This window comes from Aspergillus affinis (genome assembly GCF_023601865.1).
Source record: "Aspergillus affinis strain CMG 70 chromosome Unknown NODE_114_length_115191_cov_87_667443, whole genome shotgun sequence".
In the NCBI taxonomy this organism is placed as follows: domain Eukaryota; kingdom Fungi; phylum Ascomycota; class Eurotiomycetes; order Eurotiales; family Aspergillaceae; genus Aspergillus; species Aspergillus affinis.
The window spans coordinates 28789-96667 of NW_026515895.1; the positions used below are offsets into that span (position 1 = coordinate 28789).

A 67879-nucleotide genomic window follows, 5' to 3' on the forward strand; every position below is an offset into this window, starting at 1 on the left:
TCCTCTAGGAACAGGTACGCGACCCGATAGTCCTCTTATCTCCCGCTGTTCGTTTTGACCATTGACACGAGGGAGATCAGGAGAGTCCAAGAAAATAGGAGCATGAAATCTAGACTGTTCATGTGGCAACTCCGTCTCAGCATACCAGATGTCGTAGGAGTATGACATGGCGAGGAGAGGGGAGTTTGACATGGCGAGGAGAGAGGAGTTCACGAGAAGTTTTTGATTCGAATGGTCTTTTCAAATACTGGGCATCTCAGCCAGTATTATATACCTATTCTCTGTCCAAGGCAACCACTCAAGGTTACATTCGAATGTCTAATTTTATCATTCAATAGAGGATCCCTGTTAGATCCGAATCACTCGACGTAGGACGCTATTCTTGACGGCCAATTGACTGACCTCACATGCTATCCAAGCTGCATACTATGAGGCATTGCTGTCGATAAGGAGGCGGGAGTGTGCCTTGAGAAATATAATTAGAACTCTATCAAAAGGTCTGGGGCTGAGAGACTATCATGCGAGGAAACCGACGCATGTGAGTCCCCCGGAGAGACTTAGCCTCGTCTTCTTGCCATTGTCATCTGTTCTTGATATCCAATGAATGTTTCTTGGCAGAGATCTAGCCTTTGAATACTATAGTCCTGTGGCATATCCTGTTTTAGAAGGCGAAAAGGGCATTGTGTATAACCAATCAGTACAGTGGCATGAGGTATACTCGCCCCCCTTGACCAGGCAGCCTTGAGACCAACATGTTTTTACTCTAGGAACCCTTGATGACCTTGCCGAAGGAGCATGAGGCCCCCCAACTGGTGCAGATACTTTTGGAAAACTTACTATGAGAGCTAACGAATCCTTCCCTCGGAGACTAGAAAGCTACTTGTGTTAGAACTTGTTTGAGAGAAAACTCTTCTTACGGCTGACTGAATGCTATCTGATCCTGTTGTGGTTCCTTGAGAAGGTATTCGTGTTTTGTTTCCTTTGTTAGCAACGAAAGATGAACAGCAGGAGGTGAGCCCAGAAGTTAGGAAAGCAGACTAGCGGTAAACAATTTCTTAATTTGCTTAACTATCTGTTCAATATCAATGATGCCTAAAGATTGCCCCTGCCAGTACGGAGGCCTTGTCACTTTGCACCTCATCTTAAGACGCTCCACTGGGCGTTACTACGCAATTCCAAAATGATTCACAGGCTTCTGTAGTGCCCAAAATCCTCCTTTCTCACCATGTGGCTGGTAATCGGCTTCATGTAAATCGATTCCGTCTGAATCTATAACGTAGCGTCTGATTTCGTCCCGGGTATCCGGATCAGCGGAAACTGCCAGGCGTTAACTAGAATCCACGGACTCAGTAGCGATCATACCAGTCAGAAGCATTCTTCCATTAGACATAGCTAATTCTCTATGTATAATTCCCTCAAGATCTGGTTTTCCGTAGAATACCGTCCCACGGCGAGAAATGCGAACCTTCTCCCCTTCTTGGTATTCCTTCTGTGATTTGTTCATGATATAGAGGGAATAACTCAAAGCCTAACCTGGAGTTAGCCAATACCAGAATAGCGAAGAACTCTCCCTACCATCGACTTCTCATCTTCATCTAGGAGTTTGTCCATCCATTCAACAATCCAGTCCTCATGATCTTAAAGGGGTAAGCTTAGTTCTCATGTAGGATGAATACTCACATTCTTCTTGAAGCCTCCATATCAGTAAGATTCTTTTGTTGTGAGATGCCTGTCGGCCGGTAGTTTGAGGGAGTCTTCTTTCGACAAATTCTTTGACATAGGGTAGCTGCCCGGCGATCCCAATTCCGGTGGCAACCGCGACGACAGAAGTGTAACCCTGTATATTCAAAGACTCGCCGTATGGACCGTCTATTAAGATGCGCAGGCGGCTGTAAGGGCTAGTATACAAAGCCCTACTGAACCCTGTTTCGGCTTTTGCAAGGAGAGATATATTGATGACTTTACCATCTGGGTCACATTCCCACCAAATGACAGTAAAAGGATGTGATTCAGCGAAGGATAGCGGTCGAAGACCTGGGGCTGTGATATAAACGTACTGACCCGCACGCGCTCTCCAAGGACGAGGAGGCCGAAAAGTTAGCTCAACCGCATCCTTGTGTTTGATAACATCAGACACTGCGAACTGTTGGCCAGCCACGACATTACGGAACGTCTGACAGAGCACACAGATGACAGAATTCAGCAAGAACAGTCCAACGGAGATAATCAGGCAAATTCCGTCAAAACCGAATCGCTGTTTCAAATGTAGCCATGCAGTGACCACCACGAAAAGACTCAGGAGGCAGTGCAATTTCGTGAACAGCTCGTAGCACCAACGACGCATCCAAGGGAGCACTGTTAAGGATAGAATCAGAATGGCAACACCTGCCTGCGTGGCAATCAATACGTTTTCAATTGGACAGTCAGAGTGTGGGTACTGACAATAAAGCCTCCCCGTTGATAAGCACTGTGCAAATCAAATCGCTGGGTTTTTAGGGAGAATGCAACATGGATGACAGATTGAATAGTAGCCATTACTCCTAAAAGGCGATGGAGGTGTTGATACGTTGACAAAGAAATTCCAATTATCCCAGCTCCGAGGCTGAACTGGGGTACGGCAAGAAGTGGAATGAAGTGCAAGACAGCTAATCTAGCTGCCCTTGATCTAGCGGCTGACAGGCCAGATACTCCTACTATGTTGCATGCAAAAGTTCCAGCAAAGTAAATCGTGCGAGTGATAGCATCGAATCGAGTGATCGGGCCCCAGAATCGTCGCCGCCGGAATATGTATGGTAGAATCAGGTGTTTTGAAAACAAGTAAATCAGACGAGGATTGATGACATATCGGACACCCCGAACTAGGTACCTTTGGACGAGCAGGAAAGCCACCAAACTGGCGGCAATGTAGACATAAATCATCAGAACATCCATGCTTGAGAAAGGCTAGGTGTGATGGGCTCCAGAGTTCTGGGAGAGGTGGCTTGATTTATGTTCTCAAACGACCACGGTTTCGACTTACACGCAATCGTGGCTCTCTAATAAAGTCTATTTTCGGCCAATAGGACCGGCCAATGTGTAGGCTGGGAAAAAAGACCACAGATAGAGCAATATTTATCTACAAATGTGGTGTTTAATTTGGTCATAGTATTCAGAAATTTGGACGCATATCTCTAGTCACTGGTACACTTCGTAAATACATGATTTTTGAAATCGACTTATAAATCCGAAAGAGGAATATAGGCCGAGGAAACGAAGCCCCGGGCACGGAATTGATAAGTTCATTACTCAATATCAATCTCTCCTGGGGCCATATGCCAATTCTGCATTTGTTCGTTGAACGCCGGCATGCTGACCGCCTCATTGGGTAATTGGGTTGCATCGGGCATAAGCAAGTTATTGCGGAAGTCGAGTCTGGTAGAGAAAAAAATAACCACATCCTGTCCCAACATGACAGGGATTTGAGGTATAGGTAATGGAACCAAGACGAAAGAGTCTCCTGTGCGCTGGGGTCTGGCATACCATTGAACATTTCCGAAACTGACCAATAGTTCCTGCAGTTGGCCCGAAGAACGAAGAAGGCAGGCTATCTCTCTCTTTTCCACATTGTAAAATATGAGGTATCCAGGTGATGCTTTCACTTGTGCGTTAAACTGGGCGAGAAAAGCACCAGGTGAGAGGTTAACCGTAAAGGTGCAATATTCTCGCCGTTGGTTGTTGATGTGCCCAACCTGCGAATGCGAGTTTCCCTGCAAAGCCAACAGTTCGTGACCAGGGCCTAGTACGTCGGTTGAGACCCCAGGAGCTGCCTGTATTAAGGACATGCTTGGTGTGCTTGGTTGCGGGAAATTATCGATGACGCCATTGAGGAGGGGCGTGGGCGTGGGGACCATAGATAATTGGCTATCCAACGTGCTGAGATGCATATCGACATCGACGGTCATATCCTGCGCGGGCAGATTGAGCGACCTATCATGGGGTACTAAGGCAGTTGAAAGCAACATTGGGTCTGATGTATCTTCTGCAGCCATGTTTTCCCGGGTATCGACTGTGGCATCTACCCTCCAACTGGATCGGCCCATGTCCTGATCGTGATCTTCCGTACCATCACCGAAGAATGCGATAAACATGTCCTGCTTAATAGCAAAACCTGTCAGATTTTCACGAGGAGTTTCGTCCCTCGACTCATAGATATTGTTCAGAAACAGGTATGGTTGGTCGGCGAAGAAGGACTCTGCATCCGTTATCCCACAGCGCATTTGGAGTGAGAATTCAGCGACCTCGTCGGTCGTGCGGGTAGGCTGTTGTGCGACCAGTGAGCGAGGTTTCAATCTTGTCAGAGTTTCGCAAATTCTGGAAGCCTCTTCCAAAAGAACGGACTCGGAGTACTCAAAGAGATCTGCTGGACGGAGCCGCGTTAAGAACTGATGAATGGCTAGGAACTCGGGTGGCTCTTTGACGATCCGGATGCCAGCGGGCTGACGGACATTGAAACTGCCAAAGCGGCGTTTTCGAGCTCTTGCGACAGGATTTACGCGACGCTTGGGGCTCACAAACCCTAGTTTGCTGGCCAAGTCGTTGAAGCGTTTCCACAGTTCGTGGGTGTCAGGCTGTTGTCGGGATCCAGGATATCGATGCAGGCCCAGAGGCCGAGAGTTAGTCAAACCAAAAAAATGCCGCATTGCAAAGAGACAGACTTGGCGGTATGCGGACAAAAATCCACGGTCATTGTTCTTAATTGTGGTATCTATAAATGTATTCTCGGAAACCTGGATAGGGCACCGGTCATTGTCAGGATGGACGTAACAGCTTCTCATACCTTCCCTTAAAGTGCCCTTAAACAGCGGACCGAGGTAGTTTTTCAACACTTGCATTATTAGTTTCAGGTATTTGGCATTCTCAAGGAAGGTTTTAAGTGATGGGATTATGCGTGGAAACTCCGTTGCTGCCTGATGCAACTGTGATCTTGTGCGTGTGTCGGTTATACTAGAAAAGACCAGATGCTCTTGAAAGGCGTAGTCCACGTATTTGCGGTCTAACTTAGAGAGCTTTGGAAAGCGACCTTGTAGATGCTCCACGGTGCTCGAGTCCAACCACTCGGGGTGCCCTAGTGTAAGCTGTATCCAAGCGTTATGTAAGAATGTGAGATTCTCAGCAAATTCCTTCCTGAGTTTCAGTTTATATCGCGCAGATTATTCAATGATTCCATACCTCAACACAGTGCTCCCGAACTAAATGTGTTCCCATCTGCCACTGGGGCCACAATCCTGCAAAGGGAAGAAGATCGTCTAGCTTATCTCTCACAGTCCGATATAGAATATTGTTCGGCTTGTAGAGCTGTCGGAAGTCATTGCATTTGCTTTCAGACCACCTTGCTAGCCAACCACTGGCTGACTTTTGGTCGCCTTGTTTCTGGTAGTACCGGATATTCCTGTATATTTCTCCATCGCTGTATTCGCGAGAACTGCTATCACCCTCACGTAGCCGTCTTCGCGCCTCCGGTGTGAGTTTAGAGGAGTCAAAGAGATTGATAACCCACCATTGGTCGTTAGGCTCCAGCCATTCCCAAGCTGCAGATACTCGATGCTGCCCTTGAAGGCAGCAGATCTTTGCATCTTCAGGCAATTTGATCTCTCTGGGCTCATCTTTATCAAAGGCCGAGAGAGAGTTCAACGACAGCAGATGATGCAGTTCTTGAGGAGAGAGTTCAGCAGGTATCCAACTGAGGGGGTCCTCGCGGCGGCAACCCTCTTTCTGAAATCGATGTAACAAACGCCGAACATTTGCTGCAATTGGTGCACGGGTGCCGTACACATTCTCGTCTTCAAATACCAGACTGTCTAATGTTCGCACTATGACAGTACCGACAAGAGCATTATTACACACGCGAGCAATATCAAACTGGTCTTGGCTTGAATTTGGCATGTTCGATTAAGCTTCAAATTTTCTAATTAGTAAAGACGTAGAAAGACATATGAATGTTGATCACCTACGCGGCGCCACGAGTCTAGGGAAAAAAGCCGTGGTCCTAGACAAGACTACTGTGGTACTCTACCACCTTGCTAATATGCGAGGGGTTGAATACACACAGTCACAACTATTATGTGCTGTCAGGAATTGTAGAATTGCGTGTGCAAAGTACATGACCATGCATTAACATAGCATGTGTTGAAGCTTAGCTCAGACAGGACAATGATTGCTTTATAAATGTGGCTTTGCACATGCAAATTACTCGCTAGCGCTGCACTTTTACATAGGTAAAAAAGCAATTGATAAAAACCATGGCCCTGCGTGAGTAAATTACTTGCGCCCGCGTCAAAATCACTCACGCATAGTTGTGGATACTCAGAACCATAGTCCTGCATGGGCGAATCACTTGCGTATGTATTAAAGTCACCTGCGTAGAAATTTAGCTCACACATATCTGTACATAGTCTAAACTGTGGCCTGACTCGAGCAAAGTATTGTCGCATGCGTTAGCATTACCTGCACGGAAACATCGCCCACGCAGGATAGTGAATACTCTGAAACCGTAGCCCTGCTTGAGCGAATTACTTGCGCGTGTATTAATATCACCTGCGTGAAAACTTTGCGCATGGATGCCTGTAAATATTCTAAAACTGTGGCTCTGCGTGTGCATTAATATTACCTGCGTAAAATTTTGCGCATGGACGCCTGTAAATATTCTAAAACTGTGGCTCTGCGTGTGCATTGATATTATCTGTGTAGAAACTTCGCCTACGCAGAATAGGGAATACTCTCAAACCGTGGCCCTGTATGTGCAGATTGTTTGCGTGTGTATTAATATTACATATTACATTACTTAGCTGATGCATGGCTATAATAGCTTTAGTTATGTCCTTCCATAAGTACGTTACAAATCAGCACTTTCCTGTCATGCATGTATACCTATAGTTCTAGAACCATGACTTTGCACTTACTTCACTACGCCAAGACCAGTTTCCGTGTGCACTCAGAGCCATGGTTCCAAACTGTGGCTTCGCATATGCAATAGAGTCGCCCATACCAAAACAAGTTTCCATGAGAATATATCAGCACTGAGGAAAGCTGTAACCTTGCATAAGTGAAGGACAAGAAATACCGTCTTCTTAACATCTATTTATGTGGTATCCAATCATTCAAGGGTATTTCATAAGCCGGACACTCTGTTCTTACCCGAAACTTAGACATCATACTGTCACAATACAGAACGTTCCCGTCTGAAGCCGCGTTCTTCTAGCTATTAGGTCCCTCTTTTCCTTAAATGGAAATTGAAAGCCACTATGGAGATTCAAAAACTAGAGAACCGGAAATCGTCGTTCCCTCGGACCAATACGGCTTACAAGCTAGCTTCTAAAAGGGGATCAGATGCCATAGATCAAAATACCGATCGCAGAAGGACTGAAAATAAACTTCACAAATCTAGCTCCCATCGAGAGGACGGCCTGGAAAAAAAATGTGGTGATCCCTGGCAGGATTTCCAGAGATTGTTCAAGTCGGACTTGGGCGGTCGAGGCTTTGTGGTCCATACAAATGACAACAATTTCACGGCACTGTTTGTGAGAGAGTTCCAAACCGAGAGCAAGGAATGGCTGTCAAGGCTTCGAAAAACATCCCACAGAAACATTGTCTCTCTTCAAAAAGCCTTTCACCATGACGGTGTCCTATTCCTCTTCTATGAGCTCATGGATGTGTGTCTGTCCGGGGTCTTTGCAACACCTTTCGGTCAGCTGAAACCTTACGAAGTGGCAGCTTTTTGCCAGGAGATACTCTCTGGTTTGGTGTATATACACAAAACGCTGCGGTTGGCGCACGGTGAGCTTAATTCCTCAACTGTGTTGCTGTCAATGGATGGGGCTGTAAAGATCGGTATGTTGTATCAAACCTTCATCTCTATTTAGAGTAACTTGGTTTTTAACTGACAGGCATTAGCTGATATAGGAAGATGTATGTTAAAAAAAGACGTGGACCAACGGTCTGTACAAGGAGATGTTCGGTCACTCGGTCAAATGATTATAGAGTGTTTGGAGCCAAGAACATTTCTACGCAAAGAGGAATCTTTAACTCATACCTCGTGGGATCCCATGCTTCGTCGTTTTGTTGAGCAAACCAAGACAAAGACAGCCGAAGAGCTCCTTCAGGTAGGCGTATGGCGTCTTGTTCAAGGGTAATGCTGACCTTAGCAGGATGATTTCCTCAAGCTATCTCCTGGACCGAACTGTCTTAAGCCTTACATCCGACTCGCTAGGGACTCTATGGTCAATCATGTTGAAATATTTCAATGAGCGACAGCCATGTTTATGAAGGCACAGGCTTACAACAAACAGGCTTCAGACAGCGGATGCTTTTCAGTATGATCCTCAGCCTAGCTGAATATTGATACTGGGACTTGTATGCCAGAGTATCTTCTCCGTATCCCTCTAGAGCCTTGCATCAGAGAGTCAGCCTTACATAGTTAATGGAGAGATACGTTTAACTGGAGCCCGTATAGTGCAATCCTCGAACCGCTTAATTAACATAACTAGGCAAACAAAATAAAAAAGAACTCTTTAAAAAGAGGCTAGAGCTGCATCTGTGTTATTTGGTGGATGGGATAAGTATAGATTAAGTTGTATTATTCAAAGAGCGACCTTAGCGAAGCATTCCCGTGGACCTGAGGCGATTTTAATCCATTTTCCAAGGCAAACAATGGTTTCAGGTAAAGGATCATGAAAATTTAATAGACTTGCTGTGATTTCATCAAGAAAGATGATATCTTGGTGGGAGAAGTGTAACAACATATATTTAAAGAACCTATGAGTGATCCTGTCAAATAACTAATTAAACTAAGTTTAAGGTACATTGGCGTTCTTCCAAAAAAAATCCAGGCAAGACAACTGTCTGTGAAGTGGTAAAGCCGACTTTGATCTATACTGCAGTGTTACTTATGTTAAGATGTTAAACTCTTGCCATTGTGGACTAACTAAGCCTTGGACAAATATATATACTTATGATAGTGTCACACTCGCAGATCAAATACAGAGTTGCATCGGACACATACAAGCAGAGAACTTGTAAATGGGTATGTAAAACCTGCCAGGGAACTGTAGAAATCACTTTAAGAGACTACAGAGGATCGAGTCCACAGTAACATTACCACCCGTCGCTAGCTCCTTGACCAAATATATCTTTCTCAGTGTCCGCAAGCACCGCCCTCCCGAGCTAATTTGAAGAAACGGGTGCTATCTCAGTCAGACGAGCCACAATGGAAGCACGGATGTGAAACCTACTTTCAAAATGTATTCCAGGCTGTCTCCTTGGTCAACATCGGTGAATATCTTCGCTAAATGAGATGAGAAATTCTGGCAAGGAATGTCATCCCTTATGTGCAAAAGGTCGCGGGCAAGGCGCCGTACAGCCTGAATATCCCGAGCCATTCCCTGAGGATCTGGCTTTTGCATCATAGAATTCCCAATATTCGCTAGATTCCATATATTAGTCTGCATCGTATCGTTCTATCTGCTATCATACCTATTTTCACACCGCCTTTTTTTGTTATAAGTATATTCTTTGGATCTATCAAACCGTGGTAGATTCCAAGGACGTTGTGGACATATTCCAATCCTTTGAGAACCTAGACCTTGGTCAAATCTTTGAAGTAGTAATAGACAGTTTTCAATTTACCTGTTTGCATATTGCAGATACCTCTACTTCACCAAGTTGGAAAGCAGCGGCTATGTTCCCCAGTGAAATACCCCATTCATCATAAAGCAGAAAGGCTTCGGTCCCCGAATGGTGAATCTCCTTTATATTAACCAGGTTCTTGTGCGAAGTTGTGCGCACTACAGTCGGCAACTCTCCATTGACTTTCTGGTACAAGTGTGGGGCTTTATCGCCAAATATTTCAACCCCGTCCAGGCCGTGAAGACGGCTCGAAGGAAATTGAAAGGTTGACATAATAGATATCCGTAATCCTTGGCAGGTGGTGGGGTGGTGGGGTGGTGGTTTATCTTCAATGGAGAGTCAATCAATTTCCAGTGGACTAATCCAAGGAAACTGTATAAATAATTCAAATTTAGGCCATGTTTTGTCTGAAAGTGCCACGGTTTCGGCCCCAGCACACACGATAACACTTTCGTTTTGCCACCTACATGCCATGGAGCCACATTTCTCGCATACGTGCCCTTCAGCAGAAAAGCCAGAGAGCACCCCTTCTGCCTAGGGTGCTGTCGTCACCCACATGGTGGGATATGGGAACTCGGAAATCTTCTAGCAAATCACAGATATATCTATTTCAGAGGAGAAATTCAATAATACCCAACGCTATGAGATAATGGAGGGTATGCAGGCCCTATAATTTCATTTCTTGCGGTTTTGGTTTAAAATAATGAATGAGTTTGTCCACAATTGCCAACCCAATAATGCGATAAACAACAGATACAAATAAAATGTAACCCAAATTCACAAGTACAAATATCGGAGTGTAACTAGGAAGAGCCTTCCCCTAAACCCAGTGCCACGGATAACGTGTCACTTAGGTGGCTAATTCCCAGGGCCTATAATGGAATAAGTCTCAGGTGTCACTAATAGTGCCCTAAACACAGACCTGAAGGGTTTTAATGAGCTCGCTATATGACTCAATCGGTCGCAGGTGATCAACCTCGGCGCGCTAACAAGATTTGAGAATTCTGAGAGTTATTTTCCAGGGAATTATCTAGCAAACATACCTCTTTGATTAACTCAACATCACTATCTGTCCAAGAGAGCAGTGTAATAATCAGATCTTTATCGAGGTCAGGCCGTAACAAAAAATCGCAAACAGCAGTACTGTTCCATTTACCCAGATCGGGTTGCCAGAGATTTGGGTGATGCTCGCGGTATCGTTGGAATCGGTTAGAAACAGCACCTGATGTACGCGTGTAAGGCGTTGGACCGGACAATGAGGTGCCCCTTAAAGTGGCACTCTTTTTAGTCAATAATGTAGCAATGGTATCCATACGCACTCCCCACATGTTGAGCACAATAGCAACAATAGTCTCTTCCTGAGTCCACTGGACCGCACACATGTTGCCTTTGTTGTCAGTCTTACCGGATCACCGCTTTACGCTCTTGTGAGTGCCTTAAATAACTACGGGAGAAAGGAATCCGGCTACTTTAACAATTACGAAGCTGCGTGAAGGGGTGAGAAGCCTTTGAACAAGGGTCTGTTTTGTACGGCGTAGTTATGCGACCCCAATTGCTCCTAAGCGCAGTCATTAAAGGGAACAAGAGCTTAGTTCCGAGCTAATTTACTGGGTCTATTTTCCCGGAACTGCCGCTGGCCAACCGATATTAAGTTCGTCGGTACGCCGCAGCAAGGAGTGGTCACGTTAAGCGCTAGGGCCGGCTAGTCAATCCATGGATAATACAGCCATCCCGTGCTTTGCCTGTTTGGGCGGCTACAACTGCGGCGATATTACTCGTGAGTGGCGTGGGATTGGGGTCAATGTCACCCCGTTCAGCTCATGGTGCTCGGGAACTACTTGCAGTCCTTTTGCATTTCCGTCCATCGGCATTGGCGCAAGTCCACTCATACAGCGAAGATTAGACAAGCTAGAATTGAAAGGCAACATTACATGTCTACAAATGTCCTCCACTCTGCCACTTCAATATTAATATATTACGCGGTTGCAAAATGGAAGTTACGACTGTGTTGGAATTTTTTGTTGCCCACGGATTGTTACCGAGGACTATCGAGGGGGGAACCTCGCTGGTGTCTTGAAATAACGCATCAGCTTGTCTAAATTGAGATAGAAGGGGCGCTTAAACGAGAGGCGTACTTAAAGATAAATGTCAATCAAACACCAGAAGACACAAGTATTTGGGGTATACTCCGATGTAGCTCACCGTAGCACATACATCAAAGTGGGATAGTGCTACTTTGCTAGGCCACGGTACCAGATGGGTGTGGCCCAATGGTCTTTTTGCAATCATTCTTACCATATTTTTGAAAACTGTGGTAATGAGAAAAAGCATGGTGTTTTCATGATATAAGGATCTCTAGTTTTCTACAATTTCCCAAACCAAACATCCAGCAGAATGTCAAAGTGCGAGCATAGGTCTTGGATCGACCTGGCCCAGGGGAGGGCTGTGCCACAGATCAACTATGGGTCCCGGCTTGCGCAATTGACTGGAGAGCTGCCCAATCCCTCAATTCAACTGCCGCAGGTTATTTTCTTTATGGGGCGACAAGTGAAGAACCAGGCATTGCGCCAGCTGTGCGGGAGCAATTATCGCGGACAGGGCCGCCATCACTTCATTAATCTGCGTCTAGATAACCGAACATGGCATTCCTCGCATCCTCGGTTCTTTGCTGACTGCGACCCGCTGAATCATTCACTGTTGCCCGCATCCGATCACCGACATATCTGTCACCAGGAACAAGTTTTCCCGGTTGAATTACCCCCAACAGAATATTCGTTTCATGACCTTGTACTTTCGCGAGTATTATTCCTCTTCGTGGATGTTATTTGTATTTTTGCGGATGATGTCGGTGGCCCTGAAAAAGTCTGGGAACTTTTGTTGACATGGGCCAAAATTGGCTCGGCCTCTACTATCGCACAAATTAGACCCAGAGTCATTATTGTTGCGAGTGACCATATTCAAAGCCCAGCAAGCTCATCTGAGGCAAAAGAAAGTTTTCTGTCCAGCCTCATCGAGGCTTGTGAGGTTCCTTTATTCACTGTTTTCAGTGATATCCAATTTTCTCGCCTGCGCAGACCCGGTTTATCCCCTGAGGCCCGCTACATGAGACTTGGGAGCGACATGGTTCATGCACTTCGCGAAGCGCGTAATTATCGAGACTGCGAGCACGCTTTATTCTCTGCAACCCACCTGAACGCTTTCTTTGAGCTTTCGCTAAGACATTCTACTACTGCCTTATTCTTGCCTTTCAACTTTGTTCACGCATCAAGGCAGCGAAACCCTCTTGATGGGTCATTTGTGTCGCACTTGGTTGAATTTTTCGCTCTTGGGAATAGAAGCCGTGCCCCATACGATGATGTCGCATCATACATCGCCTCTGCGATACTGATGGATGCCTACCCTCCAGGGATGCATAGTTTGTGTCCTGAATATTTCCCTTGGGGGTTGCCTGCGCTAATACTATCAAGGATTCTGTCCAACTATGATGTTCCACACTCTATATCGCGAAGCATGCTACACTGCACTGCGGCATTGTTATAGCACCGATGTCTTTGCGGATGTCCAGTGTCGTAAAATAGAAAGTTACTTCAGCGCACACTTCGAAAGGATGACCAAGAAGTCGGTTTCATCATCTGAGATCCATAAGCGAAATCTCGAAAGCCAAAGCAAATACTGGGGTTGGGTGCGGTCCAACAAAACCTGTTTGTGGTGTATACGACGAAATCCAGAGCACCCCCAAAGTTGCGGTCACACATTTTGTGATACGTGTACAGAGATATTCGGCGAGCCTTCTCCACATATGGAGTGCGAGTATCTCATGCGTGTGTGCATCCTGTGTGGAGGGTCAAAAGGCCTTACTGTTAGGCTGAAACCTTCAACCGCTGCTCCCCGGGTTTTAACTATAGATGGTGGAGGTCCTCGCGGTATTATTCCCCTGGAGAATCTGGAGATAGTACAGGAGCTCCTTGGCCCAGATCTCCCCATCAATGATCTTTTCGAGCTTAAAGTCGGCAGTAGCTCCGGGGGTATTATTGTTCTCACTATAACAATTCTCGCCATGCACATTTCCCAATGCAAGGCTCTCTTTTGCGCAATGGCAAGAAAGATCTTTGCTCCCGCACGAAGAAAGCGATATCTGAGTTTTTGGCTGGCCGATGGAGCTTATGACACAATTGCATTTGAACATACTCTCAAGGAGCACTTTGGGGAGTCTAGGCGATTGTTTGATGCTCCAAGGTCATTTATATCCTCGGGTAAAGTTGCCGTCACAGCAACTTCCATAAGAGATGGAGCGCCGTACATTTTCGCAAACTATAATGGAGCAGCGCCGCATAGGCTGGAGCCAGGTAAATGGGGCTTGCATATGGTTTAGAAAATTGCTGACTATTTTAGCATACGGAAGAATCATACCAGATCTTGAAAGCGAGCCATTCGTCTGGGAAATGTAGGTTTACGTTCCAAAGCATGTCCATAACTGATAGCTAAACTGAATCAGTGCTCGAGCTACTGCAGCAGCCCCACCGTAAGTACATAGCACTCATTCTTGAACATCATTAACTGAGACTTGACAGACTTTTCCCAACAATTGATATACCTGGATTAGGCACCTTTCAAGATGGTGGGATGAGACGGCATAATAACCCCGTTAATCTGGCATTGTCTGAAGCTCGGCATTTGTGGCCAAACACTGCTGATCCTGATATCCTAGTTTCTCTGGGAACAGGATCAGAGGTTGCAAATGTATCCCCAAGAGCCTCGCGCTTCCGCAATATTCTCGTCGACGGATGGGTACCCCGTGTATATCGCTCTCTGAGGTCGTCTTTTGATGGCCAGACAACGTGGAGAGAGCTCGTGGGGCTTCTTGACGATAGTGCGCGCGCAGGATACTTTAGGTTTGATTCGTCTTTTCCAGATGGCCTGCCAGCGATGGACAATACTGAGTGTATGGATGATTTATCTGAACAAGTTCGAAAACACCCAGGAGATCCAAACAACCACCAAGATGCCGTTACGGCCTTGCTTATTTCATGTTTCTTTTTCCGGCTAGACGCCGTACCAGAGTACCGAGCCGGTCTAATTCAATGCACTGGCACGATTCGGTGTCGCACTCAGGCACAGGCTCTGATCACACGTCTATCTATGATCGAACCGGGAAGAATAGAGTTTTTTAAAGACAAAATAAACCTCGGACTGGCCCTTTCTACCGAGGATATTTGCCAAGTCTGTCATCGATACTCATTACCCGTTCGGTTTGTCGTCCGTGACCTCGAGGAAGTCGTCACATTATCGCTAAGGCTCGGTACTGCTACGCGACGATTGAGTGCATTTCCCAACAAAATGCAATGGTTCATTGATGAACAACAACTAAACTGTCCCTTTGGCTCTGCGAATCACAGTATTCCCTTACAGGTGGATTGCCCTGCCTGTAGCACAAGTGCTCGAGGAAACAAAAGAAAATACATTTGACGGGTTTTAATCCTTTCTTTGAATCACAAGTGTTTCCTTACTTCAATACACTTCCCAGAAGTTCACGACACCGTTTCAACATAAAATTGGATTGATTCAGCGTTTCTCTCAATTCGTGGTTTTGTTGGCGTAGCGTTTCAATTAAAGCTTGGTCCTCCATAAGGAGCAAGCGCGCCCTGCGTAGCTCAGCGATTAAATTTGGCGTAGAACTTTCGTAGGCCACAAGGCTTGTATCCGCCTGTTTGTAGTTAGGCACTTTCGTTCTTTGATTCGATCATTTGACGTACATTATCCAGTACTTGGTCCGTTCTATACTCGTTGCCTTTTTCAATCGCCTGCATCGCCATTTAACACACAGGATGTGACAAACAAGAAACTCATGTGTCTTCGGCCCCCAGATTGTACTGCTCTTTTTAGTGAGTGGTAGCTCTTATATTTGTAATATTTCTTTTGTCATACCCCGCACGAGGCCAAGAGTTTAGGGCCAGGGATGTTATCGCCTAGTCGGCCATAGTTTCTCTATGAAATAACCGTGGCCCTCCCACGTATAAAAACGTTGGCTCTGTGGGACAGACCATTCATCTTTCCTTTCACCCACCCAGCTCACACAATGGAAGCACAATTCACGGACGAACAGCTCATGGACCTGCTTCAAAGCCTGGACAATCTACCCCAATCAACCTCACCATATGGCCTAGGTATCAATCCTTCAAGCCTTGGAATAGAGAGCTTTAACAGTGCCTCTTTCGACCATGCTCCTTCCTTTGCAGTAACAGGCAATGAATTTTCATCCGTCCTCGAAGAAGCCACCGGCGATGGCGCAGACATGACCAAACATGAAACCTTACAGTCTCGTGTCGACGACCTGGAGCAAGAGTAAGAAGAGGCCTTCTGTATTTTGTTAAGCTGTATGTCTAACTGCCATACAGATTGAATTATATGAGAACGTGAGTCGATGTTGTATAGATTTTTCAATGCTATACTAACCCGTTACCAGTATTTTGAAGCAATTGAAGGCATATTTAATACACTTGCAGCCCTGGATGATGGAAGTTACTGAAGCACTTGACAAGCTCGGAGATGGACCGGAAACCCCAACAGGCCCTGTATTTACTGCGGATGAGGAGATTTGAGTGTTCAATAACGGTGTTTTGTTGCTGTAAGGCTGTATTGTATCGCGCTGAGTGACTGGTTTTTATTTTCTTGTCTCACATCGATTAGCTAAATGAGAGGCATCTTAGGCCATTCATTGGCGGTATGGCTACAAAAAATAGCGAGTAATTTTATCTACTTACTTTAGAATCTCTAAGTTTAGTTCAGGGCGAAAATGAAATTAACTTTGTTTAGGTAAAGATCTTTGCACTATTACTCAATAGGAAAAGCACGGGATGCCTCCAAATTTTGAGTTTGTACTAAATTAGGCGCTTGCATTACCCACTAGCTCACTTAAACGAAAATTCCAAGAGCCACTTATTAATTGCACTTCTTATACTCTACTCATGTTTTTATACTCTACTCATTCACAATTATCAATCAAAGGGGTGCCTATACATGATGTTTTGATCCCTTTGTAAATATTTCTAGCTATCATGGATATCTCCTTCATCGTCAATAAGTTTAATGAGGATCCAAAGAGGTCGAGCCCAGTTTTAATTCCTCATGGCCAGGATAGAAAAAAAAGTACCACACCCGACCCTATACTGGAGTATATTGTTGACCATCTCTGCACATCTAGTCTCGTCCATGCATCCCAACTTTTGTCAAGTGCACCCGTGCCAGAGACCATCCAAGAAACCTTTTGTGCCTCAGGAGGATTCGGTCATATTATATCTTTCCAATCGTCTCTTTAACTCCCAATTAAACGCGATGCGGCTCGCATTCGGAAGAGGCAGCACGGCCACTAATTCCCGACGGGATGCACTCTACGAGTATCATCCGGAATCATCCTGCTTGTCATGTCAATCACTGGTACAAAATTACCATGTAATGCAGAAGCAGTGGGTGACACGCCCTTTAAAATTCACTCGCCGACAGTAATGACTGAAATAGGTACCACGAAGCCGACTGGAAACTGAATCACCAATATGGCGATAAGGCGGTAGAGGTGTTAATCCCACCGCCTCGGTTTATCTACTCGGGGGATACGTTTGCGTTACCGATGATATGTTCAACAGGAGGCAAACCAAGCAGTTTATCTGCAAGGGTCGTTTTCAATGAGATTTCCGAGACATTCTGGGATTGTGAGAAGGTTTATTATTCTCGAGAGAACTTCTACGTTTTCTCCCCTCGAAAAATTGACCAATGTGGCACCTGGCATGTTCACGTTTTTGCAAAAGGATTTGATGGGTGCCTCAAGTTCAGCTTCCAATGCGAGGCCCGTCCTCAGTATTAATCACGTTGATATGAGCCATAGAGTCCACGTGTAGAAGATATTATAACCATACATTTTGTGTTCTCTCTTGGTCACAAGACAAGGATAGTATTCTGGCAAGTAATATTGCCGATCAGCTATAAGCGCTGGCATTTCGAGGCGTCTATCAAAGGACCATAATATTCACAACTAAAACCGTGGCTTTCCCCGCAACTTATAAAGCACTTCAATGCCCCACCGAATGATCAGTCGTCACACGTTCTACGCATAAATTTTCAGGATTGCAAGATATAGCAGAATGAATGAGATTAAGGTATCTTCTACATTCCCCTTCCAAATTGTTGAATGGCCAAATGTTCTTGGAAGTATTGGTTTGGGTAGGTTTCATTCCTAATTTAGTGGTGTCCCTAACATCTTTTAGGCCGCCATTCCATCACACACGAAGAGGTATTCATTAAAGAATACTGCTTTTCCAGCTTAGCAGATGAAGCAAACCTTCTCAATGTTTCATCAGGCGGTATTGGAATACCTGTCCTTCATTGGTGTGGCTCTGTTAATGGGAAAGAAGTCATGGTGACCGATACATATGGTCCGTCTTTGGAAGACCTTTTCTCCCAATCAGGTCGCTATTTCAGTTTCAAAACACTTATTGAATTCGCGGACCAATTACTCGCTCGTGTCGAGTTCATTCATTCTAGAAAAATTATACACGGAGACCTCAGTCCGTGGTCATTCGCTATGGGCAATCCAGGGTGGCAAAGCCAACAAATTCTCCTTGTGGATTTTGCAACCAAGGCTGAAGCGAACACGTCTGCGCTCGATGACCTCCATGCTATAGGACAGATCTTGATGTACTTCTACAGTGGTGCAAGCTCCTGGGAATTATTTCAACAAGCAAAGGATTGTGAAAAAGACACCGCACCAGCATTCGCCAGGTTCCACAGAGCAGTTCGGTCTTGTCGAAAAATCAACTACAACATGCTAAGGAGTATCTTCCGGGATGCATATGAGGACCTTACTTTTAATCTCGCGGTTGCATTGGATCTGTATGGCCCAAGGGCTATTACGTACGGCCCCCTATCGCGTATGGGGTCGTCGTCGCCCGGCGCAAATTCCGGCTGTGATTTTCAATCACTGAATACGGAACTCTCACACGCTGGGAGACTCTTAGAGGGCACTGGCCCCCTATCTAAGTCAAACTCAGTTGAACTTCTTGCATCGCTTGACAAGATCACCGAGCTCTATTCAGCCCTGTTACACCGGGACCGAGCAATCGAAAGGGGTGGACATATCACAAACTCATATGCTCTCCCTAACCGGCTGTGGAGAGACTTGCGTTGGATTTTGGAGGGTACACGGGAAGGGCCAGCTTGTTGTCGACTTGCAGTTGTTGGAAAATGCTATAAGTTTATAGGTGTCTTATATGAGGCGATTCCGTCTTACAGAGTATATTGGGTGAAGTATCTGTTAACAATTGCACGGATTCAAAGAGAGATTGAGCCACCTTGCAGCAAGTCTCCCTGGACGCAGAACATGTATTATTGGCAGGATATTTATGATAGTTTGCAATCTTGAAGACACATATGAAATATAGTATGCTATCAAGTTCGCATTATGAAGGTATTTGATTCCTAGAGGGCTACGTCATCATTAAATCTAAACCAGCATGCGTTCACTCCATGGGTTAAATTCTAATATGCTCTATCATGCCTGGGTCAATATGTTTCAAAGAGTTAAGACGGTCAAAAACAAGTTTGCATACTTAATATAGTACTTGCTATGAGGCACAAAGCATAATTGGCTCATGAATCCATGCAGAATACAGTTAAATACAAGATCCAAAATCCTCCCTGTATATGGCATACTACCCCTCATACTTCATGTATTCAAGTAAGAGTTGGAGTTTGAGGAAGGTTTAATAAAGGTGGCTTTGAAACAGTAAACAGGCGGCCTGGACTTCGGTTTCGTTTGGAGGATTTAGTGTGTTGGCTTTTGTTGGCGCTTTGCTCTTTATCATTGCCAAAGCTCTCCGGTGTCCATTGATCTGTTTTCGGCCAGTGCTCGAGCTATTCATGTTAAATAATGTTTTTCGGGCCTCTCAAAGAATCATAGAATTAGAATACTTACTACTTCATCATGGAGCGGGACCCAATCGTCATTGGGATGGGAGTTGTATGTTGAATATCGTACGGATCCACGCGGGCCTTTGGTTTTGCTAGAGACAACCACATAAACACGGCGCTCCCGTCCAGTATCCACGCCATCCAGGTATAGGTCATTGAGACGCTTGAAAGAACCAGCTCGGCCTCGACGAAATCTTTCGCGGTCTGCCTTGGTTTTCTTTTTCACGTCAAATGTAGGACCACGTGATTTGCGTTTCTCTCTCCAGGAGAGTGAGCGTTGACTCTGCGGCGGCATGTTCTGCTGATTTCTGTAAATGAATATGCGAATAGTAATTGGAACCCGAATCCTGGTTGTTATTCCTTTTATTTCAAGAGGGAAAGTCACAGAGGCCATGGTTATTATATTCCAAACTGTGTCCTGATTTCCTTTTACCAGCCATGGGTCTTGGGCCGGCGGCAATTTATCATTAACTAAGCGCCAATGTCTAATTCTATTCTCAGACACTGTCCCGCCTTCTATTTAACGAACGAGCTTTTTGCGTCCATTGCCTACCTAATTATAGAAAATATATTTTCCAAATATATACCATACACCTGCCGTTTGAAAGGTTATTACTAAATCAAGTGCCTTCAACGTAAAATGGTAGGTAAACTTAATGTGGTAATTAGCAGCGGTTATATCACTCCAAATTTAGAGATTCTAATTCTCCAACAGATGTTAATTGGAATAACTCTTATAGATACGGTTTTTGATTTAATAAGCTATATAACAATACACGGACGTAAGGAACTGAGGATTGAAAGATAGCAAGTAGAAGCACGCGAGACAGAAAAGAGAGACATGACGCAGGCTTCGCGAAAGAACAACAGACATAATAAGCCTAACATGCGATAGACTTATAAAATCATTATCGCTGCAAAAAAGGTAACACTCAATGCAGCAAAGGGAAATAGTAAAGACAGGCCACCTGAAGATGTAGAATCTGGCAAAGATACAGACCGCCTAAGGGAGTTTACGTTAGAACTTGCGGAGCAACCCACAGTGCGGGTGACAGTAGAAATCTCAATAGGCTTTATATCAAGATTGCAACTGCCAGTACTCAGACTGGGGGGGGCACTGGTTGTAAGCAGAGGTCCACTGCTCGGGCTGGGGGTGCCACTGCTTGAACGGAGAGGTCCACTGCTCGAGCTGGGGGTGCCACTGCTTGAACGGAGAGAGCCAGTGCTCGGGCTGGGGGTGCCACTGCTTGAACGGAGAGGGCCAGTGCTCGGGCTGGGGGTGCCACTGCTTGAACGGAGAGGGCCAGTGATCGGACTGGGGACGCCACTGCTTGAACGGAGAGGGCTAGTGCTCGGACTAGGACTGAAGCTAACTCGGCTACTGGCATCCCGGGGAATAGCGATAGGACTCGTGTTGGAAAGAGCATCAAGACTTCTTGTCTGTCTAGTCACGGCTTCTGTAAGAGCTTCTTTCTTTGCATTTAGGAGAAAGGATTGCATGTCGTCTCCCGGATTGAGACCGAACACCATGCCTTCATGGCAATGAGAGGATGGTACATCTTGTTTGCAGAAGAACCACCGGGGGTCAAGTGAGTTGACTGTGAGAACGAGACTAAGTCCGATTTCGTTATCAGAATTGAACTGGCTAAAACCCGTGTCGAATTCATTCTTTGCCATGCAAGGTTCTTCTAGAGTTGATTCTGTCAAGGTGTGATTAAGTCCATAAAATTCGAATGTTATTTGATCACCAATATTCGCGTTCAGCCGGTTAGGATTAAATGCTGGAGTACTTTGAGATCCGACGTGTACATGGTGCATTACTTGCTCATTCGGTTCGCTGAAACTAACAGCGACTTCTTGATTTACCCTTTGTACCGTAAGAATAGAACCTAGTTTAGGAGATGCTGACTTACTCAACAGTTGCTGTTAGCACACCAACACAAAGAACACTCAAAGTGATTATTCTTTCTAGCATGCTCACAGGCAGTAAAAAGGGCATAATGAAAATTCACGAGAACTTTGTTGTAATGCCTGCATATGGACCAGTCATAACTCTCGAGAAAGCGCTTATTAAATATTATTCATGGCTATGGTTCCCGCCAGGCCATGGTTCCCACCAGGCCATGGTTCCCGCCAGACCATAATTCCCGCGAGATCATGGTTCCTACTTAGCTACGGTTCCTAATTCACTGTATTCAGGGCTCGATATAAATTCAACATAATATCCCCTTCATCTCATTTCAGCACAGTAACTCCTTGAAATTGATTCGATCTTATTACCTCTGTGATTTTGACTGCCGGCTCAGTCTAGTACTTTACTTTTCCAATCTTTCTACCTTTTTACGCATTTCTTTTTTAAAGCATCTGACTTATCTCCTTTTATCTTTTATAAAAGCCAGAAAAAAAATCGTTATTCTTTCATCATGTCTCAAGAGTTCGCTGTGTCCAGGGTGGATGGTAGTGATGTTATCGATCATGAGGAGCCAGAATACCCTGCGTCTGCTTTAGTTCGTACAGGCCATAACGGCCCTTCCTCCGTCACTATACCTGCGCCCCAAATTTCGGTTAATCAGCCGAGCAATCCGGCTATTCATTCAAGCAATTCCGTCAATCAGCCAAACAATCTGGTCAATCAGCCAAACAATCTGGTCCATCAGCCAAACAATCTGGTCCATCAGCCAAGCAATCTATTGACGCCCCAAGCACATGTGCAGAATAGCAGTATTGCTACAGAACCAAGAGACACAACGATGCATATGTTTGCAGGCCAGGAAGTTCCTGTTGAAGAACCAGGATTTCATGACAACGCAGACGGCGCCGACAACACTGACTCAGAAGAGGATCAGAGTGCTCGAGCAATGAATGACGAACAAAAGTTATCTATGCTAGAGGCCATTGCCGCTGCAGATGATCCGCAAACATTTATGAGGGATTTCAAATCTGCGATACCTAATGGCTTCGAAATGACTTTATGGGAACTCAGGGTGATGATAGCTCCTGATAAATGGGTTATGAATCAGGAGAAACACCCAAGGGCTGTCGTTGCCACGCAGAGTAAGTGGAAAGAATACATACGTTTAAATTATCTTTACTGACTAAAATAATAGATTTTGAGTATGCTATGGATGTTATAGGACGCCAGACTGGGGAAATTCAGAGAAAAGATTGGAAATACTATCATGAAGATCCCCAAGTCACCGAAGAGAAGTGCGAACCGACTGGCCTCAGAGCGTATCACCTCTCAAATCATATGAGGGCTACCAAGCACTTAGCATTTCTTTACGACTCTATGTTGAAAGGCAATTGGGCCAATGATCCAACTACCGAACGACACCGCGGCGCTCTGGATAAAATCAATCAAAACTTGGAAATGCAGAACAAAAAGAACAACTATAAAAGCAACATAGGCTGTGTCGATTATTTTCGACTGTTGGGCAAATGGAAATTCCTACATTCATCTAGAGGGAACGACACAGCACAGAAAATCGCGGAAACCACAACTGTGGCTTTTTGTCGCGAACTTCAGTATCCCAACGGGTGGTTATGTTGCCCTCCGCAAAAGAGCTACCGCTATGAGCCTGTCCAGGGGTACCAGTCTCTACTGTGGTCTAGCCTGACACCCCGTTTCCATTCCTGGTATCAAAAAGCTCTTGCAGGTTCCCGGGAGGCGGCCGAGCAATATGCCGCAGTCACCGACATTTTCTCTCAGGAACTTGAAAAAATTAATCTTGCATACAATCAAGACCGCATGGCTCACTATGTGGATATACCGGATATGGGCAGCCGTTACTTAAAACTTGCGGATTACTGTCACAAAGGAGATGCAACCAATTTTCAATCAGAACATGCATCCCTCAAAGATCTCTGCAGAATGAGAAACTACCCAGATGATTGGGTTCCACAAGACGTCTCGCCCCAGATGGGTAGTTCTCAGGTACCGATGGGTCAGCCTTCAATGGGCAGCTCTCAACCTCCAATTGGCAGTTCTCAGCCCACAATGGGTACTTCACAGGTACCAATGGGTCAGCCCCAAATGGGCAGCTCTCAACCTCCAATGGGTACTTCACAGGTGCCAATGGGTCAGCCCCCAATGGGCAGCTCTCAACCTCCAATGGGCAGCTCTCAGCCCACAATGGGTACTTCACAGGTACCAATGGGCCAGCCCCCAATGGGCAGTTCTCAGCCCACAATGGGTACTTCACAGGTGCCAATGGGTCAGCTCCCAATGGGCAGCTCTCAACCTCCAATGGGCAGCTCTCAACCTCCAATGGGCAGCTCTCAGCCCACAATGGGTACTTCACAGGTACCAATGGGTCAGCCCCCAATGGGCAGCTCTCAACCTCCAATCGGCAGTTCTCAGCCCACAATGGGTACTTCACAGGTACCAATGGGTCAGCCCCCAATGCACGGTTCTCAACTCCCAATGAATGAGTCGCAGACTTCTCCCATGAACTCTCAGGCCGTCCAAGTCAGCAATCAGATGCAGAGACGCCGAATGGTTATCGCTGTTAAGCCACGTACCAGCAAAAGATCTATCGAGCCTGGAAAGACCTCAATGGGAGAGAAGATCAAGTTTATCCAACACCTTGGCACAAACCGTGCTAACTTTGTTGTTGAGTCGGCTGACGGATCGGTTCGTTTGGTTCCGAGTGCATCTGCTGGAGGTAAACCTGCGATAGAAGGGGCAGTTTCGCAAGGTGTGCCATACACTACGCGCTCCGAAGCCGAGATCAATGATCTGAAAAGAAGAGTACGGGCTGGTGGAACCTACGGCCTCACATGGGTGGCAGTCGGTGAATGGAATATCAGCCGGAATAGGCTCCCTTTTGTTGTAGTTGGGTTTTATCACATATTCCAAAACTTACGGACAGATGTCGCTATCTCTCGATCAAACCTGGCAAAGATCTTATCACTAACAGAGGCTGAGCGATTGACAGCAGAAGGGATTACCGGTTTTTCAGATATGACTCTCAGGGATGCCTTAGAGAGTCGACTAAGCGGCATTTCTCCTCTCTACTACCAACCACGAGCAAACAGTCTTCATCAATCCCTTGGGAATCAGCCACAATCATCTCCCTGGGGACCACAGAGTGCGTTAGCAGCTACGGGTTATGACGTGAATGCGTTCGCCCCAGAGCAGAGATTTATGCAGCCCAAAGCATCTCCTTGGGATGGTCCATGGGGCCCTATCAATCCTGGTGGTGGTCAGTGGTATAACGTTCTTCAACCTTCTCATTTACAGCCGCCAATGATGCCTCAATGGAATTATCCTCAAAAGCAGCAACCCGCGTTTCAACATTCCCATTTTCAACAGCCGTCAGCTTTTCAACCTCATCCCTACTGGCCGCAAAACCCCATGTTTCAAGGTCCCATTCAGCCAGCTATGACACAGACTCAATTCGCCGATGAGAGTGAGGATGAACTTTAATGTTATTCTTCGCGGCGCCATAGTCAGACTTGACTGAACTACGACTTTGCTACCACGTATTCTGTCTGATAGTTGTCCTGATATAGAAGCTAGTCAAGCGGGTTTCTGCTTTTATGCTGCTTCGCATGACAGTACACAAATTGGCATACATGATAAGCAAGCAAGAGTAAAGTAATGGCATATTTTAGACAGCAATAAAAAAAATTTGGACAATGATTCTAGAGTTTGTAGCTTGCGATAAGGATATAAAGTCTATACCAGAATTGTAATTAATAATCTTCTAGTTCACACAAAAGACCTGGGAGTCCGTTTTCTGTCTATAAGCCTACTACTGAGTAGGTAAATGTACTAGATAGCTAACTTTCAATCTGACGTCATTTCTGTTGTCAAACCAATTCTGTTTCTTGTGGGTTACGCGATATCATTATTAAAATAATAACCAGCGGCTGTTCCCTCACATGCATGCCCCTTTAGAAAACTATGGCTCCATGGCCCCTCTAGAAAATTGTGAATTCATGGCCCCTCTTTTACACTTGGCCTATCCCATCAGTTTAAATATCGAGTTTTTTCTCTCATTCATTTTTTCAATGCGAACGTCAAGTTCTAGGTATCATTTTCAAGATGGATCCAAATACTGGCCCCGAGCCAGCAGAGACACGCCTTGATGGTAGTTTACTTGTGCAAGGTTATTCTACCCACTCTGTTATAGTGATCAGATCTAACAAGCAATAGAAGCAAGTGATCTGAAAGTTCGGATCCCGACGTACCTTTCTCTCAGAGAGAATCCTGGCTCGTTGACATGCAAAAGTCCTGTATTATCTGATACGGGTACCTCGAACGTTAACAGGGGAATAAGACGGCCCAGAAAGGTTTAAATTATATTATCTGATGAATGGTACATCCGCTAAAGGTCTCCAGGCTTGCTTTTATGCTCTGATTGATTGCCCAGCGTGAATGAAGTTTATTTATCTGGTTCTTTCTTGGTGGAAGTAATTTCGCGCCTATATCAACAAGTCCCACTTGGAAATGTGCATAGCTATCTGAAACCTAAACAGCAACAATGATCTATAATACTATCAGAGATTAATCCGGTGCACCTCATTCTGGTGGAATTTGTATCGAGCGAGCGAATCGAGAACTGTCTGACACCCGGGATAGTCACATTTGCGACCATTTGAAAATCTCCCCTGAAGCCGATGCGTTTTGATATGTTTTTGTAAGGTATCTTTGCGAGCATATATACTTTTGTGCCTTGGTGTCACCTCCTGAACATTCCGGTTAGTTAGTGTAGGATCAAGGGACCCTCCGGTAGGCGTCCAGGAAGGTTCCTGGATGCTCATGGAGCCTTCCTGCCTAAGGCGAAGACTCAGGAAGTATATAGAGGCCCTAGATCCTCCCTCTTAGATAGCTTTTCCTCTTCATGGGAAAATTCTTTGACTACGAGTGGGAAACAAACTTGTCTTTCACTAGGCTCCTTTGTAGACCGTCACACTTAGGCTGAATAGCACGGCCAAGGCATACTTGTGACGGCAGGCTCCTATGTCACGAGTCATATTTCTTGCTAAGCTTGCGTAGCCAACAAGAACTAGTCTGTGGATTTCAAATAGCCTTGGACCTATTATTGGAAGCAACTCGAGCTTCTAAAATAAGACACGGAGTGACTGGGAGGGCATCATCCTTGTTGTATGCTTGACTTCGCCACCATGCCTAGGCCGTAACAGGCAAATTTCAGGTCCGCGGGTACGGAAGGATACGTGATAGAAGGCTTTTACTGCTAAGAAAAGAAAAATAGATACAAGATTGAATATCACAAGAAAATCCGATGCTTCTCGCGGAGGTGACGCATATATCCACCCAATGACGGATGAGAAGATAGACACCCTGGAATATCGCATTGGCGAGGGGGTTGAAAGAAAAGCGGCAGCGGATGCGTTGACCTGAAATGCCGAAGTAGGGCACTTCTCCGAGAATATACATATTCTCGTCGGGATCGATGAGGTTTTTTGTCCCTACCACCGAGGCATATAGGGCACTGAAGGACCTCTGAAGAGTCTTCCTTCACTTCTCTGCGCTTCTGTTTCTCTTCACGCTGTTCCTTCAACTCGTTTTGTCGCTGAATGGCCTTCACTGTGGAAGCTTTCATGGGCGAGTAGATTTGAATTAGCTGTAGCCGTAATTCTAACGAGCGAATTCTGTCTTCAGCTAAGTCATCTGGATCAATTTGATCAACATCCCGGTTTTTGAATTCTAGTTCTGCGAGTTGTAGCCTCTCAGGCTGGATTCGCGAAGTATCAGGTTCATAAAAGACCTTCTCTCCTAGTCGGTTTTTTTCGATAATTTGATTCCCAATCTGCCGAAAAAAATTAACGCGCGCTTCTTGTAACATAGAGGCTCTCGCTTTCTGGCGCTGCCATTTCAACTTGGCCAAGAGAACAGCTGACTCAGCGAATCGGGGATCACAAGACTCTTTAGCAAGGTTCAGGTCACCGTGTGTTTTCAAGATATCTGCCTGGAGCTCTTCACGCTTCTCTGTGAGCTCTCGCACTTCAGGAATGGAATGTATAGCCTTTTTTTGTTCGTCGGTGAGATCCTGCGGTGCCGAAGGATCTCGTGTAATACTTGCATGAGTGGCGAGGCTGAGCAATGTTGTCCTAGCTGGTGTTTCCATGAACAATGATTGTGTATCATTCGTGACTGATACGTAATGTGCAAATGTTCTCCCTTGACGGTGACCCATGATACGATTCCGAGAGTGCTCATCAAGTTGCTCTATAGCAGCATGTTAGCATATTTTGAACTTTCCTAGGTGTGTGTAGAAATCATACTAATCTTATCAGCTGCACCTTTGCGATATTTGTAAAGAGTTCCTAATTCTTTAAAGCCAGCGGATCGAGTGGCAGATCGCTCCCATCGATTCAGTTGATGATATGGAAGAGCAGCTGAGGGATGGGTCGTATAGGAGCCGTTTTTGCCCTTAATAACACCCCGTAAGATAGGAAGATCCTTGATTGAGTCCTTGAATTCGATCGGGGTGCTAAGACGGTGATCCGGAATGTCTGTGAGCGTCCATACATCCCGAGGGCATTTTATATACTCGCTATCAAAGGCGTCATCAAGAAAGGCGAATGTGAGGATATCCTGGATAACACAAAGTCCTAGGTTATCATTCCGCTCTGTGTACGTGAAACAGGATCTTATAAATAGTTAGTGGCTGTCATTAAAGCAGATACTTCATTTGACTTACGGTGCGCCCTCATTTCGTGAACCCTTGTTGAGCCTATGTCTTACCCTCGCGATGAGAACCTTGCCACCGGATAGTTCAGGATCTTTGACCATGAAGAGTTCAATATCCTTCCATTTCAAAGAATCATTTTCAATCAGGTATTCCCCTGACGCGATGAGCGTTCCGGGTCGAGCGGTTGTTGAAGCCATCATTTTCCGTGTTGCATTGTGTTGGAATATGCATCGCATCGTAGGAAACATTACTGGACACCAAGCAATCAAATGGTATACTGTGTACATAACATCGTCAATATTGTATGGCGGTTGCTCAATCCGACCGGTTTGTAGGTCGTAATCCACACGGATCGGACCGGCGACGAGCTTGAATCTTTGTAAGTTTCGAATTTACTCAGAGACCTAATAGAATGGTTGGCCTTACCAGCTTCACATCTTTCCTGACAGTATAATCGATCTCTTCCCTCCGATATTCTCTACAGAACATTATGAAATACTTGACGACAGTTTGAGCTGCCGCCAATTGGATAATCTCATGTGTGTTCATATACCACCTGATAAATGCTTCAATAGTATTGAAGTTGAATCCGCTGTTAAGCCAATGTCCCCAGTCTGGTGGATTGAGCTGTTCCTCACAGAACCTAACTATCGAATTAGTAACTTGATTTAAAAAAAAAAAAAAAAAAAAAAAAAAAGAGTGCGTACTCAATGAAGAGATGCTTCATCGCTTGGACCCTCGCTCTAGTTGAAGACTTTTTATCGCTTTCCAGTTTTTTGTACTCTGTCCGCTTGGCGATAGCATTGTAATCGACCTTCTGGACTTGTGATTTTGCTTTTCGACCCATAGTGAGATGGTGAAGAGATATGTAAAGATACAGGACGCAATTCAGATGGGAATCGTTGGGTATCTTTATACATGTGTCGCCAAGGACCTAATGGAGCCGCGCACATTTCTTCCCCCCCCCCCCCAAGCGGCCCCACAAGGCCGTGAGTGGTGTCTCGCCTGGTCCTCGGTGCTTCATCAGGTCCGAAGTGCAGACGCCATGGTTTTGTGTCTTAGGGCCACGAATTCATCTCCTAGGCGCCATACAAAATTCATAGCTTTTGCACCATCCCTTCATGATTATCACGTATCGTTAACACCGATAAGGTCCTGGGATCGAGCCCCAGTCTGGTCATTGCTTTTTGCTTTTGGGATTTGTGGTTGTTTGGAACCAGCGGAGAAGAAATCTTTATAGTTTTCCACTTCCCAGTGGGGACGGGACCGCGAACATGATCCGTCTTTTGCCCTAACGACAAGTTGGTAAAGTCTAACTCATCCAAATATTTTGGGTATAACCGGTTGTATATGTTGTTTATTGATTCATGTCAATATCATGTCATGTCAATACCGAAAAGATATGAAAATAATGTCAATGCTCGGCCAAAATCTTTATTGCTGAAGATAGTGATATCTGAATATACTAATGACTGAAAATAATTTTCGCTATAATCAATTCATCTGCAATGGGTTTATACCGTACTTCCCCTCGAGGGTAGCAGGTCAGTGTTTGTTCTGTAAAAGAAGCACCTATGTATCATCTTCATATGTATTTAGTCTACTGAGCCGGTTCTATAGTTGTTTCATTCCGGGCTGGATCCCGTGACCGCTCAACTTCGAGTTCCGCGTTCGAACAGAGATAGCTTCTGTCAACCAAAAGTAGGTCAATATTACAATCATTCAGCGCTGGCTCGGACCGATGTTCTTGAGCTCTGGGCGCCTGTCGATAAAGTTGGTTACCCAGTTTGACCCGATAGGTTTGGAGGGGATATTGGATGCAGTTCGGAGGATCAAATTCGCCATTTCTCGTACGTGATTATGCCTAGGGGGGCAGCCACGCGTATCCCTGGATACTATCCATTGCACTAAATGATCCTCCCGAGTTTGAGATAGCCGGAGGTTGTGGTTGCGTTATTCTTGTTGAAATTCGCTACCTCTTAATAGGTCTTGCAATATACCACGCCGTATATCGAAAGCTTTCGCCACCGCACGTATAGAAGGAATTTCGCGATTTTTAAAAGCTTGGATTGCAATTTGGATCCTACCCCCTTGTTCTATTCATTTAGAGCGTAATCCGCTTTTTTTTTCGGTGGCATGGTGGTTGAGCAAAGTAGACGCGTTGGTTGAAGCGGAGAGATTTAGGGGGGGTGGCCGGATCACCCGTGAAATACGTTAGTTAGTTAACTAACTTATGAGTGTGTGTCAGCAAATTTATCCATCCTAAATTAGGGAAAGTGTGAAAAATTTATGCATATAGGGTCGTCGCTTGGCGGGTGACCCTCCAAAGATTTTATGACCCTCAGGTGCGGTGAGGGTCGTCAGCCTACGACCCTCCTCACCGGAGGGGCGGGCCGCGGGTCGTGAGGAGGGACCCACGGTCCGGGTCGTGGCGAGGTCTAGCTATAGTGCATATTCGATCAAAATCAAGGTCTTATAGGCCGAACCTCAGATCGGTGGCCTATTAGCCATTAAAATCCTCCTAATTCAATAGGATTAAATCAGTGCGAGTCGGTCATGATTTGAGCATTAGAGCAACCTAGTCGGGATCGCGAGAGGTGCGGCTTTCTATAATTACAGCCAAGCGCGATCAATAATGTGAGGATAATCGTGAGGCTTCGGGTGAAATAGCCATGTCAGTTCGGCAAGCACTGTGAGAAGGCGTAATATGTCCACTTTTCTGCCATATTCCCCGGGCCTCAAATCCGAGCTAGTCATGTTGTCGACAAAGCCCGAGCCCCTCATCTTCACTTCCCCTGACCCTTTTTTTCGCCAGATCCATCTGGTTTACAGACTAGTTTTCCATATATTTCTGTATTATTTTCGACATTCGCTGACTGCTACTTTGACCATCTTGGTAGTCAGCGGTGAGGCTGACAGCAGTATCGTGACGTGTTTGCTAAAGAGGCCATTTTTACCTTGAATCTCATCTGTGTTTTATTCTCACGGCACAACCATTAAGCACGACATGGAGAATGAGCGAGCACATCAGAAACTCACCCAGTCCAAAACAGAAAATCACGATCAGACTTGTCCCGATGTCTCTCGCTGGTACACGGCCCCCGTAAACGATGACAGCCGTGGCGGAGAATCGGGCTCCCACGAGGCCACAATCGAAGATCAAGGATCACCAAGACTCCTGCATTTATCAACCCTAGAATCAATATATGCGCGCGGAGTCTACAACCAGCAGCAAGGGGATGTCACAAAGGCAAAGAAGATGCTATTGCGTGCATCGAAGGCATACGAGGAAATATTCGGACTACAGGACAACAAGACCCTCGATGCCCTCGAGTACCTCGGCACCACCTATCGGCAGACGGGGAAGTTGCAGGAGGCTGAGAGCACATATACCCGCGTTCTGGAAGGTCGGACAGCTCTGTCAGGTCCAGATCACCCGACAACACTGGTGGCGATGAATCGACTAGGCGGGGTGTATCTATACCAAGGCAGACTGGACGAGGCCGAGGAGATCGCCAGAAAAGTGTGGAAAGCCTTCGATAAAACCGAAGGACCTGAACACAAATCGACACTCAGATCTTTCGTGTCGCTCGGGAATATTGCGTTCAAACGAAATGATATCACCAAGGCGGCCAATATCTACGCAGCTGCACTGAACCGTTACAAGGTAGCGCTTGGACCCGATCACTCATCCACGCAGCAGGTGTCCAGCAACCTTGCGGCTGTTCGTATTCGCCAAGAGAGGTACCCTGAAGCTGAGACAATGCTCATCGAGCTGGTGCAGCAGGTGGAGGCGTGCTACGGCCCAAAAAGTGTACGCGTTCTGCTCCCGCGACTGAATTTGGCATCTGTCTATGCCCGCCAGGAGAAATATGCCGAAGCACAGGAGACATGTTATACACTACTCGAGAGGTACAAAGAGACATACGGGCAGGACCATACGAAAACAGTCAATATCATGCAACAACTGGCGCGGAATATGGAAAAACAAGATAATCTTGCCGATGCTGGTGAGATGCTGCAGAAGGCGCTCGTCTTGGCCGTGGGCGCCCGCGGAAATCAGGATCAAGCCTCCATTGATATCATGATTGCTTTAGCCAACGTCTTGAAACAGCAAGGTCAATATCTCGGCGCGCAGCGGATCCACCACCAGCTATATGAAGCGTACCAGGCAAAGTTTGGCGAAAATAACGATTTAGCAATCTGGTCGTTGAATAATGAAGGGGATATGCTTATCTACCAGACGAAATATACCGAGGCTGAGGCAATCTTCAAGGAATCCACTCGACGGTACGAAATTGTGTTTGGCGTGGAAGACGAGCGCACGAAATACAGTCTGGTGTCCCAGTGCTATGCTGCATATGGGCTGGGAAGGATACAAGACATTGAATCTCACATCTGTCGGCTGCTCAAGGATCTCGATGAAGGCCCATCACTCTGGAGCAAGAGAGCATGCTTGCTATTCTTTGAGATGAGCAAGGATTACTTGGCTAGAGGCGAGATCAAGGAGGCAGAGCCTCTGGCAGTGAAAGCAGCTGAAATATCCCTCAAACTGTTCGGCCGTGGTGATGATGTAACCATACTGCTTGGTCTGAACCTGGACCGGGTGCGACGACAGCTTTGGCAACAGCAGAAAGGTCTTCCTGTCGAAGACACAGTATCGTTAACGCGTGACGGCACAACTGACTCGATGATCAGGAAAATGGAGCTCTCACTGATGAAGAGTCTAATGCGCCCAAACCCAAATCTCCCCAGGTCTCTCCAGTTGCTAGGCAAGCTGTACAATGAGAAGTGGAGCGAGGATGGTGCCATGCTCCACCTGGATATGGCCATAGACAAGCTTGAACTGGCGATCTTGATTGGGGAAGAGGACGGTGGAGATCGGCCGGAATGGTTGAGTGCTCTGGGCAAAGCATACAGAGCCAGGTTCCGATACCAGGATACACTGGAGGACCTGCGAAAGGCCATAGAGCTTGCCGAAGCAGCCCTGGAATTGAAAGTCGAGGCCGACGAATCTCGTGCAGAATACCTCGAGGACCTCTGCCAGAATCTGATTGATCTCCATGAGCGCGCCTCGGGTTTGGAACATCTCGATAGGGCAATTGAAGTCGGCTTGGAAGCATTATCCTTGACTCCACTAGATCACCCCAAAAGAGGACTCTATCTAGGCCGTCGCGCATCGGAACTCTTAATCCGCTACCAGGAGATTGCAAATCGCGACGATCTTGAGAAAGGCATTGAACTAGTCACGGCAGCATTGATTTTGACACCCAAGACTGAGTCGCAGTGGAGTAAATTCTGTTCGATTCATGCAGACCTTTTCAGGCAGCGATTCAAACAAGATGGCAATATAAAGGATATGGAAAAGGCGGTGGATCATGCCACAATGGCTGTTCGCGATGGACCGGCAGATAGTCCACTCTTGTTGGAATCGTTGGCACGGCAATTGGAGTATCGATATCAGGCACTTGGAAACAAGGAGGACCTCAACAAGTCAATCGTGGCTGCAGAGAGAGCTCTCGAAGTATGCGAGCCTGGCAGCAAATACCGAGCGGACTATCTCACAACACTGAGCAATATCCTGCTGGAGCGGTTCGATGCAACCGGGCATCAAGAGGATCTTAACCGTGCAATTCTCCATCTAGAGAACGCCCGTGATATACCGAAGACAAATGCAGTTGCTGAAGCCAGATGCCTGAGTGGATTAGCTACCGCATTTATATTACGCTCCAAACGCACGAATGACCACGCGAGTCTTGAAGCTGCTATTCACAATGAAAGACTGGCCCTCAAGATTCTTCCCGATGGGATTGAAGGAAAATCTGAGGTGATGAACAACCTGGCACTTCATTTGACAAACAGGTTTCGATGGACAAAAATGATCGACGATATCGATGAAGCCGCGAAGTATGCGGAGATGGTCCTAACCTTGCGCCCTCCCAACCATATGTACTACGCAGGGTGCCTGAACAATATTTCCAATATCATGGAGGCTAGATTCGATGAATCGAAGGACTTGAATGATTTGAATTCAGCGATCAAGAAGGCTGAAGATGCACTGTCAGCCACGCAGATTGACCATACCAGTCGTACAGGGCGCCTTTTCAACCTCGGTGCCAAATATCATGTCCGATATGGAGAAAGTAATGACAGCCAGGACCTCCAACTTGCCGTGGAACGTTTTATAGACGGCTGGAGGATCACCAACGGACCTCCATTCGATCGTGTGATGGCTGGTTCTCAGGCCGTGCATCGACTGATGGAATTGGGAAGACTAGAGGAAGCCACAACGATCGCGATGGAAGTCGTTGATTTGCTTCCTCAAGTCACTAGCCGATCACTCGGTATCACCGACCAGCAACACATTGTCCGCAAATTCTCTGGAATTGCTGGAAACGCCTGTTCCCTCCTCTTGAGCGCTGGGCGACTGCACGAAGCATTGGAATATCTCGAGCGAGGACGGACTGTCATCCTCTATCAGTTAATGAGCAATCGGATGGATCTCTCCGACCTCGAATCCACATATCCGGAGCATGCGGCCAGATTTCGAAAACTCCAGGACGATATCAATAATACATTCGACTGGGCGGGTGCGGGAATTAGCGAAACGAATGCCTTGATTCAAAACCGTCTCGCATCGGTTTCCAAGTTCAATGAGTGCATTGAAGCAATTCGTCTCTTGCCAGGACATGATCGGTTTCTTCTCGGGCCAACGATTGAAACTATGAAGTCGGGCGCGAAGGGAGGCCTGATCGTCATCGTCATCATCAGTTTCCTTCGCAGCGATGCCATCATTATCTCTGAGGAGGCAATTGACAGTATCGAACTTCCTGGACTATCATACTCGGAGACTGCCGAATGGCTAGAGAAGGACCTGGAAAGGAGACCCAAGAATCGCGCTGATCAGAAAGTGCGGAACGAGCAATACACCGATCTACTCCATTGGCTCTGGGTGTCTGGCGTGAAGCCCATCCTCGATCAGACCGAGTTCCAACGTTCGTCATCAGCAAGACTACCCAGAATCTCCTGGATAGGCTGCGGGATGGCTAGTCTTTTGCCTTTCCACGCAGCTGGTGACCGCACGCCCGGCTCCAATGAGCATACCTTCTCGTACGCTATCTCCTCATATTCACTGTCAATCAAAACAATGTTCCAGGCCAGAGCCAAGTCTGGAGAGGGCATCCCTGGTGTGCATCCGGCCTTGTTGATGGTTGGAATGCCCACCACCGACGGGCACGCATCGCTACCTGGAGTCGAAGACGAGATAGAAGAGATCGCAGAGGTGGTTGAGCCTTCATTCTCCGTAAAGAGTCTACTGCATCCACAGTCTTCGCTAGTGATGTCTGATCTTGCTTCCTATGACATGATTCACTTTGCGTGCCACGCAGTGTCCGACACCAAAAGCCCTCTGAACGGTCATCTTTTACTGCAAGGGGACACTTCAAACAGATCTTCAAACAATCAATGTGATCAGCTAACAGTCGAGGCGATCGTCAAAGTGGATCTCAAACGTGCGCGCATAGCGTATCTCTCTGCATGTTCAACGGCGGAAAACAAAGGGAAGAAACTCTTAGACGAGGCTATCCATCTCGTCAGTGGTTTTCAGGTCGCTGGGTTTGCTCACGTTCTGGGTACAATGTGGCCGGTTGCTGACTCAATTAGTCGTGATGTTGCCGTTGGCTTCTATGGAAATCTGGCTTCGCTCTTGTTGAAACCGGGCGTAGATATCGGGTGCGCGGTTGCAGAAGCGTTTCATTTCGCGGTCAATGATGTTCGTACCGAATGGGAGGATCAACCTCTCTATTGGGCGCAGTTTGTTCATTTTGGGGGTTAACTGATGTTCTGGTGTATACCTAAAGTGTTTCATTGAATATTTCACTGGAAATACGAACCCCGTCATCCCAAGATCTCAAGTTTGGGGAACCTCGGTAATAGATGCCTCACCAATATCCTCATTCAATGTAGCTTCCAGATAATTCTCAACTTCATCAGCATTCTCATCACCTCGCTCCGTGAAGAGGCTTTGCCAACAATTCCCTCTCTGCAATCTGGCCGCATCAATCTCCCTTCTGCGAAACCATCTGAACTTGACTTCCCGATACTGCACAGCATAGACTGCCTCGCCAAGACACGGAAGAGAGTTGGAATCATTATGGCTATCGGCCTGCATCAATAAGATATCTCGATGCCACAAGCTCCTGAAACCAACAACCAGGTATATCCGCTCACTTGAACGGATAAGCTGTTTCTCCATCCACTTCCTGGTATTTCTCTTTCTGCTCATCTCTTCGAACCAATCATTCGAATTCTTCAACATGCAGGAGCTGGAACGGTCTACTTTAATCGTACGATCGACGTCAGAGTCCCCGCGCCCGTTGATAGCCACAGTGGCGGAGAACGAGGTGTGACCGGCGACGGAAATATTGATGGTATGCGAGCGTTGCTGGACGTTGGCAACAAACTGAGATTGACTGGGAGGAGCTGGCAGGGCGTAGAAATTCTGTCGCGGCCACAGTGCGTTGGTGGTTAAACTACCGAGGAAATTGTCTTCTACAGGAAACACCTGGTGTAGAAGACCGTGTGGGATGGAGGTAGCGCAAGCTTCAGCCGAAGACGTGTTCGAAACCGAATCCCTTGCTTCTTCCTTGACTTGGTCCCTGGGAATCATGCTGAGTAGCTCTTTCGTGTACGCCGCAGCTCCTGCCGCCGCATATGGCTGCCATTCCTTTGCCTTAAACTCGTTGGCGTAGTCGGAGATACCGCGAATCACCAGGCAAGGGAAATGATCCAGGTCCATTAGCCCCGCGGCCTCCATTTCGAAACACAGAATGTCGTATTCGGCAGCTATTTCGTCCCTAGTCTTTGCATGTTTTATGAGACGATTGCCGGAGGCTATGGTTCCATAGTGTACATGCGGAGTATCGGATGAACGTGTCGGGCGCTGCATCACAGGCCGTTTGTCCACAGGCAAGTCCGGGTCGGACGAAGCATCAAGAAGCTGATCGTGATCGGGACCAGGAGACCGAAAATCGGGGCATTCAGCGACGATTTGATTGAGGATATCTCCTATTCGTCCCTGGCCGAGAAGGTATGATGATCGGATATTGCTCACCGCCGTGAGAAGACTCCATGGAGGATGATTCAATGAACCAGTCCGTAGGAAATTTCCATCCGCGATTTTCTTGCCGTAGTCGTAGGCGACGACCCCCCCCAGGGAGTTTTGAGGAATGCCGACCACAACATCTCCAAGACGGACGTCTGAGGATGATCGGGAGATAAGAGGGACACCACCTCCAATTCCTACCATAAGACCGAAGGAAAGACCGGGAAATGTGGTGCTCATCTGTTTTGCAACAACGGCAGCTGAGGTGGTTCCGTAGACGCCGGAGGGAAGACAAGCCATCACGACGTTATGTGATTGAATTTTCCCCAGCGCGTAACTGTTCGTGTCGCTGGGGGGTTGCGGTAGGCTAGGATGCCTTTCATCAAAAAGGATCCTTGCTGCGGCCATTTCGATGGGTAGGGCGCATATCCAGCCGATGCGGTAGCTGTCGTGGTTGAGAGCCATGTTGATAACGAGTAGCTGTCACTGGAGTGTGGTAAAGCGCAGGAGAAATGGCTCGGAGTATCAACAAGGTCAGAGCGGGGGAGTCACAACGAAAAGGCCACCGCTAGTGGATGTAATGGTCCAATCACTAGGAGACCAGGATAGGGATCCTGATGTCTGATTAGCACCCAATATTCATGCCTAACTCGTCTACCAATATCCCGCAGAAGAGCCTCATCTCACGGGACTGAGAGGATAAAATGATAACCCCCTCTGTGAGCAGCGAGTCTATTCATATAGTGCCCAAGATTACCTGTTCGTTCTTATTTCTCCCTGCTTGGATCTTCTTTTTCCTTTTTCCTTTTCTTTTTCTACATTACCTACGTGCGCCATCCAAAGCTCCAGCGACGTTCCCAACCAGAAAAAAAGAGACCAAAATGGATGAGCATCGTTCTCAGCATTTGAGGATTAGACTCAATCTTCTCACCAACGTTGCTGGTCGCGTGACCCCCTTTATTCTGGCCCGGGGATGGAAACTCGGCACTCTATACGAAGTATACCCAGACGACGCGAACCTCCTGGGTCTCAATTACAACCAGGGAGAGGGGATCTTTATCCGTCTGCGGAGTGCGATAGATGAATATCTATCGATGCCTCGAATTATCGATATAATGCTGCACGAGTAGGTAGAATCTGCCCGATTCGACTATCACTGTAATCCACGCACTGACCTGATCAACCAGACTCGCCCACGTTGAGCATCCCAACCATGGACCTGAATTCTTTGTGCTGTGGGAGCAGCTGCGCCGTGAGTTTGAGGATAATCCAGGCAATGGGGATCATCAAGATCACTCGGGGATTGATGTCTCCGTACAGCTCATCATTCCAGACCAAACGGATGCCAACACAATAGTCTGTCCCAGTTGAACCTCCAACGAGTATATAGGTAGTCTTGAAAATATCATTGAGACTATTCCGATTCGGGGCTTCCTGACAGGGGAGATAATTTTATGCATGGTCGTATATTCAGTTACCTTTAACGTGATTAATCAGCGAGTGCAACATATCAGCGAATGCAGCACCTTTTACCGCGACGCATCCCTTCCGCTTTTAACTCCACATTCCTCCACAACAAAGCATGTCTTCTATTTCGTACGAAGCTAGGGTTATTTTAGCCCTCGAAGCTATAAAAAAAGACCAAAGTCTTACCCTCAGAGCCGCAGCCAAAGGCTCTAGGTCCAGCTGGGTTTCCAGTCTGCCGACTGGGGTCTTAGTCCCTAAATCCACAGCCACCACGGCTCCTCGACATTGGACATGCGCCGCCTGACCAGTGGCTTGCCGGGCTACAAACCCTCGTATTGTGGTCAAGGTCCCGCAGGCTGCAGCCTCTAGTCCCAGCCGGCTCACGAGCCCCGGCCCATAGGCTAGCTAGGCCTGGTGTCTGTCAACTGGCGGCTGGATCAGACCACTGGCTAGATGATCTAGCAAACACAAAAAAATTACTTGGACCGCATACCCGAGTCCTTTACGCCGGGGAGTCCGGACAGACGTGGGCGACTAGGCAACCTGAAGGATGTTCCCATGACAATATTGAGAACAATAGAAAAGCGTCGAAGGCCCTTTGCCCTTCCCCTAGTCATGCTTGCTATCTGAAAATAGTTCCGGAGCCTTCGCTGAGATTTTAAGACCTCCCTCGTAAAGCCTCGCAGGTTAGGAGAGCTCTCACCTCCAGTAGCGCAGATACATTAGAAATTTACAATACCAATCTCGGATGGCTCGTGAGCCATATTGGCCCTCTTGGCGACTGAGGTCATTCTAGCAACCTGAAAGCCAAATCACCACTGATTGAACCCACTAGATCCTTGAACAAACCCTTTGAATGTGTATTTGAATGTGTACGTATGTACGGGGTAGAAAGGCATAGAGGATTGTGATCACTAGTTGACTTAAAAGACCCTCAGACTATATGCACCCTCAAACAGATCAATATGTGGCCGCTGGCCCATTTACTGAGAAACGAGTGGTGACCGGAACTAAGCAAGTCGTTACCGCAAAGAAGCATCGGTCTTTCTATAGAGCTTTTCTCTTTGCAAGAACAGGGCCACGGCGGATCTTGTGCAGCTTCTTTCAGGTTGTAGGGTTATTATGGATGTATGGGCAGAGTGGCGGGCTACATTAGCACGCATGATAGACTATCCCAAAAACCTTGTTCTGCCGACTGCTTCAATCCCATACGTATGCACATACTGAATGTTTCACAGGTGAGGGGAAGATTGTTATAACATGACGTGGCCTATTGAGTTGGCAGATTTATATTTGAGGAATAATATCTACCATGCTAGCTATATCTTAGAGTGTAGTGGTCCGTCCCCTTTGTTTCTCTTAGCTCCCTCTTCTATGTTCTAGAACTCTTGACTGTTTCTAGCCACATTATCAAATAAATTCCACCCCTTAAAAGAAAACACAATGGCCAACCTGACGCTCTATATGTCATTCATCTACTTACTTGCTATGGGCCAGGCTATTGGAAATCCGATTAATAATGTACGCAATCACGCACCGAGGCAGTTCCCGGTGGCCAACCATACCCTGAGCAATTACACCATGGTTTGTATCCATGAGCCCGGCATAACAGCATCTGAATAACATAAATAAATATAGATGCCCTCAGGCTCGCCCCCGGCTCGATTGAAGTACCTCCACTGGCTCTACTGTCCGCTTCATTACGGAACGCTGACCAATGAACCCAACAGCTTATCCTCCTCCTACAGACACTGAATATGGTGGCAGATGCTACCCCCGTCCCCCTCTGAGATATTCTCTGGGGCGGTCCTTGGATCTGTGAGCTACAACGTTTCCTTGAGTGTTCTTGAGACCTATTCTCGGTGCATCGCCTTCTGTGGCTTGGGTGCTGGATCACTATTTGTTTGCCCGGGCAATAGTCATGGAGTTTCCGATATGTTGAAAGCGCCTCGGGCATAGTGAATTTGACTAATCTAGAGTTCTTACAGAATGTTTCATTGACAACTAAGAATGGATATTCTTTACTGCGTTCCGATATACGAGGGAAATGACTGAGGCCTGGTTGTCTAGTAGGCTAGATTTGTCTTGGGTTCAAATTACTGATTTAAATCATGTCACCCTCTTTTACCTAAGACCGATCCCTAGACTGCTGTTGCTAGCAGAGTAGAAAAATATCGTATACTGTGATCGAGCAGGAGCTGACTAGTAAAGAGACGAAAATAGCTAGCCCTGTTCGATACGTGCCTGTACTATCAAGGCTCGCTGTAAGCAATACGAAGAAACTCTTACTTGGTTAGTAGTGTGATATTTGGTGCTGGTACTATTAGAGAGTCGGGAAAGAAAATGCCACTTGGGTGGGGGGGGGTTCGTATTTGGGGTGCCATTGAGAGAGAGCAACACTAAGTATGTAAGAGACCGGGGGTTAGCGGCTGTATCTCTAATATCTGATTTTATCTAAGGTTTTGCTCTATAATGCACTAATTCAGAGCATTCTTTAACAAGAAGGGGATGTGGTTTAGTGGTATAACGTTCCCTTAGCATGGGAAAGGTCCGGGGTTCGATTCCCCGCCTCTCCATCCTTTCTTCCTTTTTTGCTTTTTGAATCTATCAGACGGATATCCCAGTATTGCCATACTCTGCTTGGCTTTGCAATGATTAGGGCCCACCATAATAACACTTGAGGGTTTGTTTTCCCAAGATCATCATATCCGAGTAATGCAACCCTCGAGGCAGGCAGGACGCGTTACCTCCATAAGTCTTGATAGATGCACAGCTGGTCAGCTAGCTGGGGATGGGTCTAGTCTTCTGGGCTGGCTGCTGCTTGTGTGACGACCTGACCAAGAACCACTATATATAGCGATGCGCGTACCAAGTTAAAGACTTGGTATTCTAGTCTTTGAGTGGGGCGCAGTGCTTAACCATTCCATTAAGTCTAGAACGGGGCTCTTGGGGTGGAAGCGCACATACCTATCTAGGCCAGCCCGTAACAGCTTGGTGATCTAATCAATATCAATTGACATGCCTCCGGTTTCATCATTTTTCTGAAGGCTTTTTCTTTAATCAATTACGGACAGATGAAGACTATTTGTCCTCGAAACAGAAAACCTAACGAGTGGTGTTCTTTGGCTCGCTACAAATGTATGATCCGGTTTGTGCAGTGCTAGTTAGAGTTGAATGCCATGGTACATGAGCATTAGATAGGGGATAGCTATGGATACAGAACCTCCTGGGCATCTTATGGCTACCCAAGAAAGTACAGAACAAGTCCAGCTAATAACATATTTACTAGTAGGGTTTTATTTACCGTTATTGCCTTGCCAACTATGTGTACAGGCCAAAAACATGTTCACTTGTGGTGAGCATCAAAGGAAGCTACGTTTGTATTGAACGTAATAACTCCTATCAACCACTCAACATTGATGAATCCCGATTTTAGAAAGGGCAAAAAATCAAACTTCATTACAGGAATGTTAAAATAAAGCAAAAAAGTCAATGGGATGGAGAGGCGGGGAATCGAACCCCGGACCTTTCCCATGCTAAGGGAACGTTATACCACTAAACCACATCCCCATTGAATGATTTAATGGATAAAACTTTGACAATATAAATCAAAGCAAGGAATATACTGAACAAAGCCAAAAAGTGGGAGAACAGCATGCGCGGAGTACCGGGGCCGGGTCATAGATGTAACTTACCTACCAGGAGTACCAGAAACCACAGACAGACAAACTGCAGTTTACAATTGCCGCGAGAAGCTGGGGGTTATACTTGTTAAAGAGCTTGTCTCTATCGTTCAAGTTCTTATATAGTACTTTGATGTCTCAATTGCCGGGAGCAACATCGCTGCCGCCATCAAATAATGGCCGACTAGGTATACTATGCCACACGGAGTGTTCTGCAGAGCTTGCATTGCCCAAGCATTTAACTTAGTCGCCATTGAGTTCAATAAAAGCATATAAGATTAAGTATTTACTAGAGGGGTCAGAATATGTTGACCAGCATTCTGTAACTGAAATATTATAAGATATTTTTCCCTATACACCGAACACAAAAGTACAAAAACAAATGACCAGACTGGGGCTCGATCCCAGGACCTTATCGGTGTTAACGATACGTGATAACCAACTACACCATCCGGCCAATTGATGAAAAGCCATGCAAAATTTGACATCCCGAGCCAATGTTCAAAATTTGCTATATTAGCTATTGCACTAGTCTCAAAGTGCCCTAGTGTCGTGGGCTTGTATGTAGGGAGCCCCACAGGTGCGCCTCAATGCCCTAAGTCTGTCGGCCACTTAACCCTTGGGGGGTTTAGTGTGCTAGACTTGCCTATCCTTGAACCTTGTGCATTATGAAGCAGAAGTTTTCAAGAGGCTGATGCTGCTCATAGAACTCAATTGGAATTCATATTTAGACCATATAACTACAAGGAGCTGGATGTATTATCGCAATTTATAGTTTTAGTAGACCGTCACATACAAAAAAACCATCAATCACTCTTTACCTGTTCTCCGCCGATTCATAGACATATTCGTAGAAATATATTCTATTTCATGCTGCTGCTACGAAAGATTGTTGTGGTACTAGCATTCAAAATAATAAGAGATCCATGGAATTGTGGGGGCTATATAACTTTTAATCCGATTTAGACATACTGGATATATCCGAATGACAACGGAAATATATGCCTGGCTCAAGTTCCATAGACCCGATCCTACGATAGCACAATGTCCATTTCCGCATCGTGTACCCTCTCGCTCTTCCTAGGCATTGTAGAGCCTGGTACACACCTCAGAGCCTGTATGTATAAATTTTCTCTCAGACTGTATAACCTTATCGATACGCGGTATCATACGCTTTGAAGAAGGGGTGTGCATATTCATACCGAAAGGATTTTGCAAGATTAGGTGTACGTGAATAGTAGATATAAACATCCAAAAAGCCGGCAGGATGCGACGCTGGGGTTTTCATCTTGGTGAAACGTAGTCTCCTGCGCTTCTTGCAAATATTCGAGAGCTGTCAAATATAGTGGAGGACGGTCTTTTAATATGCCAACTATCGGTTCCTCCTAAACCCCACCGTTGAATTATCAGAGAGAGCTACCATAGCCTTACACACTTTATCTTCTCTTGAGAGAACACAGTAACCGATGCAAAGGTAATCCTGATACACGGTACTTGTGTATGGACCATGACATTTCAAAGTGTTTATGATGTGGTCTATAGAGCGGTAAATTCCGCGCGGACATCGTTTGAGATCACCGCAACCCCGAAAATATCACACTGGCTCTTCCTAGAATCTATTAATGTAACTTTCGTCCATAACCCCTCCACTGAAAATCCCTGAATGGACTCAAATGCTGGACTGAGCGCATTGAAGTAAAAGAGATTGAGAAATTGAACGCCACTGGAGAACGAATAGTAGAATCAATTGATCATTCATTGATTGTTGATACAGTTGTTACATACTTATTCTCGACGTTTTGGCAATGCCGACAATAGAGCAGGAGGCCGGTAGCCTTTCACATAGAAGGCATATTGAGGACTATAATATTTGCCAAAATTGGGTGACGAGTACCATGAATCCACGTTATATACCCTCACTTGATAAGAGCTAGCAAGCCAGCGGCAAAAGAAAGGCCCCTTCCAGGAGAAACACGCACCAAGGCATCGAGGGTCTTCTTACCTCCCATTACCCAAATAGACGAACCTGTGACGCTCGGGGGTTGAGAAAGATTTTCTTTCTTCATACTCATTCTCAGAGAGAGGTGCTGCACTATCCTCATCCCCCAGCTGTAGCAATTCCGAAAACAAGACTATTAATGCCTATCAATATATAGAGCGATTGCCACTGTCACTGCTCTCATATTGGTTCGGTGATACAATTCATAACTGAGTAGCCAAAAGATCGTTCACGACACCACACGCTAGATAATATGGTAATCCGAAGGCAACTTTCCAGCTGACAATATCCACAAAATTGGGGTTGGTCGTATGCCGCCTACCTATGCTATAGAGCATGAGTGCCGATAACCACTCCTCGGCGGAAACAGAATGTGTATAGAGGCTGTATTTGCAATGTGCCTGTTCTCTATTACAAAATGGAAAGACTGGTCAGGGTCACTCCACTGCAGATGATTGATTTATAGACCAAAAAAAAGTTGTGTGTTTTGGTGCACGCAATGAACATGTAAAAAAGACAAAAAAGAAATGACCAGACTGGGGCTCGATCCCAGGACCTTATCGGTGTTAACGATACGTGATAACCAACTACACCATCCGGCCAGTTCATGCTATCGAACTATGAAATTTGACATGATAGACCTAAGCCAAAACGAGGAATAAATAAGAAGAGTGTCTTATGTTGCACCCTGATAATGAGTAGCTGGTTGCCACTTTGATTCTTCCTCACTCTCTAATCATAAAAGATAACTTGTGGGTGCCAGTGTCGGCTGGCCACTCTGGTGACCAGAAGGAATCCTTAGACCATATTGTCTTGATTGGAGGTTTTAATCGCCTTGTTCAATTCTACCTTGCAGGAAAGATGTAAATATGAAATGCTCATGCAAGGGCATGTAAACGGCGAAATTCTTGATTTCACATCTCCGGCATCTAGAGCGCCTACATAAGTCATGCCCTGCGGTATAGATATAATTGGAAGTTGGACGTTGGACTTAAATTGACTCTTAGCATCCCAGAAACTTGCAAAGTGATTCCTGGAAGGTTTGCTGTTCGGCGTAAAGCATCAATGCAGAGATACTAGCCCCCACGCAAAAATCGGGGGACTGACCATGAGCGGCTATTCCGTATATAATGTAGCTACATGGTAGTAAAGCCAGCAATTATTATCCTTTCAACAGTAATACTAACCGAACTTTGTTGCTTGGAGTAAAGGCAAAAGTGCAAAAAGAATGACCAGACTGGGGCTCGATCCCAGGACCTTATCGGTGTGAGCGATACGTCGTAACCAACTAGACCACCCGGCCAATTTGTGATGTTTAACTTGAAGTGTGATACTATAGAGCAAAGAATTTAGTTTCAGGCTTATTCTGATAAATATAATCCTCCCTCTGTTCTCTCCAAGGTTGCATCTCTCAATAGGCAGACGTGAGTTCCCTATTAAAACACACCGTACATGATTAACCAAGCCCGTGCTAGTTCTAGCCTCATCCGAAACTCATTTCAATTCTACCGGGCCCCCGGTAACCTATGCTTTGAATTGTTCCAGCCGGTGCCATCGTCTACTCTCTTGGATATCTTTTCTTGTTTTACCTCTGCTATTTTCTGTTCCTTGGCTGTACAGTATGCGTGTGTATAGCTCACTGGCTGCCGGGATTTTATCTTAATTGATGGAGACACTGCAAATCCCTGCTCGATATGGGCGTTTCCCCCTGGGAGCCCTGCACATGATAAGAAGCCCTGTCCTCGACTTCGCGATGAGACCGCCACTTCTGCTCAACTCGACGCTACCGTGTACTACCGCGATGCAGACAAGGCTTGAGCTATCTGTTGCCAGCAGACTCGAGGGCGAAAACATAATTGCTTTCTCCTATACACTACCGGTGCAATGCGGCTGACAGTATGTTGACCAATGATTCATTTTGCTAGAATGCCTAGAATCCTAAGCCTTGCGGACAGATGCTTGATACGGAACTGGTCACGCTAAGAAGCATGGATTCCTGCCCCCTCCGAGTCTGTGAATTTCGCCAGCGTCAGCATCCACCATTAGATGACCCCAAAAGAGCAGAAGACTGAGAAGAATGCAGAATCAAACATCACTATAGAACGAGGGTTGGAAAGGAACGTCTGAGCTAACCTCCCCGGGGTGATCTTACCGACCAAAGGAAATAGTTGATTTGGATCAGAACTCTCACCGTTCCCCGACGGTGTGATATGACTTTCGGACTCGAAAAATATCGAATACCATCGGGATTGAACAGTTCGGGCGATTGCGTCCGTGATAGGTGATCCAAGCATGTTCGTCCACACTTTGGCCATATGGCACCTAGGTTTGCGATGTATCTGAATACGTGGTGTGCTGACTTCGTTCAATTGGACTTGCTGTGCTTCAATATAGGTATAGACGACGACCTGAGGGAAGTAGCGAAGATAATGATTTATACATGCCATATACGGCCACGAGTATGATGTTGCAAGTACATGCACATGGGCATTCGTTTCTGTTGAGTTCCAGCTGTTTATTGGGTAATCTGCTGGTTTATTAAGTACAGTGCTTTCTCGATTTCCTATCCATGACCTCCGATACCAGCAAAACAAGATAAAAAGAAAAACAACAAGTTAAGATATGAAAAAAGAGAAGAAGACAGTGTGTTGAAGGAGAAAGAAAAGGAGGTAAACAGAAGCCGAAAAGAAAATTGGAAAATTGAAAGATTGAAAGAGTGCACTTTTAACCGCGCTGGTTCCGTCAGGATAGATAGTTAAAAGACACGCTTTCACTCATGACTGGCAGAAGTAACCTGCATCTGCAGTCGCAAAGAAAGGTATCAAAGAATTTACTATTTTCATTAGTCTAATGCAAGGCATCGTCAGGGTCGACAGGTAAACTCACGGAGATTTCAGCCATGCCGAGGTCCTGGTCACCACCGTTGGTCTGAGGCTGAGCGTTCCCATTCACAGGGGCACTAGCCTCGGCAGGACCGGCGTTCTCGTTAGAAGCGAAGTAATCGACCATGTCGGCATCGAGCTCCTCAGCGGTCTTGGGCTTGGGGCGGTTCGTGTTACGGGCACGGGTACGACGGCCACGCTGTTTACCAGCGGCAGCGGGCTTGGCGGCTGTTGCAGGCTTAGGCTGAGACTTGTTCTGTCTGTTTCTTGGTTTAGTACATACTGGTCGATGCAGGTGACGACATGCTGGTAACTTACGCGACACGATCACTGAGGGGCTTGGCAGCGGGGACTTCGGGAGCATGGTACGCATCCACAACAACCTCAATCTGGCGAGAAATGATATTAGAAACAGAGAAACAGGGAAACATTGGGCGAATAGTGTCCAGGTAAAGCTCACCTTCATGGGTCTTCCATCAACGAGAAGTCCGTTAAGATCCTTGGCAGCCTTGCCGGCAGTATCGGGCTTGCTGAAAACGATAGACGCGATGCCGCGGCTCGTGCCGTTTTGATTGTAAGTGAGCATGACTCGCTTGACGGGTCCTGCGGATTTGGTGAAGTATTCCTAGAGCACCAGCATACACGATCAGTATTAAGGCCTTTTGATGTTTCAGTCACCAAGTCGCAAACAAGAACCGGCGAAGAACGCAATCGGAAAACGCGTAGAGACCCCAAATATTTCGACAGAAATGAGCATCAGCGAGCACACAGCGCCAGTTAGTAATGGATAGTGCTTCTTGAAACAAACAAACGTAGTGTTCAACATCAAGAGTCGCACAGAATAAGTCCCAACCATGGCTGCAAAGACTCTTGGGACATTGAACATCGCTTTGCGTCTCTTGCGTTGATCCACGTCAGTCGATGTTCGAGCAAATTCTTTCTCATACACATGTTATAAACCAGGAACTGCTCAAATCCATGACCGATATCCATAATAGCCCAAACATCATTGGACAATAGCTTCCCTGTGCGGCGATTCTGAAACCACTGTATTCCCCCGGACACCCTCTGTAGCCTGTTTGTGACAAAATCCAAGGCTAGCCCTCCACCGGTCGCATGGAAATGCTCTCGCCCATCTTCAAGTATAGTCATTTCCATGCTAGGCCGTGGATAGGTCTTCCCAAGGCGGATTGCATACCGCCGATTCTGGGATACTATTGTTCTGTTGGTCTGCTAATGCGCTCGCTGATGCCCGACACCCATTATGTATGCTGCGACAAAAAGGAGGAAGCGCGGCCAAGCGGAGTAGAAACACGATGTGTTCCAAACATCATCCGCGGCAAAGTCTGCAGCGTAAGTCCTCAGGCACAAAAGTCCATATGGCTACTTTGAGCGGGACAACGCGTAATGCAAAACTACGGCAAAACTCGACTTCAGCTCATTTAGAATGACGCTAGTTTGTATCTAGCGTATAAAATGGCTTTGAAGGAGTTGACTGCCTGCGCAAATGCCCAAGGGAGGGTCATCTTAGGAATATAGGATTGGCGCGACAAAGGTCGGAACGCGAATGAAAGCCGGTTGCGCCTCAAAGGTCTCGAGAAAAACACATGGCGATAAAGCCCAAGGCGAAGGCCTCTCGATCAACATACCTTGATATTGGCCTCGTTCACATCGGAAGGCTGGTCAAAGTTAGCGCGCGGGTTCAGCGGAAAGAACGGAAAAAGATCAATCAACAAGGCCAAAACTTACCAAGCCGCTGACCATAATCTTGCTCTCAGTGGAAGCCGGGTGACCGGCATGAGCGGCCTTTCCAGCAGGTTTGGCAGCCTTTGTAGTCTTCTTCACTCCTCCAACCGGAATAGTACTGGCAGCAGGCTTGGACGGGGCCGAACGGCGAGAACGGTGACGGGTGTTCTGACGACGGTTGACGAGGATCTCGTCCAAAGACTTGTCGAGCTTGCCAGACATTGTTGGGAGAAGGATTTTCGAGACTGGTTGGGTACAAGAGTGTTTTTCGGGTGTTGGGTGACAGGTATTGCGCCACCGGAGACTCAAGTCGAGAGTAGAAAGAATTTGCTTCGGAAGCGCGTAACAAGATGTAAATGCGCGAAAGTTGATGTGGGAAGATGAGAAAATATAGAGTAGCAGACGAAAGACACGCCACGTATTGATGGAAAGACGCGGTGCGGATGATGGAAAGGAGAGAGAGAGGATGGGAGAATGACTGGGAAAGATAAGCCAGGGCGGAAGGAGATCGAAGAGGGAGAGCCAGAGGCTGAGCTGGGGACGCTAGTCCGCTTTGAGTTGTTGCCCGCCGCCGGATGCGTGACTTGACGCCCGCCTGCGATTCGCCGTCCGCATTGCTGCCTCAAGGCAGCCTCCGGAATCCATTTTACTGGTAGGTACAGGTAGCTAGATAGGAAGATACCATCTCTGAGAAGGCAAATTCAGACAGCCTATCTGGGTAGTGTTCCGTGGATTTTCAGTTACTATTCTAGAGGTCGCCACTCTTGTTTCTTTCAATTCAATATACAAAACAGACGGTATCTACTTTGGACCACAAGGAACAAACGGTGAAAGAACCAAAACAAGAAACCAAAGAGTGAGAAAAATAACGAAAATTCTCATGATAGGACCAGCCCTAGGACATTGTTATTGGCAGAAAAAGATAAATCAAGCACCCTATCCCTGTAAACTCCCTATACAGTACGGAAAACACATCAACAATTATAGATGCTCTCATGATAAAACCTTGCATGCTGTCGTAAAATCCGGGCAGCGCGATCGGCGTATGTTGACCCACTTTGTTCGCGGTCTCAGCTCTTCAAAGCTTCCAGTCGTCCCCTCATCTGGGCAAGAGCAGCTTCTTGATCCTCGAATTGCTCTTCGACCGCTGGGGTCTCCTCCTCGATGGGCTTCTCCGGCTTGATGTCTTCGACTTGGGAAAGTTTGCCGTGTAGGATCTCCTGCAGGATCTTGTCCACTTCGGCATCGGCCTCGTCCTCGATCTCATCTTCTAGGAAATCGTTGTTGGGGATCGCATCGTCCACCCCCTCTTCAATGATACCGGCGCGCACTAACTCCGTCGAAAGCTGATGCATTGTGGCTGATAGCTCGGGAAGTCGTATGAGCGTATTGACGTCTTTCATGATCCCCGCCGACGTCTTGAGACTCCCTTGAATCTTGCGCATCGAAAAGGCCTCGTTCACTTGCATTTGGACACTCTGAAGTTGAGCCCGGCTCGTAGTCAGGCGGGTCGACTGCTTTCGGATCCGCACCAGCTCTCGTGCAAATGTCTTGCTCTCAGTTTGGGCCTGCTTGGCCTGTGACGGGTTCCGTTGGCCTCGTCGGGAGGCGTTTAGAATATACTGTCGTGTTTTCGTGTCGAGAGTCTTTAGTTGCATGATATCGCGATCCAATTGGCGGGTATTAGAACGGATGATCTGATTGCATTTCCTCATCTGCACGGAGAAGTAAATTAGTCCACTGTATGGCTTGGTTGGTCGATCAATTGCCATGGGGCCATACCTGCGTCTGAGGATCAGGGCCAAAAAAGACCGCTTTGAGAGTCTCCATGATCAAGACTTTATGTTGGTGGGGTCGACTAAAGACTGTGTATACAAATCGTGAAAAATTATGGTAAGGCGGGTTTCGCTATTGTATTTAAGGACAATTCAAGGTGATTTATCATATGGCGATGACGGAATGTCTGGAGTGACAGGAAGCCCTTGCGGGGCACCGATTGGGAGGGCGATAAGGCAGAAGTCCAAAACCACAGCCAGCACAATAGACGAGGAGAGAGAACAAAAGGATGAATCCGGAGATAGTCGATCGAGGTCAAATCACACAGTCGTCTAGAGAGCCCTCTTCCGAGTCGCTGTTCGCATCGTCGTCAGCCTGCCCTGGTCTGGAAATGGGAGATCACCGGTGCCAGCGAGCGAGTCGGCCCTGGAGTTGGCCTCTGAGCGCCGAGCGCTTAGTCATGTCACCGTACCTGTAATGAAACGGTAATTTTCACCGCATGCGCCAAATAGGAAGGAAGAGTGACGTCGAGGAGGCCTGAGGCCGCAAGCAGGCAAACAGGGCAAACAGCGGGCAGGTGAGAGTTCCAGTACTTTCTAGGCCGATCATCAGCTAAGGAGCGTCCCTAACCAACTAGCGAAGGCTGGCCTCACTTGCTTTCTTCATCCAGCCCCAGTTCTGCTCTCCCTTGACTTCACTGACCACTTTCCCACCAGCTTTACTTCTGACTTATCACATCTTTCTACTCCTTTTTATAACCTCTCTATTATCTATCATCCTTCACAATGCCTGAACTTCCTAAGCTCCACCCCGAAGGTACGTAATTCTGCGGTCCCTCATACCTTCCCCGCTTTGCTTTTTGCTCAACATACCACCGTGCTTCACCACATATCATGTGTTTTGACAGTGCCTGCTCGGGCTTGGAAACCATGACGGATCATTTTTCATACATTTTGCGCTCTTTACTTACACCGTTACCCCTCCAGTCACATGGGCCCAGCGCTCCTCCAGCACTGATGCCGAGCGCAATTACCTCTACGTGAGCATCAAGGCTCCCGATGTGTCCCGTTCCTCCGCCTCCCTCAACATCACCTCGAAGAATGTTACCTTCTCCGGAGATTCCAAGAAGGGCGTGAGATACGAGGTCTCGTTGGATCTGTTTGGCGAGATCGACCCCGAGAACTCCAAGACGAACCACAGCGACCGTGAAGTCGAGCTGGTCCTGCGGAAGAAGGAGCTGAAGGAGGAATTCTGGCCCCGTCTGTTGGAGACGAAGCAGAAGGTTCACTTCCTGAAGACCGATTTCGACAAGGTATGTTTCTCCCGCCCGATAGTTGTAAGGAGCGAGACGCTAATCTGGTCATTTATAGTGGGTCGATGAGGATGAACAGGATGAAGCCCCCGAAGATGATTACGCCAACAACTTCGGTGGTTTCGAGGGCATGGGTGGTGACCAGGGAGGCCTTGGAAACATTGACTTCTCTAAGCTCGGCGCTGGCCTTGAGGGCATGGGAGGCGCCCCCGGTGCTGAGGAGGAGGTATGTTTGAACAACCCTTGATCTATTACTTGGTATAGCCACTAACATTTATCACTCAGGATGAGGAAGAAATGCCCGAGCTCGACGAGGGCGACAAGAAGGCCGATGGCAACGCCAAGATCCAGGAGGTCTCTTAAATGGTGAAATGTGCTTAGCTTTTGGATTCGCTTATGATTCACAAAATAAGAAGCAATGAAACTTTCCTGATGACGAACGACAAAACTTGTGCAAGCTTGCTTTATCCGGGACCATGATGGTTAACTACTGCTACGGCGGTTTCATATGCGATTGTGACGTGAAGAGGAGAGCTAGAATGAGGGTTATTTTTTCGAATCGGAACGTATGCACGGAATGAATGACGAAGTGGTAAAATATCGGTTGATAGGATCAATATAACTAAAACATGGAATTTCAATCATTCAGCAGGGCTACTGGCTAAAGTCACTCTACTTAGCATCTATTGTGATATGGAAAGATGCAGGTGTTGAATGGCGGCCGTAATAATACTAGGTATCTAGTCTTACGATATTATCCAATTCAGGCGTAAGTGACGTCCTCAATTGTTGAAATGATGGTCCGTGTGTATCAGAGGTAGCGCCTATTACGTCGTCATGCCCTAAATAAAAATTGCGCCTGCTTACAATCTTTGACAACAAGAACCCTCGATTGCATACGGAGTAGTTATGTAGTTAATTAGAATAACCAACATTGTCACCAGGATGACCTATCATACCAAAGACTATTATATCAGCAGCAACGAGGAAGATGGTAGGTCGCTGACCCCTTGGCGGAAGGAGAAAAAAAAAAAAAAACGAGGGCGGTTCCGTCACAGGTCTGGGTTGTGCCGCCACACGCACCTTAGCTAAGAAAGGATTAAACCCACCACATTGAAAATGTGGAGGAGAGCGAACTGAACTTGCAACTTCCCGAGATCAACCACCCAAAAACGCCCTCCCTCTCTCTCACGATCATTTTGATCCTCTTATTTCCTTTTGTCAAGGCCGTTAAAGGTATCTTCCGACGCTAGACGCCATCCTCTTTAGATCTTTTTTCGATTAGCCTTTTGTGTCCCTGTGTTTACGAAGGGCTCTGCGTTTTTTCAGCCCACCTTTAGCGCTCCCGTTTTCCCACTTGGGTTTCTTGAGAGAGGAGCGAATCGTCCGCCACTGCCGTCTTTTGGCGCGCATTTTGCTATCGCATATTTCATATACCATATATTAGAGGAGAAAGGAAGCAGTCAAATCTTTCATCATGCCTCCCAAGAAGCAGCAGGACCAGCCTAAGAAGAAGAAGGCCACCGTTGAGGATAAGGTTTGTACCGATCGCGTGAGAGTGAGATGATACAACAGAGACAGATAGGGCTAATTCCTTTCTTTTTCCGGTGCTGGTTTAGACCTTCGGTATGAAAAACGTACGTTGCGATCACCCTCTAATTCGACACCGACTTTCAAGTCAGAGTTGGGAGTAAAAGACTAACATGTGCATTTCGTCATAATGCAGAAAAAAGGATCCACCGCGAAGAGACAGATTGCTCAGATGGAAGCGCAAGCAAAGTCCAACAAGCCTATGGATGCAAAGAGAAAGGAAGCTGAGAAGGCCAAGCGTGAGGCAGAGAAGGCCGCCGAGGAGAAAGCCAAGCGCGAGGCCCTAGAGCTGTTCAAGCCCGTGCAGGTACAAAAGGTGCCGTTTGGCGTGGACCCTAAGACCGTTCTGTGTATCTTCTTCAAGCAGGGCAACTGTGAGAAGGGCCGCAAGTGTAAATTCAGCCACGACCTGAACATCGAGCGAAAGGCCCAGAAGAAGGATCTGTACACCGACTCTCGTGACGTCAAGGCTGCTGAGGAAGACAAGAAGAAGGAAGATACGATTGACAGCTGGGACGAGGAGAAGCTCCGCAAGGTCATTATGAGCAAGCACGGCAACCCGAGAACGACGACCGACAAGGTCTGCAAATACTTCATCGAAGCTGTTGAGAACCAGAAGTATGGTTGGTTCTGGGTCTGTCCCAATGGAGGTGACAAGTGCATGTACAAACACAGTTTGCCACCTGGGTATGCTCCGCTCTTCATGTTGCCTGTTTCCTGTCTGTTAGACATACTAATTGCGTTCATAGTTTCGTTCTGAAGACGAGGGAACAGAGGGCGGCAGAGAAGGCCTTGATGGATAAATCCCCGCTGAATACTCTGACATTGGAAGACTGGCTGGAATCTGAGCGACACAAGCTGACCGGCGAGCTGACACCCGTCACGCCCGAAACCTTTGCTGCGTGGAAGAAGGATCGTCTCAACAAGAAGGCCGCCGAGGAGCAAGCCCGTAAGGCTAAGGAAGCTACTGGACGGTCGATGTTCGAAAGCGGAGATTGGAAGGATGAGGATGAGAGCAGCGAGGATGAGGATGACGACGACGGAGCCTTCAACCTGGAGGCCTTGCGGAAAGAGACCGAAAAAATCCGCGAACAGAAGGAAGAGGAACGTTTGGCGAAGCTACACGGGGGACCGCTACCAGTCTCGAATGATGAGACAATTGCACAGGAAGGCCAAGGATGAAGTCTGTGCGATTTGTACCCAAGAAGATCAAAAGAATCTTGGGATTAGGGGCTACGGACCTCTTTCACGCTGGAACCGGTGTACCAGGCCATTGTCCGGGCCCGTTGGTATTGCTCTCTTGTTGATGGAAGATGGATACAGTGATGCTCTTTTTGGTTCTTGTTTTGTTGATACCAAACTATGACTTTGTATAGATCTCTGCGATCGAGGGCTCTGACGGTTAGCGCTGGCGATTTGTTTTGTCATCGTTCATCCTTGCTTTCTTCCCTTGCAATACATATGATTGCTAGGATGGGCTATGCCTGGAGGTAGGGTTGGGCCTGGTCGAAAACGACCTGGATACACAAGATTGAGATAGATCATGTGTTGGATGTGTGGCTGAAAGAACTGACATGATTGTTATGCCTTTTTTTTTTTTCTCTCTGTATCTACCAAAAATGTTCGTTTGATTATATGAATAAACCAAGCATTTTTCTCGGAGCATGAAACACTGTCCTTGCATTTCACCCGAATCATGATTCTGAAGGTTCAACCAAGTTTTATACACAAACTGCAAGCACGCAGGATATATTTCTTATTCAGGCTCAGAGCGACGCCTTCTCCAACACCAGCCCATTGTCGCGCATCAATTTGACAACATCCCCAGCTACTCCCCAAGACAGCTCATATCCTCGTCCTCCAGCCCCATAAGCATGAACAACGAACTTATCGTCCGACACCTTCTCCGCCTCAATCCTCATTCCACCTTCTCTTGCTGGTCGCCGGCCCACGATGTCGCGGATGACGTCAAATTTCCCCTCGCTTTCCGGTGTGAAGGGGAACCATTTGGCAGCGTTAGCTAGCAGCTGGTTTCGGATCTCTATCGACGGATTCGGATCCCAGTTGTGAGGCTGCTTCGTGCCACCGATGATTGTCCCGCCGCCGAGGGGGCGCGGGATGCAGAAAGACCAGGTGCCGTCGGAGTTTTGGCGCGTGAGAGTTACATTGCATGGGTTGCGGATGAGACATGTTTGGCCTTGGAGGTCATGGTTAGTTAATTGTTGCAGAGCTCGCATCAATAGTTCCAGGAGGGGAGAGGATGGAACATAGAACAAGCCCAAAAGAACGTCTGTCGGGCCTAGGTATGAACTGTACCTCTAATAATGAACGATTTCGGATCTCCAAACCCCATCCCGGAGCAATTGACCACCGTCTTCACATTCTCTGCCAAATAAAACGCCTCCATCGCGCTAGCAAGGGTATACTCTTTCGTCTGGCCGCCTTTCAGCACGAACTGCCGCAGCATGTGCGCACAATAGACCGGCGAATTGATCACAAAGGTCCGATAGCTGGCACCCCATGTCACCGGCCCCGGGAGCTCTTCCGGAGACAGTCTCCGGAATCCGTCGAGATGCGCGTAGGAGTTCCGCACGCTCGTCTCGTCGAGGTATTCCGCCGGCGGTGACTCAAGGTGTTCGATTCCCTCGAGGGATTGCACGCCCGAACCGGGTTCCTGGGCCGCGAGGATCTTGAAGTGCTCGCATGTGCGCTGTGCTTGCGCTTCTTCTTTTAGGAATTGTGGTGAGGACCCTGGTACGGGGCGATAGTGCGCGCCTGCCCATGGCGAGGCGTAGTTGAGGGAGGTGGTGTTGGGGAAGTCGCGTGCGACGACGAGGATGGATTGAGAGGGTTGGAGATGTTGTTGGATGCGTAGGGCTGTAGAGAGGCCGATTACACCGGCTCTAAAGGGTGGTTGTTAGTTGGGTTTATGTATACTTTGGGAGTGGCTGAGGTTGCATGTGGATGCCGGATGCATGATCAGCGGCCTGTGGCATACCCGATAACAACGATCGTCTCCTTTGTGGCCATTTTTCGCGATTGAAAGCTTCCAATGCTTGTGGTATCTTGTGAGGATGTGAGAAAGATGCTAAAGGGACGTCTAGAGTCATAGGGTGTTACTCGAGGCTGGGAAAGAGAAAGGATGGAGCCCCCGCACTTTTAGTGGAAGTAGCCGTTATCGGTTTGTCATGAGTGGCCAAGACTCGCCGATTCAGCGACCAGGATGCGAACATTGACTCATATCGATCTGAACTTGATTATGTGGAGTATGACGAAAGAAGAATAAGGCACTGGCTGTTTTATCTATCATGATCACTTTCATTATCATAGTAGTATGAAAACTACTTAGGTTGTCTCCCATGGTCTTTTTGGTTCCCCCGCGCTTTTCAACCAATATTCCATGTACTGGTGTAGGTGTGGTATAAAAAAAAATTGAAATGAAAAATATTCGTACATCGCCCCTCCATCTATTCGAAATGATCCGGTAGCTTTTCGATGGTGAACTTGGCTCTTGCGACCTTCATGATCGGTACACCGGGGATTTTGCGGATGCGACGGACCAAGTCTTTATCGTTTGTGGCGACGATATAGATTCGGTGTTTCGACACCTATGAGAAACATTAGCAATCTGACATACTGCAGACAGAGGCGGCAAGCTAAAGACACATACCCGGTCAACTATACAGTCATCAGCATACGTGCCGGGGTGACTGCATCTGATTCTTTCCCATCGGGGATCCTTGGCCACCCGCAGCGCCAACCGAAACTTGTCTCCGAGCTTTTCGAGTTCTGCAATGGTACAGTCTGTGAAGGTGGGGATACATTTCGCGTATAATCTGTTCGCAGAAGCGTAAGCCAATGATCCCGGCCTCGGGGCGGATGAAGCCAGTCTTACAGATCCATCATCGCTGTGAGCATGTCCGTCTTCGCTCGGATAGAATGGGACACAAAGTTGGTATCGACGAGGACGTGGTAGGGAGGTCCGAGAGCGGTGTTGGCGGCGAAGAACATGTTCGACGGGGCATTGGGGATGTGCCGGGTCACTTCGTCTTTGGGTTTGTCGTCTTTCTTGTTGCCGGCGGCGGACTGCTTGACACGCTCATCGCGCTTGGTGATAGCGCGCTTCACCTATGAGGGCGTGTTGTATTAGCTATGATGCTCGAGAGGACCCAGGTTTGTAGACAAGAATCACTGATCGTACCTGAGCAAATTTCTTAGTCTTCTTTGCCACACCCATGGTGAAGACGGAGGTAGAGGTTGTTGCGGAGGGAGATCAAGAATGAATAGAGATTCCTGACTAGAGCCGAAAGAACAATTTCCGAGGATTAGATTATCATGCAACAGATTGAGTGGTCTAGTCTCCAAGGTCGTCGTGCTGCCGTCGAGAATCAAAATGATTTATTTCAACGGGCCGACATATGCCCGATAAGGGATTTTATCTTATCGCCGACCCACCGGGAGTGACTCAGCATCGACACCTGATCACTCAGGCCCGCAACACCCTCTAAGACCGGCCGAGCGAGCGTCCGAGCAACTCTTTCCCCTCCTCATCCCTTCTTAGTTCTGACGATGTACGGTACTTCTTACTCTTTAGTCTTGCGAATGACAGCAAAAGGGTCAGGGTTCCGACGCTCTGCCGTGGCCGAGCTCAGGTCCAGGTAGCGGTCAACGATCCAGGCCTTCTCATTGCTTTTGTTGCACGGCTTCGGGAGTTTAATCCTACAGTCGGCAGGACCGTAAAACCGCCACCGTGACAGTATTCCTTTCCCATGTTGGTTCAGGGATCAAACATCAAGATCATAGGCCCCATCGTTCGTATAATTTCACCAACTGTGGGTACGGGCGGACGAGTCCCCCTCCTTATCACATCGGACAGGACTTCCCATCACCGTCTGAGCTCCTCGGACCCCCGCAATAAACCATTTAATCCTTTTCGCCAACGCTGGCAAATCACAACCAGCTGTTGGTTGATCACAATCCATCACATTGCATCCGCTTTTCACCACCCGTTGAGGACGAGCAGAGTTGCGAGAACGCTCGCCTTCGCTTCGTATAGAGAATCTCAGGAACAATGTGCCTGTACGATGTTTGTGATCGACTTTGCTTTCTCGTTCTTTTCCCGTTTCCGATGTTCAATTTCAAATTGTCGATGTTCCTTTTCCCCTCCCACAAGTCTCCACAGGGGTTCAACGCCAATTGATGGATGGACTACCGCCAGACTCGTTGTGATGAGCGACATAGATGATAATTAGGCTTATATGCATGACTGATCAATTTCCCATCAATTATACCGGTTGGCATGTGTCTGAATTTGAAACAAATCCTTGATGTCCTTTGCAACTACTGCAGATGCTATCGCATCCAATCAAGAGAGTGGCTCCTTTCCATTCGTTGATGACTGCGTCCCCCCCTTTTTTCTCTGTTGCTTCGGTTGTCTTAATTCTTGCCATCCCATGCACCGAGTGATAGGCACGACCACTGAACCTACTTCGCAGAGTGCTTCCCCTCCCCAGGGTATTATACCATTGGTATACTAGGCAGGCCGACAAGACAGTAGGCGCAGAGGGACCACCACGGGGTCTATAAATATCGCGCAGGATCAGGATGTGATTTGAGCACGGCGGTTAAGCCACAGAATTTCACATCCCCTCCGACGTGCCCACGGCCTGTGGACTCGCTGCCTATCGACGGGACGAAGGGGCATTTTACGCGCCGAGCAGGTCACTTGAGGTCGGGGCACGTGCCCTGATTGGCCGGGGGAAGTGACGAGGGCTGCAGCGTGAAGAAACGCCTTCTGCACTCTCCACCGCCAATCACCAATATGCGATCGAATCCATGTCGTGCCGCCGAGGATCGACTACTTTCATGACCCGTTGCTGCATGCTCGTTGGTGTGCCCGTCTCGCTGCCATCGCTACTCGTCCGCTAATGAAGTCATGGAACGGCCTGCTCCACGCCTTCCTGTCCCTGGTAGCGCCCGCCTGTCTCCATGTCGTACGCTCCAATTGCTCGACGGCTGGAGATTTCGATCTTCTTGTGCCGTTGCCTCTGGAGACCTCTCAGATGGTCGGACGGATCCCCTCTACCCGCCTGCCTATCTGTTTGGATGGTCGATGTGAAGCCGGTCGAAGCCTACCATCCTACGGGATCAGATCGCGAGATGGCCAGGAGAAAGAAAATAATATCAAAATATAAGGATTAACAAGGATCGGTTGAGACAAAAAGACCAAATGGAAGATCATACTACTCCATATACCCTGTCTCTCTCTTTTTTTTCAAGCTCTTGTCGCTTGGTTCTTCCCCTCTCCCCGCCTCTCTGCCCAGGTAGGCTTTTTCCCCTTTGATTTCCCTCCCCTCCTCAGCCATATGTCACCAACGTGGTAACCTGCCGAGTGCCTTGTCCTCCTGGTTTGTCTCCTGCATCTATGTTCCTCGCCTGCATATTCACCCGTCCCGCTTTGTCCTTGGTCCAAATTAACAATCTTACCTACTTTTCCTAACCCTCTTATTTTCCCTCCCCCCCCTCCTTCTTTTCATACCGCTGTCCGGACCGTTCTGTCGGTTCTCCTGTCATCCTTCTCTGACCTAGTCGCTGATCCTCTGTGCCCCTCTAGATTTTCCTAGGTACCATAGTGGGCAGTGTCTCAGTTTCTCTAGAGACAGCTGGGACCGTGGCAGGTTGAGACAGCAGAGAGACGATCCGGTGCCAACAGTTCATTGTCTTGTTTGTTTCCGATCAATGGGTGTGGTGCTTTTGTGGGGATGCTCTTGAACGTCGTCTGTCCTGTCACACATCGTTTCACCTCGGCTTTCTGGACGGAATTTGGAAGACTATATTCTTTGCAGAAGCGGTAAACACTCGGCACCCGTCCAAACGGACTCTGCAGAAGGGTTCAATTCACGACTCTCGTACAGGGATAAAAAGGACCGAGCAGAAAAAGAGTACCTCGACGAAACGCACACCAATTCCAAGCCGGCGTGGCTGGAAAGGATGGTCGAATTGACATGGAACAGTAACCCCGTTCCGGAACCACGAGCTACAGAATCCAAGCCAATGGCGCCTCCAATGCCATCGCAGCCCCATGTACCTAAGCCCAACGCTTTTGGACCCTGTGCATCGACCGCCTCGCTGTTTTTATATACGCAAGGGTCGGCAATCTTGTGCCTGCATCACGATACGCTCGCGATCGAACGGAAGTTCGAAAGCCACGGCGAGGATGTGAGTTTCATAAGCGTCGATAATGTTAGCGAGCGAGGTGCGGGGAGATTGGTGGTCAGCTACGATGTCGGACAGACGGCAATTGTCTGGGATTTGTTTACGGGAAGTGTAATCGCACGATTTGCCTCCTTCGAACAGTTACGGGTTGCAGCGTGGATGCGAAATGGAAATGTGGTTTTTGGTATGTTTACCTATCTACATTTCTTCGAAGGATCAGTACTGACATGTGTGTGATGCCAGGAAACGAAAAAGGTGATGTGATTCTCTTTGAACCGTCCACCTCTGAGAACATATCTTGCCGTACGATCTTTGATCCCATAACCGCTTTAGCGCCGGGGTCCGATTGCCGGACTTATGCTATTGGGTACGTGACCATCAGCACTTGAACAAGGTGAACCGAAAGCCCAGAGAGGTTGACTGACCAATACCAGATACCAAAATGGTTCGATCTTGATAACAACGCTTCATCCAACTTTTACAATTCTCCATACCATGACTACTTCCCGTGGCCCGTCCCCAATAGTGTCATTGGCATGGCATGCATCGTCATCAAAGCAAAAGTCGGACATGCTGGCTACTCTGGCGGCTAATGGTGATCTCAGGGTCTGGAGCGTGGCAAAACCGCCCGGCAAGGAGCCACCACGAGTGATTCGAGTTTTGAAGAGGTCGGATACCTCATCATCTGAAGAACCAAAGTGGATGGCTTGGTCAAAGAACGGAAGAATTGTGCAATATCTGGACGGGTAAGTTTCAAAACAGACCCACCGAATCAATTAGAGAGAGACTAAACGCATGGATCAACAATTTCAGTGAAACATGGTCTTGGGACGTCAGGACAAAGCATGTCACTTCGGAGCCGGTTCCTACGATCGAAAACCCTCGCGGGTTTGCAAGCTATGGCTCGACAGCCACACTATTCACACTGGGTCCTCAGTATACAGTGCAGCAGTATGATTTGGATAATCCAGCAATGGTCGCCAACGTACAACACCTGCCTCCTGGGGTTGTTCCTGCGTCTTTGGAGGAGGCACGAACACGCTCTATGTCACCTCGAACTCTGCAAGAGGCCCCTGATATGCGCGAATCGGGTTCCTTATTTGGAACCAGGCGTGCTCCGTATGACTCGAGTGGCATTGATGCTGTGCGACAACAGCGCGCGGATATCACTAGCCCTGCCTCCGCCCGCAGCCATGCCAACTCAGCAAGCTCCAAGGCCTCCTCTAGCAAATACAGAATGATGCCCTTTTCGCCACCCAGCAGATCCGGTCATACCGGTACCTCGTTCTCCATGACTTCAGCCAGTGGCAGAGAGACCCCTCAGCCGTCCGGAGCGTCTTACGCATATGCCTCGTCGGTGTCGATGTCCTCTGCCAAAAGCTCGCGTGCTGGTGCCGGCTCTCGACTGAGAAACGAGGTTCAAATGAGCCCTGCCGATGAACCGATCGACCTATTCCCTTTCACACGTGCACGCCTCAATGACGTGCCGTACAGAGCACATCGCCCACTTGATGAGTCGAACCTGACCCCAGATGATCTACGAAAGCAAATGTTGAGCCTTGTGTTTGGCTGGGAGGGCGATATTGATGGGCTGATAAACGATGAACGTACGTGTCTCGTCGTACTTAGTTTTGCTAATAGCTTCTTTTACTAATTTCTCAACTAGTCGGCCGTCACAAGCCGGGAAGTCCAAGCGCCATTATACTAGCACAGTGGCTTGGAGAATCAGATACCGACGACATGGTTTCTATGCTTTCCTCAGGCCCTGCTTCTACCGCAGACTGGATGCTCTTAGCCTTCAGCCAGATGAGTGGTGAGTCGCAGGCTAACAAGGTTGGACAGGCTTTTGTTCAAAAGCTGCTGGAAACTGGCGACGTGCACACATCGGCTACCGTTCTGCTCGGGCTTGGAGACAGAAACGATGCCATCGAGGTGTATGTGTCGCAGAACTACTACATGGAGGCAATCCTTATGGCTTGCCTTGTTACGCCCACTGATTGGCAACGCCAATCCTTCCTAGTTAGATGTTGGGGAGAGCACGTTGTTTCCCACTCCCAGCAGCAGCTTGCGATCCGCTGTTTTATGTGTACAGGGGTGGAACCTTCAGAACCTTGGACATCGCCAGCTGCCCAACAGGCTGCTTCATTCGCAGATGTAATTTCAAGGAGATCTCCAATGACATCCCCAGAGCCTCAATTCCAAAACCCTGCGAATTTGTTGGCTCCTCCCAATCCTCAACCCAAAGGCTCTGGGACTATGCGGCAAACTGCCAAAACCCCAGCACTCAAGCTGATCACATCCTTCGACCCTCAACCGAACCAGAAATTCCGATTTCCTGGACTAAAGTCTGATGACCGGACACCGACCAATGCTCCTGGAATCACCCCAATCGCCGAATCTGCCGTCGCAGAATCCGCCGTTTCTCCTGGAGGCTTTGGTTCTTATAAGATGAATAATGCTCAAAGCCTCAACAATGCAATGAATCCTAGAACGGGAACTCCGGGATTCTCCAGACGACGACTCCCTTCTATTGGAGAGACACCCGTTGATGTGCACCCGCCAACATTCCCCTCCAATGGCTTCAACAAGCCGGAGGACTATAGTTCAACATCGGAGAATGACGATCCTCCCCAAGATAAAGAGCAGCCCAAGCAGAAAGGAAACCCGCTAAGTTTGCTGACTTCCGCGCGCTACGATCCGGACGAGAGCTATAAGCCGAGTCCTCAGACCGCCGTTCAAGCAAGTTTAGACAAATTTGCAGGCATCAAGGGCCTTCCTTCCCCTGCTGCCGGTATATTCGATGTCCTCCAAGAGCGATCACACAGCCGAATCGGATCTCGAGATCGGAAGCCGGACAGCTTGCAGCTCCAATTGCTTCACGCGGACTCGTCCCAAGAAGACTTGCATGAACAATCGGATCCGATGATGGGTAGTTTCAGGAGTCCAGCATCCACCTTGAACGGCTACAGCTCTGGCAAAAGTCCAAGCGTCAGTGGTCGGAGCATCGACCAGTATATAAGCAGTCTAGACGAAGCGAACTACCATGCGAGACGAACCCCGGGCCACCGCTCACAAGGCCGTGGTCGCCGGAATACGGAAGATGCCGCGAGTCAGAGCTCTGCCCGACGAAATCGCTCTAGGAATACATCCCAAGAGACTAGGGGGCGACATGAAAACCGTTATATCCCTGCAGCCAAGCGCTCGCCTTCTTCTCCAGTTCCAATGTCCCCAGAGGAGCTGGCTCATTACCACAATATCGAGAAAAATGAGGAGAGTCATCGAAACAAGCTTGCATCTAAAGCGCGGAGCACAAGCCGAGTGAGGAAACCCCGATCTAGGAATTCTTCAGAGCGCCGCAACAACCGCTCTTCTAGTCGGCACACGGCTAGTCACGTGGCCTTGGAGAAGAATGAGCCTTCAAGAGGCCGCAGCATGGACAGACCGATGTCACGTCCAAGGTCTCCCACTTCCCCGATTCCGATGTCTGTCACGGATGATGCCTTGAGGCTGGTCACTAGTGATAGAGAGCGACTCAGAGTTCAGCAGCGAAGTATTAGCCGTCGGCCAGATAAAGGCGCCGGCGCAACCAGCGATTCCTCCCCGGACACAAAACGCACAAGGGTGAGGTCTCGCAGCCGTCAAGGTCACGAGTCGAGACCACACACGCTTCATGACCAAGAAGAGTCGATGATTGTTGGTCAAGGCATTGATGATATTGTCTTCGACCCTAAATCCCAGGTGATCGCAACCATGCTTTCTCCAGAACAGGCCAGGGAGATACACTCAGCCACGGTGCCACCAACTGGACTCTCCGAACAGAAGCGAAAAGAGCTTGCCGCCGCAGAGCTGGAAGCACGACGCCTGTCGCTTGCCCGCAATCCATCGGCACCCAATATCCCGTTCCCGGGGGAGTTACAACCGTCGCGGAGCGCCTTAGAGAGCCCACCTTTCTCGGTCAACTCTTTTGGACCCCGGACACCGGGACGGCGCAGAGTTTCATCGGGCAAAGGATCCCCTGAATATCCAAGCAGCTCAGATTCCAATTCGCCCCGATCAGGCGGCCCGCCGGGATTACCGTCGACCCCGAAGGCAATGCGACACCCAAGATATAATGGATACGAGGAGACCGTGCCGTCAGTTCCGCCTGTCCCTGACAGTGCCACCCTTCTAACCGACCCACGATATTTCATGGGCGAAGCGGAGCGAATCGGTCGGTCCATGTCTGTGCCAATGCCCGAAAACCAGCAGACAGGACCCGTGCCCACTGACCTGCCCACTCATCCAAGATTTAATCCGCGCCTTCCCAGGAGCCGTTCAACCAGCAGAGGCCGAAATGCGGGCCATCGTCGAGAGGGCTCGAGGGAGATGAGCGGGTCGAGTGGCTACAGCTACGGTGGTTCTCCCGTGACCATCAGCATCGAGGAAACCATCGAGAACGCCATGCAACAGAAGCAGGCCGAAAACCCACCCATTCTACCAGAGCTGCAGCACCTGAACCCTCCTCCTCCACCGCCACCCCCATTCGCTCCGCTGTCGTCGGGCAGCGCATCCCCGCGAGAATCTTCCGGCACCATCGATATTGCCATTGACAATAATGAGAATATGGGCAAATTGCTCCCTCGTGCAATGACTGCCGCTCCGGCGCTTAATATGGAGACACGCCCGACACTCGAACGTCGTAGAATGTCCTTTGATCATCGCCGCGGCCGAAGTGTGAACGAAAGCTTCACTTCCAAAATCCGCAACCTGACCCGGATGGGTAGCCGTGGACCCGAATCGTGGGTGCCAGCTGGCGAGGTGCAAGTGCCTTACGAAAGCGTGCAAATGGCTGAAAGTCGGATGTAATGCAGATTTGCCTCTTTGGTTGGTTATTCATGAATTTCCTTGTTTTAGTTGTACCCTTCTTTTCACTACTTTTTTTTTTGTTTCTTGATGAATTTCGAATATTTGGAATATTGGACCTTACGATTAACGACCTTTGCCTTTGGTTTTATGATTTGCTTTCTTTACTATCCCAGATCCTAATGGTATAATTGCCGTCAAATTTGTTTTTCCTTATCTTTGATTCTATACCCTTTCTTTTATAGTCTGACAGATTTGGGTCTTTTCGTGTCCTAGCGACTTGCCACTTTTCTGTCTACATTTATTTTTTCCTCTTCTTCCACTCTCTCGTATCTGAATCGGGTCTGCAAGAGCGCAGGAAAAGTCATTTCAACCCGTGTAATTAGGATGTGAATTTGTTTTTGTTCCTGGTCGATAGGTCTGCCATGCTATAACCAGGTTCATATAATTGAATAATCGAACGCGCCCCTTATTGATTTACTAAAGCGCTCACACGTAAAGAATTTACATCGAGAAAATGTAAGAATATAGGCGAGATTGGCTAAACGTACATTGAAGACAAGACATCCCTTCCATAGAATCACTACCTAGCCTTGGACAGGGTAGATCGAACCTCACCAGCGCTTTCCACCACTCCACGAATCAGTACCGGCATTCCTTTCGGACTCGATCAACCGATCGAATTCTGCCTGCGACTGTTCCCGCTCCCGCTGTCTGCCCCAATCCGGGTTTGAGGGGGAGTAGCCAGAGCCAGAGCCAGAGCCAGAACTTGATGTCCCTTGCAATGAGTTCCATCCTCCCTGTTCCTGTCTGGCCTGTGGACTCTGGCTGCTTTGGCTCGGGGAGCCTGACATATTATGCTGTCTGATCCGGTCCCAGGCACTTCCGCCCTGGCTCCTGCCCTCAGAGTATTTGTACTCCGGAGCTGTGGGACTGGCATCATCATCGTCGAAGAAACTGGCACCCTGGGACTGTTCCGCAACCGGCGGAGCCCGAGAAGGTGGCGACGGCAACGGCGACGATGACGAAGAAGACTCCCAACCCGTCGACGCCGACGCCATCTGCTCTTGCTGCGGCTGCTGCTGCCCTTGCTCCTCCCCAGGGGTCGCCTGGTCGCCCGCAATCCCCGGAACGATCCTACCCGCCCTCTCAGCCGCCTCGCGCTTCCACGCCTCCAACGCCTTCTGCTTCTTGACCTCAGGATCCTGTTTCTTCGCCTCCTCCCTAAAATCAGCCAACCGAGGATCCATCGTCAAGTTTACCGTCTCCAGAAACGTCGCTCCTATCGACGACGCCGTCAACGCCAGCAGCGTCCAGAAGAACCCCCGTACCCCCACCATCCCCATCAGTTTCGCCGCGCTCGCCGAATCCGCCACCGCCATGTTCCGAACCGCCTTGAACCCGTCCACCGGATGCACCCACTTCCCTTCCCGTCGGTAATATATCCGCCAGGTATCCCATTTCTGCAGCGTCTTGCATATCGAGTTGTATGTCTGCGCGAGGCCCAGCGGCGCTCCGAATCGCTCGTGATACACCCGTCGGCTGGTGTGTGTGACCATCGCGTCGACCTCGTCTTGCGTGGGGGGCCGCTCCGTGATGACTTGCATGTTGGTTAGTCGGCGGTTGATCGTGAAGGTGAGTTTTTTGCGCCATTGCCATGACCCCGGATAGAAGGCCATGATGAATAGATCGGGCCGGGTGACTAGCTCCGGGCGCACTTGTCGGGGGTAGAATTTCGGGATGGGGAATTCGGTGTTTTCGGGTACGAAGCTCCCTCCGCCGCCGACTCCTTCTCCTCCTTCGGAGCCCATTGAGGCCTGGAGGGAGGCGTCGTCGAGGACCATGTTGGTCGCGGGTGAGGGGGGTGGTGGGTTGGTGTTTGGTTGTTCTGTGGAAGGATTTGATGGGTTGGGGGTGGAATTGAGTGGAGTTGAGAGGGGGGGAGGAGAGGTGAGGAGAAGTTGAGAGGAGCTGGGGATGC

The 67879-nt window shown here is 47.8% G+C and overlaps 19 protein-coding genes across 19 annotated transcripts in view; 9 read left to right on the forward strand and 10 right to left on the reverse strand.

The window, feature by feature from the left end:
- Nucleotides 1–1165: 1165 nt before the first annotated feature.
- Nucleotides 1166–2931, reverse strand: KD926_000716 (FAD-binding domain protein; the record flags this gene model as incomplete). The annotated part of the gene is made up of 5 exons (XM_053104526.1): nucleotides 1166–1317; nucleotides 1363–1528; nucleotides 1576–1637; nucleotides 1681–2389; nucleotides 2695–2931. The coding sequence occupies 5 exons, from the start codon at nucleotides 2929–2931 to the stop codon at nucleotides 1166–1168; spliced, it is 1326 nt and encodes a 441-aa protein (XP_052952191.1).
- A 350-nt stretch (nucleotides 2932–3281) lies between these two features.
- KD926_000717 (uncharacterized protein) lies at nucleotides 3282–5922 on the reverse strand (the record flags this gene model as incomplete). The annotated part of the gene is made up of 2 exons (XM_053104527.1): nucleotides 3282–5114; nucleotides 5209–5922. The coding sequence occupies 2 exons, from the start codon at nucleotides 5920–5922 to the stop codon at nucleotides 3282–3284; spliced, it is 2547 nt and encodes an 848-aa protein (XP_052952192.1).
- Nucleotides 5923–12054: 6132 nt separating this feature from the next.
- KD926_000718 (patatin-like phospholipase family protein) lies at nucleotides 12055–15126 on the forward strand (the record flags this gene model as incomplete). The annotated part of the gene is made up of 5 exons (XM_053104528.1): nucleotides 12055–13075; nucleotides 13566–14006; nucleotides 14053–14104; nucleotides 14156–14182; nucleotides 14232–15126. The coding sequence occupies 5 exons, from the start codon at nucleotides 12055–12057 to the stop codon at nucleotides 15124–15126; spliced, it is 2436 nt and encodes an 811-aa protein (XP_052952193.1).
- A 610-nt stretch (nucleotides 15127–15736) lies between these two features.
- Nucleotides 15737–16259, forward strand: KD926_000719 (uncharacterized protein; the record flags this gene model as incomplete). The annotated part of the gene is made up of 3 exons (XM_053104529.1): nucleotides 15737–16002; nucleotides 16056–16073; nucleotides 16124–16259. 3 exons carry the CDS (start codon nucleotides 15737–15739, stop codon nucleotides 16257–16259), a joined length of 420 nt encoding a protein of 139 aa, XP_052952194.1.
- A 1536-nt stretch (nucleotides 16260–17795) lies between these two features.
- KD926_000720 (casein kinase family protein) lies at nucleotides 17796–19072 on the forward strand (the record flags this gene model as incomplete). The annotated part of the gene is made up of 2 exons (XM_053104530.1): nucleotides 17796–17874; nucleotides 17919–19072. The coding sequence occupies 2 exons, from the start codon at nucleotides 17796–17798 to the stop codon at nucleotides 19070–19072; spliced, it is 1233 nt and encodes a 410-aa protein (XP_052952195.1).
- Nucleotides 19073–19383: 311 nt separating this feature from the next.
- KD926_000721 (uncharacterized protein) lies at nucleotides 19384–19915 on the reverse strand (the record flags this gene model as incomplete). Its single annotated transcript, XM_053104531.1, has 2 exons — nucleotides 19384–19563; nucleotides 19625–19915. The coding sequence occupies 2 exons, from the start codon at nucleotides 19913–19915 to the stop codon at nucleotides 19384–19386; spliced, it is 471 nt and encodes a 156-aa protein (XP_052952196.1).
- Nucleotides 19916–22043: 2128 nt separating this feature from the next.
- Nucleotides 22044–25048, forward strand: KD926_000722 (putative glutamine rich protein; the record flags this gene model as incomplete). The annotated part of the gene is made up of 2 exons (XM_053104532.1): nucleotides 22044–22674; nucleotides 22728–25048. 2 exons carry the CDS (start codon nucleotides 22044–22046, stop codon nucleotides 25046–25048), a joined length of 2952 nt encoding a protein of 983 aa, XP_052952197.1.
- A 1158-nt stretch (nucleotides 25049–26206) lies between these two features.
- On the reverse strand, nucleotides 26207–29130 carry KD926_000723 (uncharacterized protein; the record flags this gene model as incomplete). Its single annotated transcript, XM_053104534.1, has 6 exons — nucleotides 26207–26313; nucleotides 27062–27817; nucleotides 27874–28241; nucleotides 28293–28651; nucleotides 28710–28926; nucleotides 28991–29130. The coding sequence occupies 6 exons, from the start codon at nucleotides 29128–29130 to the stop codon at nucleotides 26207–26209; spliced, it is 1947 nt and encodes a 648-aa protein (XP_052952198.1).
- Nucleotides 29131–31290: 2160 nt separating this feature from the next.
- On the forward strand, nucleotides 31291–36117 carry KD926_000724 (nephrocystin-3; the record flags this gene model as incomplete). Its single annotated transcript, XM_053104535.1, has 1 exon — nucleotides 31291–36117. The coding sequence occupies one exon, from the start codon at nucleotides 31291–31293 to the stop codon at nucleotides 36115–36117; it is 4827 nt and encodes a 1608-aa protein (XP_052952199.1).
- Nucleotides 36118–36192: 75 nt separating this feature from the next.
- KD926_000725 (Pfs, NB-ARC and Ankyrin domain protein) lies at nucleotides 36193–37851 on the reverse strand (the record flags this gene model as incomplete). Its single annotated transcript, XM_053104536.1, has 1 exon — nucleotides 36193–37851. The coding sequence occupies one exon, from the start codon at nucleotides 37849–37851 to the stop codon at nucleotides 36193–36195; it is 1659 nt and encodes a 552-aa protein (XP_052952200.1).
- Nucleotides 37852–38267: 416 nt separating this feature from the next.
- On the forward strand, nucleotides 38268–38757 carry KD926_000726 (WLM domain-containing protein; the record flags this gene model as incomplete). The annotated part of the gene is made up of 2 exons (XM_053104537.1): nucleotides 38268–38512; nucleotides 38574–38757. The coding sequence occupies 2 exons, from the start codon at nucleotides 38268–38270 to the stop codon at nucleotides 38755–38757; spliced, it is 429 nt and encodes a 142-aa protein (XP_052952201.1).
- An 8625-nt stretch (nucleotides 38758–47382) lies between these two features.
- Nucleotides 47383–49385, reverse strand: KD926_000727 (RNA binding domain protein; the record flags this gene model as incomplete). Its single annotated transcript, XM_053104538.1, has 5 exons — nucleotides 47383–47677; nucleotides 47736–47806; nucleotides 47878–48042; nucleotides 49067–49096; nucleotides 49167–49385. 5 exons carry the CDS (start codon nucleotides 49383–49385, stop codon nucleotides 47383–47385), a joined length of 780 nt encoding a protein of 259 aa, XP_052952202.1.
- Nucleotides 49386–50233: 848 nt separating this feature from the next.
- KD926_000728 (ESCRT-III subunit protein VPS24) lies at nucleotides 50234–50993 on the reverse strand (the record flags this gene model as incomplete). The annotated part of the gene is made up of 2 exons (XM_053104539.1): nucleotides 50234–50878; nucleotides 50946–50993. 2 exons carry the CDS (start codon nucleotides 50991–50993, stop codon nucleotides 50234–50236), a joined length of 693 nt encoding a protein of 230 aa, XP_052952203.1.
- Nucleotides 50994–51724: 731 nt separating this feature from the next.
- wos2 (Hsp90 cochaperone SBA1) lies at nucleotides 51725–52614 on the forward strand (the record flags this gene model as incomplete). The annotated part of the gene is made up of 4 exons (XM_053104540.1): nucleotides 51725–51755; nucleotides 51926–52251; nucleotides 52310–52477; nucleotides 52537–52614. The coding sequence occupies 4 exons, from the start codon at nucleotides 51725–51727 to the stop codon at nucleotides 52612–52614; spliced, it is 603 nt and encodes a 200-aa protein (XP_052952204.1).
- Nucleotides 52615–53728: 1114 nt separating this feature from the next.
- Nucleotides 53729–55023, forward strand: KD926_000730 (translation machinery-associated protein TMA46; the record flags this gene model as incomplete). The annotated part of the gene is made up of 3 exons (XM_053104541.1): nucleotides 53729–53788; nucleotides 53978–54528; nucleotides 54591–55023. 3 exons carry the CDS (start codon nucleotides 53729–53731, stop codon nucleotides 55021–55023), a joined length of 1044 nt encoding a protein of 347 aa, XP_052952205.1.
- Nucleotides 55024–55607: 584 nt separating this feature from the next.
- Nucleotides 55608–56871, reverse strand: KD926_000731 (FAD-dependent oxidoreductase; the record flags this gene model as incomplete). The annotated part of the gene is made up of 3 exons (XM_053104542.1): nucleotides 55608–56038; nucleotides 56158–56744; nucleotides 56840–56871. The coding sequence occupies 3 exons, from the start codon at nucleotides 56869–56871 to the stop codon at nucleotides 55608–55610; spliced, it is 1050 nt and encodes a 349-aa protein (XP_052952206.1).
- A 437-nt stretch (nucleotides 56872–57308) lies between these two features.
- KD926_000732 (rRNA-processing FCF1 family protein) lies at nucleotides 57309–58078 on the reverse strand (the record flags this gene model as incomplete). The annotated part of the gene is made up of 4 exons (XM_053104543.1): nucleotides 57309–57449; nucleotides 57512–57677; nucleotides 57737–57969; nucleotides 58043–58078. 4 exons carry the CDS (start codon nucleotides 58076–58078, stop codon nucleotides 57309–57311), a joined length of 576 nt encoding a protein of 191 aa, XP_052952207.1.
- Nucleotides 58079–60894: 2816 nt separating this feature from the next.
- Nucleotides 60895–65901, forward strand: KD926_000733 (WD domain; the record flags this gene model as incomplete). Its single annotated transcript, XM_053104545.1, has 5 exons — nucleotides 60895–61240; nucleotides 61300–61423; nucleotides 61491–61802; nucleotides 61870–62663; nucleotides 62723–65901. The coding sequence occupies 5 exons, from the start codon at nucleotides 60895–60897 to the stop codon at nucleotides 65899–65901; spliced, it is 4755 nt and encodes a 1584-aa protein (XP_052952208.1).
- Nucleotides 65902–66512: 611 nt separating this feature from the next.
- KD926_000734 (glycoside hydrolase family 16 protein) overlaps nucleotides 66513–67879 on the reverse strand; it is a gene marked incomplete at both ends in the record, with an annotated part of 2499 nt that continues 1132 nt past the window's right edge. The window contains one exon of the mRNA XM_053104546.1: nucleotides 66513–67878. Within this exon, the coding sequence (XP_052952209.1) occupies nucleotides 66513–67878 (1366 nt within the window). The remainder of the gene's footprint in view (nucleotide 67879) is intronic.